Source organism: Aotus nancymaae, unplaced genomic scaffold (genome assembly GCF_030222135.1).
Source record: "Aotus nancymaae isolate 86718 unplaced genomic scaffold, 86718_ANA_hifiasm-v0.15.2.pri h1tg000011l, whole genome shotgun sequence".
Lineage (NCBI taxonomy): Eukaryota > Metazoa > Chordata > Mammalia > Primates > Aotidae > Aotus > Aotus nancymaae.
In genome coordinates, this window is record NW_026988422.1 from 28,034,851 (window position 1) to 28,106,939 (window position 72,089).

The 72,089-nt window shown below is 36.7% G+C and overlaps 1 long non-coding RNA gene across 1 annotated transcript; it reads right to left on the reverse strand.

The window, feature by feature from the left end:
* Positions 1-36,469: 36,469 nt before the first annotated feature.
* On the reverse strand, positions 36,470-47,547 carry LOC135274164 (uncharacterized). The gene is made up of 3 exons (XR_010341948.1): positions 47,339-47,547; positions 38,391-38,453; positions 36,470-36,527 (listed from the first exon to the last, which is right to left on the reverse strand). It is a non-coding gene; the product is annotated as an uncharacterized LOC135274164 (long non-coding RNA).
* Between the last annotated feature and the right edge of the window lie 24,542 nt (positions 47,548-72,089).

Below are 72,089 nucleotides of genomic sequence, written 5' to 3' on the forward strand. Positions count from 1 at the left end.
ACTAGTGAATTTTGTTTTTTGATTTGGGAGGTTGTGCAAACCTCAGGGACTACTAATGATACGTTGGTCACAACTGTCACAAGTCTAATCCTGTCTGAAAGGTTGAATGGGAAATTGAGTATTTGCTCTTTCCAGCATTTATGGTAGAATGATGCAAAGATTAAAATAATCACAAGCAGGTTCTGGAGAGTTAATCAACAGTGTAATTACATAGGAAACAATTATGTTTTTATGATCTCTTGTCTTGAGCTGAGAGCACTTATGAATCTTTGTAAATACAGAGAGAAGTAGTAATTCCTTTTCTTACCATGCCAAGTCCTATGCATTTTCCCTGCCTGCAATCCTCTCTCTTCCTCCATTTTTCTTATATGAATATTACCCATCATCAGAGTCAACTAAATAATTTTCAGTACTCAGAGCAGAGTGAAAATATGGGACCCTGACCAGGAAGAGGGATGTCAATCTCCACTTCTGACAGGCTAGCAATGCCAACCCAGAGTGTTGGGTAACTCCCAAGCAATTGCAACTTCTGCTCTGAGACATACTTTGAGACTGGCTTAGGGGTAGGTAAGAAGCTTTTCCTAAGATGTCTATTGAATGTGTCTTTCCTGAGTCTTCCAGCACTTTCTAGTCCATAGCCTTGCCCTGTATGCATGACTCCTTAGCCAGATTGTACGCTTCCTGAATGGTTGCAGCTGTAAGAACTTTCTACTGTGCTTATCTTTACCCCAGTGCTAGGCCCTTGGTAAAGGTAAATACCTGATGTATCATTAATTGTTCTTACCTTTTGTTCCTGACTATAGCAAAGGATCTCTTAATGGTAATGATGAATCCTGCTACCCAGTGGCCAGCAGTGAGTCCTCATGTTGTAGAGATAGGTGCGTGGTACAGAGAAGTGTTTCAAGGCCCTCACCATGTTCCAGGTCAGCATTCTCCTTGGGGACTCCATGGTCAAGGGTTCACAGGGTTTTTAGGGATACATGCAGAATCCCTGATTCAAGAAATACCATCGAGATCTGCTTTCTCCCTCCTAGTTTGGACTTAGTTTCTTCTTCAATTTCTGTTATAAAATAAGACCTGACATTATCTATTCTCTGTGCAGTGTCACATTCAGAGAATAGACTAACAATCAAAAATTAATTAAAAGCAACCCCACCTTTTACTGACATTTCTTGAAGAAGGTTCACGGGATTTAATGTATAATTCATATCAATATCCTCACACTCTGCCACTGCCTCTGAAACTTCTGGGTCCATGCTTTATAATCCATTTTCAACCAAAAAAAAATATATTTTAAAAAGCACATTTTGGGCCGGGCATGGTGGCTCACTCTTGTAATCCCAGCACTTTGGAAGACAAAGATGGGCAGATCACAAGGTCAGGAGTTTGAGTCTAGGCTGACCAACATGGTGAAACCCTGTCTGTCCTAAAAATACAGAAGTTAGCCGGGAATGGTGGTGCATGCCTATAATCCCAGCTACTCAGAAGGCTGAGGCAGGGGAATCGCTTGAACCTAGGAGGCAGAGGTTGTGACAGACCAAGATTCTTTCTCAAAAAAAAAAAAAAAAAATCACATTTCATACAACTCTCGAATCTTTGCTGTCTCCCTCAATCTATTAAATCGTCTCTTTATTTTCCTTTGGGGGAGGGATATATGTTCCCCTGATATCACTATAGAAAAGTCCAGGGACTTCTCTGATAGACTCAAAATTGCCCTTGAAAGTTTGGAGAGATAGAACTAAAAAGCGCCGAGACATTTAGCTTGGGAAGAGAGAATACTGAAACATTCATAATTGAATATCTTTTAATATTCCCATTTCTCTGAGAATCATTGCCCATGTCTGACTGGACCTCCTTCCCCCAGAGAAGGAAGAGAATCTGTCTCACTGAGTACATGCAGCAGCACTGTGCTTGGGGGCAGAGAGCCAAGATTGGTTTCTGTTTATCATGGAAAAGAGCTGAAGGTACTTAGTTTTAAGCTGCACTGAATCTGGTATCATTCATCCGTTTATGTTCTTTAAAAAAAATAGCCTTTAAAAATTCAGTGCAGAACAACAACAACAAAAAAGCAAATTGTCCTTTGATTCCATAATGGCTTTTATTCCCCAGAACTGCAGTGTGCAAATAAAGGAAAGCAAATTATGTTCTGAATTAAACTTTTCTTGCTTCAGCAAGGCTGAGTCACCTTTGACGTTCCATTTTTTGAACAGAGCTGGCCGCACATATAGAGCTATTTTAAAAGATGTCACGTACAAACCTGCAACTTTAGGATGTTCTACTTCAGGACAGTCATCTAAAGAAAGGTAACTGAGCTGAATTTACCCATCTAGACCCCAGGCTTCAGTTCCCTCCTAAATCTATTTGGCATATACAGTAGCATCCAGAATATTGAAGCAAAACCATTACAGATGCAGTCTTCTATGGTCCTCTTGGTTGCCCCACAGATGGCAAGATGTGATCAGAGAGAAAAGATAAATGCACTAAACTTCTCCTTGCATATATCCCCTGGTAGGGAAAGAAGTAAATGTAAAGCAGTAGTTTAGTAAACAACTTCAGAATGTTTGTCAGGCTTTTAAATAGCCAAGAATACAAGCAAGAACCTAGGGTCCGAATAACTTAAAGAAGTCCATGGCAGATCTAGAAAGAAAGCTCTCCTTTGGGAGGCCGAGGCGGGTGGATCACGAGGTCAAGAGATCGAGACCATCCTGGTCAACATGGTGAAACCCCGTCTCTACTAAAAATACAAAAAATTAGCTGGGCACGGTGGTGCGTGCCTGCAATCCCAGCTACTCAGGAGGCTGAGGCAGGAGAATTACCTGAACCCAGGAGGCGGAGGTTGCGGTGAGCCGAGATTGCGCCATTGCACTCCAGCCTGGGTAACGAGCGAAACTCCGTCTCAAAAAAAAAAAAAGCTCTCTACGGAGGGTGAGAAGAGAGTGACATAGAACGTACATAATGAACATAAAGCAGGGGATCTAAAAATTAATATTCTCTACATCTCTGCTCTTCATATTGAGTTTGTTTTTCAATGCATGCTAGACGTGAAGGCATCCTTAGGGTATGTGCAGTCAGTAGCAGCTCTCAAATTTCTCAACAGAAAGAGCTTGGGGCATTAATCTTGTGAGAGGACAAATGGAGTTAGAGTATGTGTCTGGAGACTGATCGTTTACAAGTATAGGCAAGCCCACCTCATTTTACTGCCCTTTTCTTTTTTATGCTTCACAGATACTGTACTTTTTTACAAATTGAAGGTTGGTGGCAACCCCTCATCCAGGGACTTTATTAGTGCTGCCATTTTTCCAACAGCACACACTCGCTCTCTGTCACATTTTGGTAATTTTTGCAATACTTCAAACTTTTTCTTTATTATTACATCTGTTATGGTGATCTATGATGATCTTTGATGTTACTATTGTAGTTGTTTTGAAGTACCACAAACCACACTCATAAAAGAAAGTGAGCTTAATGGATAAACGTTGTGTGTGTTCTGACTATGCCACCAACCAGCCATTTCCCCATCTCTCTCCTTGTCTTCGGGTCTCCCTATTTCCTAAAATACAATATTGAAATTAGGCCAATTAATAATCCTAAAATGGCTGCTAAGTGTTCAAGTGAAAGGAAGACTCATATTTCCTTCACTTTAAATCCACAGCTAGAAATGATTAAGCATTCTAAGAAAGGAAGGCGTGTTGAAAGCCAAGATAGACTAAAAGCTAGTTCTCTTGCTCTAAGAAATTACCTACGTTATGAATACAAAGGAAAATTCTTGAAAATAAAGTGCTATTCCAGTGAACACATAAATGATAAAAATGTGAAACAGCCTTATTGCTGATGCGGAGAAAGTTTTAGCAGTCTGGATAGAAAATCAAACCAGCCACAACATTTCCAAATTCCCAAGCCTAAAGCAGGTCAAGGCCCTAACTCTTCAATTCTGTGAAGGCTTGAGAGAGAATAGGAAGCTGCAAAAGAAATTTGGAAGTTAGCAGAGTTGGTTCGTGAGGTTTCAGGAAAGAAGCTGTCTCCATAAGATAAAAATGCAAGATGTAGCAGCAAGTGCTGATATAAAAACTGCAGCGAGTTATCCAAAGGATCTAGCTAAGATCACTGATGAAGGTGGCTACATTAAACAAAAGATTTTCTGTTGTAATTGGAAGAAGAAGCTATCTGGGACTTTCCTAGCTAGAGAAGAGAAGTCAGTGCCCAGCTTCAAAGTTTCAAAGGCAGTCTGACTCACTTGTTAGAGGCTAATGTAGCTGGTAACTGTAAGCTGAAGCCATCATTCATTTACCATTCTGAAAATCCTAGGGTCCTTAAGAATGATGCTTAATCTACTCTGCCTGTGCTTTACATATGAACAACAAAACTAGGATCACAGCAAGTCTGTCTATAACATGGTTTACTGAATATTTTAAGCCCACTATTGACACCTATTGCTCAAAAGGAAAGATTTCTTTCAAAATATTACTGCTCATTAACAATACAATGGGTCACCCAAGAACAGATGGCGATGTATAAAGAGATTTTTTTACTATTAAGGAAGCTATAGCTTTAAACAATATATTTCTTAAATAATTAGACTTGAAAGAAAATAACTTATTGATCCATGGGCTACAGAAGGAATGTTTCTTATTATTTAAGAAATATATTCTCTGATGGATCTGGGCAAAGTAAACCTTCTGGAAAGAATTCACCACTCTAGATGTCATTGAGAACATTTGTGATTCATGGGAGAAAGTGAAAATACCAACATTAACAGGAGTTTGGAAGAAGTTAATCCTAACCCTCATGGATGACTCTGAAGAACTTAAGACTTCAGTAGAGGAAGGAACTGCAGATGTTGTAGAAATAGTGAGAATCGAAATTAGAAATGAAACCTGGCAACGTGACTGAATTGCTGCAATCTCATGATCAAACCTGAATGAATAAGGAGTTGCCTCCTATGGATAAGCAAAGCAATTTCTTGAGATGAAGTTTTTCTACTGAAGGTGCTGTAGACATTGTTGAAATGAAACAAAATATTTAGAATATTACATACACTTAGTTAATAAACAGCAGGGTTTGAGATGATCGACTCTAAGTTTGAAAGAAGTTCTGTGGGTAAATGCTATCTAACAGCATTGCATGCTACAGAGAAATCTTTTCTGAAAGGAACAGTCAGTTAATGCTGTAAACTTTGTTGTCTTATTTTAAGAAATTGCTGTAGCCACCCCAACTTTCAGCAATCACCACCTGGATCAAACAGCTGCCATCAACATTGAAGGAAGACCCTTCACCAGCAAAAAGATTATGACTTGCTGAAGGCTCAGATGATCATTTGCATTTTTAGTAATAATTTAAAAATTAAGATATATGCATTTGTTTAGACAACATGCTTTTGCACACTTGACTACACAATAGTGTGAATATAAATTTTATATATGCTGGAAAACCAAAAAGCTTCTCTGACTCACTTAATTGCAATATTCTCTATTGCAGTGGTTTAAGTGAACCTACAATATCTCCTATGTATGCCTGCACAATAACTTTATTTAAATAATGTAAATATTCAAAGTATCTAAGAAGGGTACTGATGGAAATTATGTGAGATGGTGGCTGGGTAGTGCCCCTTCTAAGCTATGCCTACTTCAGTGCCATATCTGTGCAGAGTCCAGTCTTCCAAAGAGTGATCATTCTAAAGTATCTATGAGAAAGAAACACTCACTTTCAGCAGTCAGAAACAAATTTCCTGAGGAAGCCATAGAATCAACTGATACTTCCCATTCTTAGGAGGTTTAAAGAGGCAGTTTGGTGTATGGTTTGGGGAATGGATTGTAGGATCAGAGAGACTTGTTTTCAATCCCAGTTTTATGATTTATTAGTTGTGTGATCTTGGGCAAGCCATTTGTCTGTCAGATTTGTTGTACACTGTTGGGAATAAGTGCTTATCTTCTGATGTCGCAAGGAAGAATCAGCATTCAGACAAAAGATTTCTCAGCAAGGCTTTCTTTTACTATCTGCAGAAAGGGCACTGCTCGCCAGCAGTCTTACCATGAGAATGCACTGAACAAAGGAAGAGCAAGAATATTTATGTCTAACACATCCAGCCTTATTGCTGTGTCCTGATTCTATTTGCTGGAACTGGACCTTACATTCTACACTAAATCCAATTGGCTAATAACTTAAAACTTTCCTAAAGAGGTAAGGGTGGAGGAGAACAAAGGAAAAGAAGAAGTAGCTTACAGAATGCTGACAGAGGCAAAAATACTTCTAAATAAAGAAAGAGGAACAAGCTATGACCTAAGTCTTGCCTGGACTTATCCAGGCATGTTAGGGAAGATATCTAGGCTAAAATGTAAGGGCTAGGAACACAGAATACACTGATTTCTTTATTTTAGCTAGCAGATGAAACAAAGGCCTGTGAGTAGATTAACCCAGAGAAAGAGACTACTATCTATTCTTAATAGGCTAAGAGAATTTGAATAGGAATCTTTATTTCACTTTCTATGTATGTAAACAAGCTGCCTAGGGTTATGTGGGTCAAGATGGTGTGTTTGTGTGTGTGTGTGTGTGTGTGTGTGTGTGTGTGTATAGTATTGCTTGGTCCTTGTACCTTGTAAGTGCTTCAAAATGGTAGCTATTACTATAAATATCATCATAATCGATATTATCTTACTGAGCCCACATATATTTTCTTTCAATGTGTTTTCTTCATTCATTGACTCAAGAAAAAATAATTATCTTGACCTAAAACTTGTCATAGGTTGTGAAGACATCAGTTTGATACGTTAAAGATTTGGTCAAATGGAAGGACTTGCACATGAATAACAATAATCTAGTGATAAAGTACAAAGGGCAAATGGTATGCTGAAGAAGCCCTGGATTCTGACTGTGGCAAGTAGGTAGGGCTCACAGAAGAGATGACATATTTTAGCTGGTTCTAAAGGATGAATAGAATCTCAGAAGTGGGATGTGGGGTGGAGAATTGCTGACAGAAATAATAGCTTAAAAAGAATACAGGTTTGAAAGTACAAAGTCTTTCAGGGCAATTTGTTATAAGAAACTATAGGGTAGGCTTGAGGAAAGGTTGATGGTTGAGGTATTCGGACAGGGGAGATGTATCAGGATGTAAATGTGAATTTTAGTCTTAAACCTTGTAAGGCAGAGACAGTTCATGCTTACTCTGTGTGCATTAAGGAGCCATTGGGAGGTTTTTAAGCTAGGAAATGTCACAGTAAGATTTGCTTGGGAAAGATAATTCTGGTGTGTTCTGAAGGGTTTATGTGGGAGAAACATGAAATGAGATGCAGAGACACTAATTAGAAAATTATTTCAATAAGAAGGCATTTTAGGTCAGAGGCAGTAGTAATAGCAAAATGAAGGTGTATTTCAGAAAAGGAAAGCAGGAGTCTGAAGTGAAAATATTTATCCCTCACCACAGAAGCTCTTTCAAATATTTGAAGACACTGTTTTGAGCTTTCTAGATCATTTAGTTTTTCAGACCAAACATCTCACACCCCTTTAATTGCTTCAATTTAGAAATGTCCTTGTCTTCCTTAACATACTTTCGATGAGTAATCCAAATCTGTCATTTTTCTTCTTTAAAAATAGGTCCTTAAATTGAAACCCACACTTCAAATATAGACTCATCACCTCTAACCAGACACTGTACAGCTATACTTTATTATAAAAATGGCACTATCTCTTAGACATTTTGTCATAATCTTGGCATCATTGAACTGGTGGCTAAAGAATATACCCAGATTATTTTTGCATTAACTGTTGGCATGCCACCTTTTAACATATGATTTGCAAAGTTTTATCCACATATCCTGATATACTGAGAGGCTGAATTAGGTGGGCAGGTGTGTGATAAAAGCCCTGGAAGATTATATTTTAAAATAGCTTATGTTGCTAATAATTGAGAGTGACTTATGAATAACTACATCTAAGCTGTTGATGTAGACTTCTAGAGTAAATCATGGTTCATGAATATTTACCTTAAATCTGGAGCCTGAAACACCTAACCTGGAATCCTCCCAGCCTCAACCCTAGCCAAACTATTTTACAGCAGAGAAATTTATTGACAAGTGGGGAATCTGCCTAAAACAAATACATTTAGACTTAATTTCAATCATAGATAATTAACCAGTTCACTCAATGTCTCATAAACCTAAGCTATCTGTACAAATATAACATGACATAATGATAATTGATGTGGAAAAACACCTAAAGATTCTTGTTGATAAGCTCATCACGTGACCTTAGGTAGATCATCTTCTCATATGCCTTGGTTTCCTCATCTGTAAAATAGGGAGACAATGCTAATATTAACAGTATCCCATGGGGTCATTATGAGGATTAAATAATCATATTTTTTAAATAATTAGAATTCTTCCAGGCTTATAAAAAATACTTTTGAGAAAGAACAGGACCAATATTTGTTAGCTGTCATTTTCTCCTAACACTATAACAATCTGATGTAACCAGTTGGTCATGGGGGTGAGCAAGGATCTCATACTCTGTTGTTTAGCTTGCCCTTAGCTGAAAAGAATATTTGATCATTCATCAAGATGCATTTATTAAACACACACTATATTCCATGCACTGTGTTTAAATTGTGCTTAGAAAACACTAAAAAGACATAGCCTTGGCTTAAGAAATGTAGAGTCCAGTGGTATAACACATGCTTAAACTACCAATTACAGAACAGACTCCAAGGCTATGACATCTCACTGACTTGTGGACAAATTGGTGACTTCCAACCTCTAAAGTTGTTATGTACTTACCTATTTTGTCAAAAAATATGGATATCAGAAGTAACCTGACTGTTGCATGTGATAGAAGTTTGGGGACTATAATATGTTTTCTCCTAAAAATAAGTGTTTAAAAATGCAGGCATTATTGGTCTCTTAAAGGCAGATGAGAATTACTGGGTGGGAAGGTGACTAGAATACCAGTGAGGATAAGGCTAGTTAAAGGTACAAAGGAATTCGGGACATATTTATACATTGCAGATGTTATTTTTGCTAGACTCGGATATTGAAATGTCTTTTTTTTTCAATGAGATATAAGTAAACAAATATAACCTTATCCAGAATTAACTATGTATATTGGACACACTGATCAATAGAACACTTCTTCTTGTCTGTGCCCTTTAGCCTCACAAGTAAACCAGAAGTCAAGTGGCATTGTGAAAACCTTGATCTTTTACTAGCCTACCAAAAATGTTTCCAATCATTCTTCATTGATAATACTATTTTTAAGAGTCAGTTAACTTTGCAGTACTTCATGTTTGTTAGAGAGACAACTGAAGTGGTGAGACTAGCTGTGTAACATTCTTTCCTGCCTACAGCCAAAGACCGATTGTACTTATTTCAAACACAGCAGAAGATGAACCTGGTATAATAGATCTGTATCCAACCACTGTCCCAGTTCAGAGATACCTAAGTTGGCTCTATTCAGTATCATCCCTTCTTCCATCATCTCTCTTCCTCTTGGGATTACAGGCATACTTAAATGTTGCAGGGTAGAGATAAATTGGACAGGGTTAAGCTAGGTCAGCAGGCACTGAAGGGCACCACATCCACTGGGACTTAGTGGGGTTGGGGGCTGCCAGAGAAGGTCAGTGCTTCCTGCAGCTGATGTGAAGGTAGAACCGTTGAAGCCTTGACTTCTGGCTTTGGATGGACCTCACTGGAGTGAGGACTAGACAGTCTGCAAATTATGGCATCCACAGGGCTTTTGAACACAACAAAAATCCTTCTGCTGGGAGTGTTTTCCTGAGACACCTCTCATTTCTCTATGAAACATGCAGATCCACAAACATCTTTTATTCTTCTCTCAAATGTGCTGCCTCCATTTTTGTATTTTTGACACAGAAGCATCTAAAGTAATTAATGGAATTTAGAAACTTAAAAACACTAGAGACAACAATTGTGAAGTTATTTCTGCTTTCTACTCTGGTAAACTTGAGGAAATGGACCAAGACTCTATTAACATGTATGGAGATATTTATGGAAAAGGAACAGGTGAGAAGGTAGTAAGGAATACACAGCAAGAAAAGTAAAATGGGTTAGCATTTCAGACAACTCTACAACAGAATTTTCTGTAAACTCCTGTATGTTTTATGGACCCTAGAATGAAATTGTAGGATTCAACTCCTGTTCTGGTGCTTGTTATCTGAGTGACTTTCAACAAGTCACCATTCTAGACCTCAAGAATGTCCTCCTCTGTGAGTGGGGATGATGATAGCACTCTTTGTGGGCTATTATGGGAATTAAATAAGTGTGTAATGTACTTAGAAACATATACATTAGTATTCAAGAGTTGAAATATTTTAAAAGTTGTTTTTTACTTAATAAACTCACAAAAATACATTATACCAATCCTGAAATTGTCCATTATTAGGGAAGGGTAAGACTAGCAATCTTGTTATGGTGGTCTCAGAAAAGGTTAATATCAAGACACTATAATACACAGATGAAAGGAGCTTTGGGATGGAGTCCTGGTTGCTGTGGATGTAAAGACAAGGAAAAATTCAAGTTTAGGCAAGAACAGGGTAGAAAAAAGATTTCAAGACTGGGCCAACAAATGGTGAAGAATCACTTAATTTGCCTTAAACATAACCACCACTAAGTGCCTTTTTTGCTCGGAGATTTTTTGTTTTTTTGTTTTTTATTGTTTTATCTGAAGATATTTTTCCATGGGAACATATTTCTGGCTGTAAATAGGAAATCAATGGTAGGCAGGCTTTACTTTGCTGAACTTATCGATTCTATAAAATGAAAACTGCTCATATATATATCTAGCCAGGCAAGGAGTCAGACTTGTTTCTTTCTAAACTGCCTTTCTTGGCCCTTTCAAATCCAACAGGGCTGAAAAGGAAACGGGGTAGTCTTTAGCTTCACACAAACTAACAGCCATTTTGATGACAAGAAAGCAGAGTTGCTTCCCAATGTGTCTTTGTTCGAGTGATAGCAGGCCCATTGAAACCTCCTGATGGAGCTCATTGAAAATAATAGGCCCTATTATCTTCACTGGCAATGCTGCCATGAAGCTTCAAAAACTGAAATAATGACGGCACATATTGGATGTACAGTAGAAAGGCATAGCATGATTATGGGCAATTTCTGCCTCTTTTCTACACACCTCAGTGGATGAGGGAGGGGGCAGCTGGGGCAGACTGTAATGACCAGGGAAGGGACATTTTGTAGCTGTGCCCTTTTGTCATGTTTGTATGCTTAGAATTTAAATGCTTTTTCTCAAATAATTTGTAAAAGTAAAAAATCATTGTCGGAATCTTCATAAACTAGAGTTTGGGAGGAATAGATTCTTTAGTAATGAAATACTGTCATATTTGGTAACTCGTCAGTAACTGCTGCTGTGAAATTGGTAGGAAATTTCTCGGAGACAGCAAGTGCACTAAGGCAGAGTGACCCTGTACTTACTCTATAGAGGAGAGTTTCTCTAAGATCATGATGCCTTTCCTTTCTCCACATCAGTGCTCTCTGTAATCCCAGATGTTCTCAGCAAATCTGATTTTTCTGGCCACTGGAGTTGGGAGGAACAAATGAGAAGGAGGATAGATCTAGAAGAGAGGAATACATCAGCCCACAGAAAAACCCAGTGGGTCAGGAACAGACCTATTAGGCTCTGAGAAATTACCAGGAGGAAAACTCCCCTGAAGGCTCAGTGACAGCTGAGTAGGAAAGGGCTCCCTCAGGAGGAGAATGGGCTCTATTAAAGGAAGAAAAAAAAAAAGGAATATTTGCTTTTGGGAAGCTTCTTTTGTTGCTTGTTATTATCTCTGTTTTCAGAAATGGAATGTCTTAAAACCACTAACCAACACACACAGACATCTTTTTTTATTTGAAACAACTCCAAAGAATACACTGTGCTGTGTACATCACCTTTGGGGCTTATACTTAATATAAGAACAAGATGGTCTCCCTGCTTTCCTGGTGCCTGACTATAGCTGGGGAGAGGCCCATGGAAGAAACAACATCATCTGGCTATTGTGGCAAAATGAGAAGTGACAAGGAGGAAAAGAATATCTGATAGAAATCTTTCACAGATCTGTCCATTTTAAAAGTAAAAGTCATTCTACTTTTCAGAGAACTTCAGTTTCTAAATACTTATTAAATCTTGGCTGAAGAATAAGCTAGATGACATCATTGGTATGCTCATTTAAAACACGAATTCCAGACTTTATTCCAGATCTAAACTGGACTCCTTAGGGCTGAGCTTTAAAAATCTGTATTTTTAAACAAACATCCTAGGCAATTCTTGTCCACAACAATGTGTGAGAACAGTGAGATTCTGAGCTCAGATAGCATAGTTAGACCTATATTTCTGGGTGAAGCCTCACAATTATAGCTTGCAAACAAAATGAGTAAGTTCTACATCACATCTCAAAAGCAATCTTTCAATACTGTATTGTGTTTTCTGTTTACAGTATAAATGCGATATTGAAGGGTTTTCCAATGTCAAAGATTTTGTCTTAAGGGGATGGAGGGGAAGACATGTCCAATGTATCAGAGAATGCATTTCCCCTCTTAGGGCATGCCCTGCTGTAGAGCAGTGGTGAATTAAAATGTGCTAATTGTCCATAGCACAGTTTGTCAGTAGTACATTCAAAGCACTAACCTTCTTTCAAAGAACAGTGCCTAGGGGTTGTGGAATTTCCCTCTTCTGGCAAACTTGGAGTACTGAATCCTCAGAGTAGATTGATTTTAACACCCTTCCTTTCTATGGAACATTATCTTCAGCAGTGATCTTCTAATAATCAGTGATAATCATTAATTTTTTATTTATCCTTTATTTCAGAAATGAACAATTTAGATAAAATTTCAACTTGAAAAAAGTTATGAAAATTCAACATGTTACTTCATGTATAACCTAAAATAGACACTTCTTAACGATGTACAGTTTCTATTGTTTCATTCTTAAAAATTTTAAACATATGAACTTCAAGTAGTCCCCTCAATGACAAAAAGGAATAGCTCATGTTATTTTTCTTCATTCTTACAATCATGTGCAATCTTCTTATATCTAGTGTTTAAACTGAGGAATACGTACAATGACAGCATTTGGAAAGACAAAGGATGTTGAGCCATTCAAATGTCTTATGAACTGGTAGTTCTTCAAATTTCATGTAGAATATGACATTTATTAACATAGATTTTATTAAAGAACAGTACTAATTTAAAGGTCACATTACACTAGAATACTTAAAGTCAACAGTAATCTCAGGAATTTAGAAATGAGACCAACAAGACACTTCTTTGCAAAGGAGTATTTCATCACTGATATTGTTTAGAATTGTTGGAGCATGTTGATAATGGAAAAAGCATACAGTCTTTTAGTCAGCTCGGGACTTGTCTGTATCTATCTTTGCTCAGATTCTCTCGGGAAACATTACTCTCACTTTCTGGGGTATGTAAATCCTTTCTCTCTTCTTTTTTTTCTCTTCTTTTTTCTTTTTTTACATTTTTCTTTTTTTTACAAAATATATATTCTCCATCTATTCTAGCCTTCATTGAAAATAACATATAATGTATATCTAATATTTAGCAATTCAAAAAGTCTTCTATATTTTCTTATTTTCATTCTTAAATTGTATCTTTCTCAAGAAGCAGAGGTTAAAGTGACCTTTTGATCATAAAGATTGTAAGTGTATAGAGCTACAACTGTGGTCAAGTTATCGGATTCCAATCCCACACTCTTTGCATCATATATCACGCTTTTTCCGTTCTGAAACATCTTTTTGCAACTTTTTCTCCTGGCATTGCATTCTGTGCCATTGAAATGTTGTCTAATTTTTTCCATATGTATTGGTCTTTTCTCTGCCCCATTTGCATCTCCAACTGAACACTAACTTCATTGACCAAAAAGGTGATGTTTTATAATTCTTTTATGTCCTCCTTTTTTATATAGCTCTTAGCATATTTCTAAGCACATAAAGAATTTTCAAAAATTTTTAGTTAATTGCTTTGACAATAGATTAAATTATTGATCTATTGATATCATAATTAGTCCTTTGACTCTTGGTATAATTTATTTTCTGTGCTCTTTCTATGTATCACAGGTACTTTCATTAGCATATCCTTATTTTCCAGGCACCTTTGAATTTGGTACAGTGTTTTGACCCTTTATTTAAATCAGCATTTGAGCCCAGCATCTTTCTGGATTTTGTAGCATATTTGTGGTCTATATTCCTCCACCTCTATGTTCAGTTCTCCTCTTGGAGTATAACCTATGATATATCACTATGGAATGTGGTTTTGAGCTTTAGATATATGACTGCGTCACACTAGCTCAATGCAATAGACATCCAGGTGAAGTGTTAGGGTGAAAAATTAGCAGGTTGGTCTTTATTAAAAGGAAGATGAGCTGTTTAGAAAATTCTGGCTTTGAAATTATGTTAGAAATTCACTTCAGTGTCCTAACAGTGAATAAAAGATACATCTTTTGTTTAGATAAATACCCTTGAGATCACCTGAATTTTGATTTAAAAAAAAATAGCTCACACAACTATGGCAATGAACAAAAAGGCAGACTGATAAAATTAAAAGACAACTAAGAGTTCAAAGACTGTGAACTCAGTAGACTGTGAGGTCCTAGAGAGCACAGACTGATTATAATATTCATATTTCTGGTACACAGATGTTTCTGCCTTAAGTCCTTAAAATTCTTTCAAATAAATAAGTGAATGAATGACTGAAAGAAGAATGACATAAGCCACATCTTCAAGCCTGTGTCTGCCATGTACCAACTGAGTAACCCAAAGTAAGTCAATAACTTTGGCCATGTCAACTTTCTCATAAGTAAACCTGGGATTTGAAGTGAGCTATCTTTACCTTGGGGTTGTTGTGAAAATAAATTCTGTATACCTGTTAATGTTAGCTAGATAGTAGGCAGTTATCAAATAGTAGTGCTATATATTTTGTATCAGTCAAAATGGATTTGACTGCAAGCAATGAAAGTTTGCTCACTGTAGTTTAAACAATTTATTTTTCCCACATAATGCAAAGACCAGATATCAGCTAAGGCTGATATTGTTCAGTAACTCAGTAATATCAGGGTCTATGTCCCTTCAACTCACTCTGCCTTTGTCTCATGATCAGACACAACTGCAGTGGCTGCAGCTAGAAATCTAGAAAGTAACATGTAGGGAAGCAGAAGGGTAACACCTGTTGTGCTATCTGTTTTCTTTTATGGAAAGCTGTTTTCCCAGGAGCCTACAGAGAACACTCCCATTTGGGTCTCATTAAACTTTGTACATGATTATTCCTAGCAGTTTTGAAAGTGACAGAACTATTATGATTATCTTCAGTCAGTCATGTTTCATTGCCTAGGAATGGGCATACTCTGCCCCAAACCAAATCCAGACACTATTAACAAGGAAAAATCACATCTAACCATGTCTTCCACATCAATATCTGGAAATGCTATGAGGAACAAGATTTTAGAAAGAAAAGCAATATGCCAGTGCTTCCACTGGACATAAAAGTGTGTGTATGTGTGCATGTATGTAGTAATAGTGTTAATGGGGGTGGGAGTTTAACCATTTTCTCCTTTGATTACTAACTCCTTTGATTTGAGAAAGAACTGGCATAAAGTCATCTGGTATGTGAAGTCCTTAAAGTAATGGGTACTTTTAAAGTCAACATTTTTAATACTACCTTGTGAAAATCCCTGCTTTTTTCAGCTTTGCAAAGATAGAGTGATAGCCACAGTCTTTGCAATAGAGGGAGTATTAGATGACTCACCAATCTGCCATATACTTTACTCTTTAACTTTTGATACTGAAAGGAGAACACATTTCATATCATCAGTGCAAAGTGCTTACTGAAGTAAGACTCATAAGAGTAATAATTATAGTGTAGGGTAGCACAACACATTTGGTCTGAGATGCTCCTGACTTAGGTCTTCTCCTTAATTATGGGATCAACCCAATATGCCATTCTTGTAGTATCTGGTGACCTACAAACTTCTTTTACACAAGTATGTCTGGCATACTTAAATAGGGTATTCATTCCATTATTTGCTTGACTATGATTCTGGTTCCCCCTCCTTCTTATTCCCACACCCACTATTAAATTTCTCTGCTTACTTTCCATTAAGGAAGTGACTAGAACCTAGTACTCTGACTCTCTGCTTATTTATGAAGTCAATGTTTACTCTGTTGAACCCGTCAGTGTTTAAAAAAGAAAGAAGGGAGACATTTGTGACCCAGCCACTGACAGGAGGTCACAATTTACAACTGCCAAATTACCACATAATTTTATTAATACCAGCCTCTGAAAGAGAAGGAAAAGGTGCTTTTAAAGCCTTTGGTTATATGGCTAGAATACAATTCTGTATTAAATATCAGCTAATTTTTTTTTTTTTACCCTGCACATAGTAGAGCCCAGATTATTTACAGTTCATGAGGATGCTCCAGGGTTATACGGCTGCCATACAACAGATTTCTTTGTTTTAAGAGTGTAACAGATACTACATAGTTTACTGCAGTAAATTTCTCATTTCTAAGTATAGACACATTAAAGCCTTCAAATTAGCTAGAGGACTCTTGGTAATAATTTATAGCTACAACAATAATTATAGCTCCATTTTTATTAAACAAATTCCCCCAAGATATTTTATTTTCAATACAGAAGTTTTTACTTTATTAGGCTTCAATAGATTGGCGTCCTAGTCTGCTTTCTGTTGTCATAACAGAATACCACAGACTGGGTAATTTATAAATAATATAAGTTTATTTGGCTCATGATTCTGGAGGCTGGAAAATTCAAGACTGAGGGATTGCATCTGGTGAGGGCCTTCTCGCATGGCAGAAGGCATCATATGGCAAAAGAATGAACGTGTGGAAGAGAGAGAAAAAGGGGGCTGAATGTTTTCATTGTATCCGGAACTCACTCACATAATACCTAACCCAATCCTTTAATAAAGCTATTAATCTATTTTGCAAGGGCAGAGCTCTCATGACCTAATTGCTTCTTGAAAGTCCCACCTCTCAACCCTGTTAGGATTAAGTTTCCAATGAACTTTAGAGGACACATTAAAACCAAAGCAGTTGGTTTCTGGATTCATATAGAAACTATTTGTTGTATTTTTTTCTTTTTCTTTTTCTTTTTGCCTTGACAAAATAAAATCATTCTGTTCTTGGCTGTTCTTCTGAATTTAAATCTTTCCCTTGTGATTTACAGGAATTTGGGATTTACAGGAATTAAACTGTTTGTTCCAAATGAATTAGTAGACTTTTTTTTTTTTTAAATATATGTCACTTGTTCAGACACTGTGGTTTACCTAAATCCAGGGAGAGTCAAATGCAGCATTCATACTAGTGGATCTCTGTTGTTTATTTAAAGGTAAAAAGCAGCGAGACTGTTTTTTGTCTTTAAAACTCATCTGTATTAATTGAACAAGTAAAGGATTGGAGATTCAGTGTTTCAAAAAGATGGCTGAAATCTTAGTCTCTTCAGACTTTCATAACAAAATAACAGCAGCTGTCTGGCTTAAACAACAGAAATTTATTTTTTCCACAGTTCTGTAATCTGGGAGTCTGGGATGAGGGTGCCAGGACCGTTGGGTTTTGCAAGGGCTCACATCCTGGGTTTCAGGAGCCACCTTCTCCCTGTGCCCTCACATGGCAGAGAAAGACAGAGTTTTTTTGGTATCTCTGCTTATAAAGGCACTAATCCTATCTGAGGATTACACATATATTACCTCATCTAAACCTAATTATCTCTCAAAGGCCTTGTCTCTAAATACTGTCACACTGGAGGCTCAGGCTTCAACATATGAATTTCGGAGCAAGGGACACAATTCATTCCATAGCAATGACAAAAATCTTCAACAATAAACATTTGAAACTGCTCATTTTGATAGACAAAAGGTATTAAAATGTCAGAATTCATAAGAAAGTAAATCTTCAGATGCTAAAAAACAAATTTAAACAGATAAAGTGTACTGACACTGAGGTTTACCAGAGTGAGCTTATTGTCCAACTAATATAATAGATTGAATTTTAGTTCCCCACTAGATAAAGAACATGAGGCTTTGACTTCTATAAGGCAGGACGTTGGCACTAATATGTATATATAAGTCTAAGAATTTAAAAGGATGGGCTAGCAAAAAATCTACTTGGTATCTCAGACAATAACAAAGCTTACTGACTGTGCCATCCCAAATGGCTGGGTGAAAAAACAGTTCTAAAGCACTAATCATGGGTCCACTAATCATGCAAGTTTGGTGTTTAAATTTATTGAATCTGCATGGTCTGAGAAATAAAAATTTATGTTTGGTGGTGGAATCCATGAGGCAAATGGTAATAAGTGAAAAACTGTTCTATAGAGATTCTCTCACAACCCAGGTTTCAAGAGAAAAATTAATTTGTAAAAACAGATTATAATCCAGCATGAGTGTAGCCAACAGATACAAAACCAAGAATATTAGCAGCCAGGAACTTGAAATAGTAAATTAAAGATTATACAAAGAAAAAAAGGGGCCTAAAATGATTAAAGACATTTAAAAAGAAATCTAAGAATATAAGATACCATGAAATACATAAATTTCAAATTGATAAAAACAGAACATGTAGAAATGAAGAATTTTGTCACTGAGGTTAAAAAAAATTAGGTAAGTAGTAAACTGAACAAAGGTGAGAACAAAGCAGCTTCAGAAAATTTGTGATTTGAAATATAAATCCGAGAAAACTACTAGAAAGAAATATTAGAAATAATACAAAAAACTTGCAAGGAGGCTTAAAGAGTAAAGTTTTTTAACATTCTACTAATAGTATTTCAGAAAGGAAAGATGAAGAGCCATATAAGAAGTAATTGTAAACCAAATGTCTAAAACTTCACAGAAATGATAAATGACGAGAACTTTCACCTTTAAAACACACAGATCTATCATCCATCAATCTATCCATCAATCTATGTATTTATCATTCCTAAGCACACTCCAGAAAACAATAGAATACCAAAGACAGAGACCAAACCTGAGAAGCTAATAGGCAATTCACTGTCCACTGACAGTAAACTTTTTGATTGCAATAAAATGTCAGAAGACAATGAAATATGTTTAGAGTGCTGAGTAGAATTATCTGTTAGGTTTGCAATGTATTTATTTATTTATTGTACTTTAGGTTCTGGGGCACATGTGCAGATCATATAGGATTATTGCACAGGTACATACGTGGCAATGTGGTTTGTTGCCTCCCTCCCTCCATCACCTATATCTGGCATTTCTCCCCAAGTTATCCCTCCCCAACCTCCCCATCCCACCACTGTGCCTTCCCTGCCCCCCCAAATAGACCCCAGTGTGTGATGATCCCCTCCCTGTGTCCATGTGTTCTCATCGTTCAACACCCGCCTATGAGTGAGAACATGCAGTGTTTCATTTTCTGTTCTTGTGTCAGTTTGCTGAGAATGATGGTTTCCAGATTCATCCATTTCCCACAAAGGACACAGTCATCCTGTTTTATGGCTGCATAGTATTCCATGGTATATATGTGCCATATTTTCCTTGTCCAGTCTATCACTGATGGGCATTTGGGTTGGTTCTAAGTCTTTGCTGTTGTAAACAGTGCTGCAATGAACATTCGTGTGCATGTGTCTTTATAATAGAATGATTTATAATCTTCTGGGTATATGCCCAGTAATGGGATTGCTGGGTCAAATGGGATTTCTATTTCTAGGTCCTTGAGGAAGTGCTACCCTGTCTTCCACAATGGTTGGACTAATGTACACTCCCACCAACAGTGTAAAAGTGTTCCTATTTCTCCACATCCTCTCCAGCATCTGTTGTCTCTAGATTTTTTAATGATCACCATTCTAACTGGAGTGAGATGGTATCTCAATGTGGTTAGGATTTTCATTTCTCTAATAACCAGTGATAATGAGCATTTTTTCATATGTTTGTTGGCCTCGTGTATGTCTTCTTTTGAAAAGTGTCTGTTCATATTCTTTGCCCACTTTTTGATGGGTCATTTTTTCCTGTAAATCTGCTTTAGTTCTTTGTAGATTCTGGATATTAGCCCTTTGTCAGATGGGTAGATTGCAAAGATTTTTTCCCATACTGTTGGTTCCTGGTTCACTCTAATGATTGTTTCTTTTGCTGTACAGAAGCTCTGGAGTTTAATTAGATCCCATTTATCTATTTTGGCTTTTGTTCCCAATGCTTCTGGTGTTTTAGTCATGAAGTCCTTGCCTATGCCTATGTCCTGAATGGTTTTGCCTAGGTTTTCTTCCAGGTTTTTTATGGTGTTAGATCTTATGTTTAAATCTTTAATCCATCCGGAGTTAATTTTAGTATAAAGTGTCAGGAAGGGGTCCAGTTTCTACTCTCTGCACATGACTAGCCAGTTTTCCCAACACCATTTATTAAATAGGGAATCCTTTCCCTATTGCTTGTTTTTGTCCTGTTTGTCAAAGATCAGATGCTTGTAGATATGTGATGTTGCCTCCAAGGCCCCTGTTTGGCTCCATTGGTCTATATATCTATTTTGGTACCAGTGCCATGCTGTTTTGGTTACTGTAGCCTCCTAGTATAGTTTGAAGTCAGGTAGTGTGATGCCTCCGGCTTTGTTCTTTTTGCTTAGGATTGTCTTGGCTATTCCAGCTCTTCTTTGGTTCCACATGAAGTTTAAGGTGGTTTTCTCCAGTTCTGTGAAGAAAGTCATTGGTAGCTTGATAGAGATAGCATTGAATCTTTAAATTATTTTGGGCATTATGGCCATTTTCACTATATTGATTTTTCCTAACCATGAGCATGGAATGTTTCTCCATCTGTTTGTGTCCTCTCTTATTTCCTTGAGCAGTAGTTTGTAGTTCTCCTTGAAGAGGTTCTTTGCATCCTTTGTTAGTTGTATTCCTAGATATTTTATTCTTTTTGTAGCAATTGTGAATGGGAGTTCGCTGACTTGCCTCTCTGTTATTCTGTTATCGGTGTATAGGAATGCTTGTAATACAAGCCGTGCTGGGGAGTCAGCTAGCCCAGCATCCAAACTAAAATTAGTTATTGAATATTTCTGGAAAAAAATTGAGGTGAGGAATACCATAAATGATAGAATGTACTGCAGTTTTAAAATACTTTTCAAAATATTTAAAAAGTTTCATAATTTAAAAATCTTATTTTAATTCAAGACATTTTTAACTAATAACGAAAACGTAGCTTGCTTCTCCATGTATCTTCCTATAGTACCAAAACTCATGCATGATAGTTTTAACTACTATGTACTGTAGGAGTAATATCTAGGATTTGTTAACTTTTCAAGAAACTTCAACCTGTAAAGAAACTTTATTGACTTCAAAGTACTTAACAAAAATTATGAACTTTTAAAATATGTAGTAAAATGTCTACCAAACATACTATTGACAGTTATTACATCTCAAGACCATAAAATTTCCACTTCATTAGAAAAATTTTTTTTTTTACTTTGAGGGAATTTCCCTGCATATAATTCCCAAAATTCACAGTCAATAAATAACAAATTAGTTTAGAACCAAATAATTTCAGAAACAAAAAACCCTTGAAACTGTTTGTATTCCGAATTTATTTTTAATGTGAAATTTGAGTATGTCAGCTATGATTTTACTATGCATTATATTGCTATGCTATAGAAGTGTGGTTGGCAAAAATAGAGGCCTAGGGTCTATCTATGATAATTCTTCAATGATCCTGTTATTAACTCAATAGCCTCTTTGCCAAGAATATTCATTGTTCGACATGTAGAAAGTATGGATGGGTTTGCTTCTACTATTGTGCCTTTTACTCTAATGCTTTTTTTCTTTCTGCTATGGATATTACAAGTATAATGTTTATTGAGTTATCACATGTCAGATGCTGTGCCCAGAGTTCCAAATGCCTTAACTCCTTTAATCCTCATGATAGCCCTAGGAAAATAGGCTCAATTATCTTTAGTTTATATATATGGAAATTGTGGCTTAGAGAGTTACGTAACTTGCCAAAAATCACACTGATAGAAAGTGTAAGGAAATGAGCCTTTCTGACTTCAATGCCTCGTTCTTGCCCATTATATGATGTTGCCCTCACATTTTCTAAGAAAGTAAGAATGTTGTTGTTAGGCCTAGTGTTTGCCAAATGAATTCCTGCCACTTTTACTATAACTTCTAAAGGATTAGACAGCACAAACTCATATAATGATGGTTTGAAACTTCCATCAATGGCTAGAGGGCGGGGTCTTTAGCGGTCCTAAGCACTAAAATATTGTGGTGATTATGGAGATTTTTTTGGTTTCTCTCCAACCCCTGTATAATTCAAAATATAAACAATGCTCAACTGAAAAATAGGAGTAAGTTCGCCAAAGTCCTAGTTTTCTCTCCGTTTGCTTTTCCTAAAATATATTATTTCAAAAACTATTTTTATTTTTATGTACCTCATTTTGCTGGTATCCAAATTACAAATTTGGTCTGTGTAATGGTTAATTTTACAAGTCAATTTGGATGGTGTTTTCTGATGAGATTAACATTTAAACTGATGAACTTTGAGTAAGCCAGACTGTCTTCCCCATTATAAGTGAACCTCATCCATTCAGTTGAAGGCCCAAATAGAACAACAACAACAAAATCTAGCCTCCCCAAACAAGAGAGGATTCTCCAGCAGAATGCCTTTGAACTTCATCTGTACCATCAGCTCAGCTGTCTTGGATCTCGGGTCTCCAGCCTGCAGATCCACACTGAAGGTTCTAGACTTGCCAGCCTCCAGAAGCACATAAGCCAGTTCCTTATAATAAATCTCTTTCTATGTATATTCACATCCTATTTTATGGGTTTTTTTTTTTTCTGGAGTACCTAATTCTCTGTGTTGAGTACAATCCACAATTCAAAAAGGCTTGTTCTCAGTCAAGTGTCCCAAAATCCATGCCTTTTCTTTCCTAATGTTAATGTCTGAATTCTCAATTTACTCTAGTCTCACTTACTTTGAGGAAGATGCCGGTGAATGCTATTTATTTAGAAACTTGGAGTTTCTCCCTCTTATTTCTATGGTGCTAAGAACACATTCTACAGCTATTCATTATCCTCAGGTCTCCTATTGAAATTTAACCTTAGTTTAGGAAACAAGATAACATAATTATGAGCAAGAGCTTTGGAATCAGACTTTCATTCAGTCTTATTGCCCTGTGACCTTGGGCAAGTCACTTTGAATCCCACTACCTTCATTGGTAAAATGCAAAGATAGGAAAGGCTATTGCATTTAAGGATGTTTCACAGTGCTATGCAAAAGTGTCTTCAATTGATGTTGGTTCTTTTTATTATCGTAGGTATTATGTAAGCATGCTTGTAATTCCTCATTTTGTTCATTGGTGAAAGTGGGTTTATAAATGACCGATTAAATGATCCTTTAGAAAATGCCCTATGGGTCTATAATGAAAAGGATTGAAAGCCTGATTATTAACCAAGATATCCTGTATATGAACTAGGCATATATAGTGCTTTTCAACTATCTGCTGTCCAATTATGGTGCCAGGATTCAACCAAATTAAAATTCTACAAGTTTTAGAACCAGTCAGGAAATTTTCCTCCATCCTCCAGGACATAGAAATCAAATGAGCTCACATTTAAGCACTTAAAGGCTCTTGAGCTGTTTGAATGGAGGTCTGAGAGCCATGACATATCCTGTGTTTGCTGTAGTGTTTGGTTCTTAGAGACTGGGGTCCACAATGAATTTCTTCAAAGCTGGCTTTCCTGAGGGTTATTTTTTATGTGGAAGCCTTCATCTCATAAACAATTGAATTAGTTCACATTAACCACCATCAATGGCAAAAGTACACAAAGCATAAAGAAACCACCTAAAATAATGTTTTTGAACCAGCTGCTAAATTAAGTAATGTATTTGTTTTATTGCACATTTGCATAATAGGGCAAACTAGAAACTCTATGTAACAGATGTGCTGGTGGCAGGGAGATTTGATTACTGGCTTCTGTTATTAATCACTGCACAAATCTTAAATGATTTGTTTCTACAGTTTGATCAATTTACATCTCAGAACTTACATTTATACACACAATGTAGAGATAAAGCATCTGTTTACACCTTTCGTGGAGACATCAATATATTTATGGGTACTAAAGTTTTGTTAACCAAGGCACAGGAGACTTTGGCCAAATATTTGACAACTTAGTGAAAGATCCCTTCATTCCTCATCAGCTAGTTATAAATAAAAATCACTTTGCAATTTCCTAAACAATTGTGTTCTGACGTCTATTGTGTCTCTTCTATAAGAATAAACCATATTTGAAACTCAAATATTTGAACCATAGACATTCCTATTTCCTACAAATCACTTCTAAATTTTGAGGACTTACAGAGTACCATGGTATAATTGAGAACTACTGTATGTAGTTTAAAAAATTATCTTTCCCTTTTTAATTTTACACTTGGCATTTTGTAATTCTATATGATTTCCATCAGCATTTTAAATAAGTGTAATCCATTTTTAAAATGGCATGCCTAAATTTTTAAAAAAGTAAAAACATAGGCAATATAAATATTATTTCATTAATTTCTAATTGAGCATGATAAATGCATTGGTTCTACTCATAACTATTTCCCCAATAAGCTGAAACACTAGATCATGTGATTTTTTTTCAATTGTGAGTATTACAGTTATTTTGTAAGCAAAAAAAAAAACAAAACAGTCAAAATACCCATGAAATAAAGTTAACATTTCAGCTTGTCAGTTCCAGGGACTTGTTATTCTATAAGGATTGTTTATCACTTGCTATAATGATTTACCATTTGGGTCCTAATTTTTCTCTTAATGTTTAATATGTTTTAGTATATAGACATATATCTCCTACTTGATTAATTTCAATTTCTTCCAAAATCACAATAACTGGCACAAAAAAAGAAAGCATTAGGGATTTTATTTTTCTCATATTTATCTTTCCCTAGTTTGGCCTCCTGTTTCTTCATGGTAGAGGCAAAAAAAGAGAGGAAAAAGGACTCAGATCTAAAATTAAATGCATCATTTCTGAAAACTGGATGAAATTTCAGATAAAGGCTTTGTTTTTAATGCCCAGGAAAAAATTAAAATGTATATATTTTTCTCAGTCAGAGGCAAGACTGTTATGGTTGCAACCCCTGCCTTTTTATAGTTCATCCTGGGAGCTAATGAAGCATTGCATATCGGTTTCAAATTCAAAGCATATGTACTGACTGAGGCATTTTTTCTTTATATAGCATGATTACAAAAGGAGCCCCAAATGTGGTCATCTTAGAAAATGTAATTTGGTCGAGTACTAAAGAGCTTTTTCCCAGACGACAAAAACCTTCCCCTTTGAGTTGCCTATGAGAACACAAACTGGCTGTGAAGTACATTCACAACTCTCTGTGAAAAATGTGCAGGAGCTGATGAAAATATATTAAAGGACTGGCATGTCAAGGCCATAAAGGGCATTGGGCAAATTTGGATAAATGTGTCCAGGTTTCACAGAATCAGAATCTGAAGTGAGTTAGAGGACAATGTAAAAAGATGTTGAAGAAGATAATGTAATCCAGACAACAAACTTAACAGCATTGCACATCCAGAGCCATCTCCGAAGTCATTAACGCTGTTGCCGGGGGTGTCTGCCAAAGAGCCAGATGTCATTCTGCCACAACTTGGCATCTGATGGTTGTCATTTATAAGACGGAATCGAGTGAGGACTGTAATTAGGTATGTGCTGAATGGAACCCTTCCTTCTGACTCCATCGGGGGCTTTTTCTAGTTTTAAACACATAAAGAACAAAGCAGGGGAACTGATCTGCCCTTTGGACTCCTAAAAGCTCATATGTTTTCTCCCCTGAGGGAGATGCACAGCTTATAGTTTTTTTCATTAAGCATTTATTGTACTCTTTGGAGATGACAGACATGGTTCTTGGACCCCCAAAAGCATATGCTCCAGTGGACGAATCAGACATATAAACAGATCAGTTACAAATACACCCTGGTAAGTGCTATGTTAGGGATATTGGCTTAAAAATGGTGTTGTGGGAGTACAGAGTGGAACAACTCCTCTTTGGAGATTTGGGAAAACGCTCCACAGAGAAGCAGATATTGAAGGATGAGCAAGCATTTGGCAGGTGGGTGAAGAAACGAGGGGGTGCATACTCTATCAGAAGAAACCATGTATAGACAAGTGATTATGAAATCATTTATGAAAAGGCCTGTTGTACTCTAGGAATTATGCGAATTTATATATGGTGAGAGTCAGAGGCAATGTAGATGGGCTAGATGTGGGCAGATGGTGTTGGGGCAAAGATGAAGAAAATACCTATTGAATCCTTAACTCTTCTTTTTATGAAGAATAGGTAGACTAACAAGGTAAGTAGAAACTCATGTGAATATCACTAAAACCTTAATAATCAAAAATGCTAGCATTTGACAGCTTACTGAATGCAGAGTTATCGCATTTAATTCTTACCACAACCTTATGAAATAGATGCTATCATTATTTGCACTTTACAAATGAGGAAAAGGAGAATTAGGGATGGCAAATAGGCCCAGGTTCTGGGATGCCAAATAGCACCCAACAGGCAACCAGAAAAGCTAAGGGAACCCAGAAAGCCTGTGGACGTGCTCTCCTAGAGCACACTAGGTTTTCCTTCCACAGAGTTGTGTGGGCCACACACGGACTGTCATTCTAGTGGCTGGAAAAGTTCCAGCTTCCTCAGTAGAGATTGTGTGGCTGAGAACATCAGCCTTTGAAACCACCGATCAATCTTCTTAGATAAAATCTGGAAATGGTACTAAGAAATACTTAAGATAGAAAATTATCTGCCCCAGGCTCTAGTATCCTCATTAGGCACTAGAATCTCCTGGAAGGCAGTTTTCAGACTGAAGAGCTTTTTTTAAGCTTTCATAGCATGTTTAATATTATGTAGAGATGCTCATGATATAGTTATGAATTCGAATAATGGGATATAAAATATGTAGAGTAGGACAATCACATTTTTAAAAGGGTAAATACGAATCAAACATATACACAGTATGTATATACTGTATATACATACTGTGTATATATATTTTATATATATATACACTGTGTGTGTATATATATATCTTGATATATATACACACATACTGTGTGTGTATATATATACACATATATACTGTGTGTGTATATATATATACATATATACTGTGAGTATAAATATATATACTGTGTGTATATATATATCAAGATAATGTTAAATGTTGTCTGAATGTGAGGATTACAAATGATGTTTTTCAAACATTTTATAATTTTCTCCTATTAAAAGAGCTTGTGCAATCAGAAAACACTAAACATCAATAAATGGAGGATGCCTGTAAGAGAATACATGCCAAGGTCTGAAGGTACTTAGAGGTCAGGGGCAGCAGGTCTTGAACTCACCTGAGTAGATTCAAGATCTTCTGGAAATAAACCAGGAGATGAAGGAACCACTTGCCATCACAACACACTGATTTCATTGGGACCATCCCTAAGTTGGTTTGGTCCCTCCAGTGTATAATACTCTGAGGTTACCCTGTTAGTCCTCAGAGAGCCAAAGCCCTTCCAGAACACCCAGGGAATCCTCTCTTGCACAGCACATCAGGTAGAAAACTTAAAGCTGGTGTTGATGCAGAAAATAAATTAAACTGGCTTCAACAATAAGGGGATTATCTTACGTAAAAGGAGTCCAAAAGTGGAGCAGCCATTGGATAGGCTCAAAGATGCTTAGGACCTGGTCTGCCCCCTTTCTTCTCAGCCCCAACTCGCTTCCTTCTCCATGCTGTTGCTGCTGTAGCTATTCTAAGCATCGTGTTCAGGCAGGATCTCCAGAGGCAGATGTGGGTCCACTCATTTCTTGTGACTTGAAGAATGAGAAAACCTTTCCTGGAAGATCCTAGCAGCCTCCTCCTTATAACTCATTGTGTCCACAAAGGGCTAGTTTTTGAATTGCCTGAATTAGATTTTTTGGAAGTCAGCTTTCCACTACCTTGTTTTTGGTTGTGAGCTATATTATATACCTCTTGGAGGCCCCATGCTGAAGCACTCAAAGAGAAATTTGCCCAGCACTTTAGAGATAAACAACCCATTGTGGTGATAATTATGAAAAAGGCTTAGTAGGCAGTTTCTCTCTGTATACTACATGGGATACCAGGAGGTGCTAAGGACAGGGCAAATAAACCTCTGCTACAATACTTTATTGGGACAATAGATTTCTTAAAAGCAGATCTGCACACATTTTGGAGGAGGTGGTTTAGCACAAAGTATCTTGCTCAGTAGCATTTGTCCTTGAAGTTATGGGGTAATTTTCTGCCTCCTAGCATCAAGACTTTGGTAAGCTAGCATCCAGGCATAAATGGCATAGACTGTGTGATTTACTTTGCAAGCAGTGTATGTGGCAGTAGATAAGGTGAAAAGTGGGTCCAGCCCAGACATGTATTGTTCTGAGGCAGCCAAAGAATACTTGGACCTGAGGTTGGGCTAGAAAAATGGCTAGACTAGAATAAACTCACTTTACCAGTGGGCCAAGGTATTTTCTGGTTGTAGGAGTAGCCCAATCTCAAAGTACATGGCTTTCTTGCCCTTCTAAAATTGTTTCTGTTCCAATGACAGCATTGTGTTGGGGAGGGTATGATGTTTCCCAGGCTATGAAACTCATTGTTTAATCCATGAGAGTATGCTTACCCATCCAGTCTGCCCTCCAGCTATCCATGATGTTATCATGTTGGCCAGATTATGTGCCTTTGATAACAAAGAGACCTGGCTGGTTCTTCTTAATGAAGCAAGTATTATGTCAAACTATATTGTACAGCAGCTACCTCTTCTTGGCATTGCAGAGAAGCAGGCCCTATTGCTGATAGGGTGGCAGATAGCTGTGTTGGAAAGGTAATTTGAAGTGTCGCAAGAGCATGGCTGGTGGAGGACTGGGACATCCATAAACTTGGTTTAGTAGAAGCCTTCCAAAAATTTATAAGTAAAATAGCATCCAACTAAAGAAAAATGTACTTCCTAGGCAAATAAAGCACTTCTTTAAGCTTGGACTTCAGGCTAGAATTGCATAATTCAGATACTCCTAAAATTCAAAGGTCTTCTTAAAGGGGCTACATCAGGTCATAAAGTAGAAAGTTGTCAACTTCTGTCCAATTCTGCTATTTAGACCTTGTTCAGTCAAGTGTTGTTTCTTCCCTGGGTTACTGCCAACTGCCTTCCAACTCTGTACTCTTGTCAATTCATTTTCCATAAAGCAATAAATGTTCTCAAAGTGTAAACAAGATCATGTCCTATCACAGTATTGCTTAAAATCCTTTAATGTCTTGCCTTATTCTTAAAATGAAATATGAGCTCTTCCCCATAGCCTACAAAGCCTTGTACAAGCTGGGCTATCTACCTCTCCAAGCTCACCTCATTTATATCTTCCCCTTGCCCCATATGCTCCAGTCACATGATCATCATCCACTCATTCCCGAAAACTAAGGTCATTTTCACAGGATATTTTGTAGAAACTTTTCCTCTACCTAAAATGTATTCCTTTCTTCCCTGTTCCCATCAGTCTTTGAATGTTTGCTTTGTTAGATTTCAGGCCGTCAACTCTTTAAAAAGGCTCTTCCTGACCATTCTATATAAAACTAGTCTCTGGTTTATTTCTTGGATAATTTTTATTTTTTTAATTTGTGTATTTGTCTGTTTTCTTATTTCTACAATAACAGTTCAAGTTCCTGAGTGGAGGGGCCATGTCTCCATCATTTTGTATGTGTGTGTGTGTCCCCAGTCTCTGGCAAGATGAGACTTACAAGTCATCAAAGAATGTTTATTTAATGAATAAAGGTATCAATAAATCAGGAGAAAAATAGGAGATAAAAAAATCTCACTTCTTTTCAAAAACATCTTCTGACTGTGTTGCCTGAAGCTATGATAGTCTTTTCTCCCTGTTCTCTTTTTTGCATTATTGTCATTGTTAGTATTAGCTGCTGTTTACAGAGTGCATGTTGTCAGTGTTATTGCAGGGATCAGACATACTTAGAGATGTAAGACATTTTCTCTCCTGATGACCTAACTGAAGTGTAAATAATCAATGGGGAAAAAGAATGACCACAGAGGACTAGAGGTTAAGGAGATTTTCATAAAAGATCCTCTTGGGATTCAAGAGCCACACTGAAGAAGGAGTTAGGAGTTAGAAACCATGTAAAGGAAAATAAAGGGCACTCAAGACAAAGAAAATGGGAAAATTGGAGATTAACCAGGGTATATGGAATAAGTGATATTATAGTTTGATTTGAAAGCAAATGTTTGGACAATTCTTGCTGAATGTATGATTTGTACAATTGTATATCCATTAATTACACTCTACTTTATAAATACCTTCATTTGATATCTTGAACAATAATTTGAATTATTTATCTGTATCACAAATCTATTTTTCTTTCCAATGATATTATAAACCTAAGCAGGGTTTTTGTCCCATTCATCTTTGCATTTATAGAATTTCAGATTGTCCAAATCAGAAACCACTCTGTCTTCTACTTGAAAATTATGCCTCTCTATGGCATACTAATAAAAGATCATCCAGCCTCTCAAACTTTTCACAGGATTCTCATGAGGCAGCTTGTTTCAATATCAAATAGTTTTTTATTGTAGCAAATTCTTAAATTCCTTTTCAACTTTTCACCACTAATCCTAGTTAAGTCCTCCAAAATTATACCGAACAAAAAGTAATCCTTTTTTATAAAATAATCCCTTGCATATTTGAAGGCAGAATTTTTTTTTTGTTTTTTTTTTTTTAGCCTAAACCTTATTTTCACTAGCTATTCCTTAAACATATTAGAACTCATGTTTAAATGCACCTATTTTCCCAGACAATTAAATAACTATTTAAGCTCCATAACAGCAAGAACACTGCTTGTTTCATTTACAGTTTTCATCTCACCTATAATCACGTTGACAAATAATAGGCCATCAAAAACATTTGATAATATGTGAAGGATTAAGAGTAAAAGCTTTCACCAGTGCAATAAAGCAAGAAAAATATGTAGCAGGGATCTAGTTAAAAAGGAAGAAGTAAAACTCTTTCTATTCACAGACACTACCCTCTGTATAAAAAAAAATGTGTGAAATAGCCAAAAGATACTAGAACAAATAAGTCAGCAAGGTTGTAGGATACAAGATCAACTATACAAAAACCCAACTGCATTTCTATATAGTATGCAGTAAATAGAAAACTAAAAAACAATTTTAATCACATCCAAAATAAGAGAAACTTAAGAGATATTTGACAAAAGTTATGTAAAAATCTGTAACCTGAAAAATATAGAATGCTACTTAGAGATAATGATTATACAACATTGTCTAGAGAAAAACTAAGTGAAAAAATAACCATGTTTATGGGTTAGAAGGCTCAGTATTACTAAGAGGTCAATTTTCCTTAACTTGATCTATAGATTCAATACTATTACAATCAAAATCCTGGAAGCTTTTCTGAAGAACGTGATGAATTGATTCTAAAAGACATAAAAATATGAAACAGATAGAATAGCACAACTTTAAAGAATAAAAATGTTGGGAGGCTAGAAGTGCCTAAGTTCAAAACATACAAAAAGATTAGTATAAAGCTAGTCACCAGGACAATATGGAATTGGCTTAAATATAGACAAGTATAAAGGAACGGAATGAAATATTTAGTACAAACTCATACCTATATAGACAACAAAGGCAAATTCAATGGAGTAGGGATAGTCTTCCTAATGAATTGTGTAATTCATACTTGAACCAAAATCAATAACTATGCCAAGTGAATTATATATTAAGTATATAATATATACCTAATGTAAAATGAAATGTGTGTGATATAAAATGTAAATGTAAAAATGAAAACTAAGAACTAGACAATCACATGAGAAAAATCTTTGTTACCTTAAGTTAGGCTGACTTCATTGATTAGACACTAAAAGTATAATACATGAAACAATATTAATGAATTAGACTTCATTAAAATGTCTATCCTTTGACACTGTTTAGAAAATGAAAAGATAAGACACAGATTGGTAGAAAGTATTTGCAAATCAAACATCTGTTAAAGGGTTTGTGTTAATACACAAAACTTCAAAAATCCAATGATAATAAAACCCAATAAAATATGGACAAAAAAATCTGAATTGACATTTACCAAAAAAGATAAACTAATAGTAAGTAAGCACACAAAAAAAGATGCTCACTATCATTAGTCATTAGGGAAACACAAAAATCATAATACCTTAACACACCTATTCAAATAACTAAAATTAAAAAGACTGATCATAGCAAGTATTGGTAGAGATATGGAGGAGTTGGAATTCTCAACACTGCTGATGTGAATGTAAAATGGTAGAACCACACTGAAAAATGGTTTTGCAGTTTCTTAAGAAATCAAACATATACCCACCGTGTTAACCAAGAGAAAGAAACGCATATCTTCAAATGAAGATTGCATTTTGCATTTTAATGATAAGAGCTTTATTTGCAATGGTTCCAAACTGGAAACAACCCAAATATTCATTGATTGGTGAATAGTCATATCAGTATAATGGAATACCGTTACTCAATAAATAGAATAAATTATTAGTACAGAAACATGAATTAATCTCAATCATGCTGAATGAGATAAATTGAAAGAAAAAGTATATACTTTGAATGTTCACTTTTATAAAATTCTAGGAAATGCGAACTAATCAATGGTGACAGAAAATAGATGAACAGCTGCCTGAGATGCAGAGCGGGTAACCAGGGAAGGGCAGAAAGAAAGACATGAGTAAACTTTTCCTTGATATGTATATATATATACACACACACACACACACACACACACTCATTTTCTTGATTGTGGTGATAATTTCCTTGGTACATAACATACCCAAACTTATAAAAACGTACACACTAAGTATGTTCAGTGTATTGCATGACAAGTATACCTCAATAAATCTGGTTATATAAATAATATACATTTAAAGTCAGTTATATCTAGATTTAAAGATCATCTTGTTCATTTATGTGCTGTGTGCTTTTGGACAAGTTATGTAACCTTTCATTTTTATTTTAAATTGATTCTTTTAAAATCCCTTCAAACTTCACAGAAATGATGTGAATATAAGTAACAAGGTGTCTTAGATGGGTAAAAGAGGTCCAATGCCAGTGAAGATGCACAAACTCCACCCTCCCCATTTGAAACTACTAATCTGAAAAGGGACTGAGAAGCTTTTGGCGGGGGTTGGGAATTGAGGGAACACATCTCTGTTCTCCATTTCTGCCATATTCACATATGTCTGATGGACTGGAAGGATAATGAGAACCCTTAGTGGTGGAAGTTTCCAATAGGGAAGGAGGAGACTAGCTGGTGGTGTACAGAGGTCTAATATTTTCCAACTATGGCAATGGAAGACAAGCCACAGCTCAAGCTAGCCTAGCTATACTGAAGATCGTCATGCTCTCTGAGGATGAGACTGAATGTATGTGAAACGATAGGGGTGCCTCACTACCTTCTGCTTATTTTCCTATATAAGCAGATTTATTGTAGCATATCCCCAACTGAATACAGCAGAGGTATCCATCTGCCTCCTTATTCACAAAAGCATCACAGGAGCAATCCGGGCTCCAGCATTGAGTGCCACAACTGTGTTTCATTGGCATCAGGTAGCAAGGAATGACCCGTACTGATCTGATAATGTCAGTGCACTTGGAGATTTCCTCAAAGTAATTAAGTTGTGAATTTTCCTCAGGCAAATGAGTGATATTCTGTAAGAAAAAGAGATGGGTATTACCTTTAACAAACTTCATGTGTAGTTATTGCAGGTAACAACTGAGAAACTGAAGTTACAAATAAGAGAAAGAAAAATTACATTGAAGACTTATGTCCATAGTATGTCATTAGAGAAATATCATATTTCCAAACTTAATGGAAACCTTTCTTTCCTGACCTTACTAAATTCCCTAGGAGAACTCAAAAATGCAGTTTATTATCATAATCTTAAAACATGTCTTTTCCAAATCCTAAGATACCTCATAATCCAATTTTTTTACCTCTCCATTTACTTTTTTTCTCCTGCCTCTCCATCCTTTTCAAAATATATTTCTCCAACCAAAACTTGTGTCTTAATCTTCACATTTTTGTGTTCAACTGTCTACCTAACATCACGATAGTGATATCTCATTATACCACAAATTTAATATATTCTGCTTCCTAACCTTTTCTTCCTTTAGTCTTCATCATTATCCCATACAAACCAAGTAGGAATGAGCCACAGACCTGGGAATAATAGTTCATTTCTCTAGTCTGTCAGTCTAGAAACCTATGAAATAAGAAAACAAGTTTACTTAACTTGAATTATTCTCAGTGAATCCGTCTAGTTCTTGTAGCTTCTTTTTCTGAAATTAAAAAGTACTGATATAACAATCTTCTAGAAAATGTTAAGGGACCCATTGTAAAGTATACAAATATATATGGTAAATAGCCTCTCATTCCGTTTTCTTGTTTTTTTATTTACTCTCACTGAAACATTTAGTTTTTATTTAGATAATTTTTCATAAATACTGAATGTGTAATGTCACCTATATTGGATTTTGAAGCATTTGTGATCTCCTGAGGCATTTCCCTTTATCGCCTATCCTGCACTGGTAAACTTGATAAACCTAACTATCCAAGACTGTCATTTCATTCCCAGAGGTAGCATTACTTTTTAGTCAGTGTGGCCACTGGGGAGTGAACCAGGATAAATGGGATTAAAATGAAACAATAGGAGGTTCAGGTTAAACACTAAAAGAAACATGTCGAGAAAAGGTCACTTAGACATAGGAACGATTTCCCTTGAGAATGTAGAAATATCTTCATTGTAAGTTTTCCTTTTTTTCTAGTGCAGTTAGACTAAAGTTCAACAAGAGTCATTATCTCACATTTCACAGTAGGCAATCCAGTTTTTTCCCCCCTACATTAAGGAAGAGCTGAAAGAGGGAATCCATACTACCTGGGCATGATACTTAACACCGTATAGAAAGGAAGCATTTCATGGCCCTTCCTATGAAATCTCCCCTTCTATTCTCCTCAGGAATTAACTTGTGACTCTGGAGAATAAGGTTTAAAACCAGAGTTGTTACTAGTGATGAAACTCATACCTCTTTTGAATTGATTTAAACATTTGTTTTGAAGGGATTAGTTTGAAGCTATTACTCTGACTGTTTTAAAAAACCTAGTGGAGTCATCTGTATATACTTGGCATTTAGTTTCTGTTAATAATGCTGTTAAATGGAGTTAGTTTTCTAATGAGTGAAACAATGAAATTAAATCTCTTTTCCCCACAGGCACTCCTCTAGCAGAATCATAGTTTCTATCAGTCAAGGGATGTATAATCAGAGAACTCTGCATGCAAAAAGGCAGAGCTCTTTTTTTGTGGTAGACTAAGAAGTGGGAAACAGAACTTACTGTATCATGCACCCTCATTCTTTTCCACCTTCACTGGTCAGAGGCCCCATGAAAATCAGACAAATCAACTGCATTCTTAATTGTTTTTTTAACTCACCAATTTTTAATTTTGGTATCATTTCTAGTGACACATAATTGTTATTGAGGGCTAATCACATTAGTTTTAGAATAATGTGTATATCACTATGACATAAACAAATGAACATGCTTAATAAACTTCTAAGTATAGTGCAATTTCCCAGCCTTCACTGTTTCCATCTCTGGATTTGCAATGATTTCATTGGAGGAGGTGATGGGTAGGGAACAGAGTCCTTCTTTATGATTTTTATAGATGTTAAATGGCTCCAAAGTAAAGGTGACATACCAGTTGCCTGTAGGCAGGATTGAGTCTGCAGATATATTTTACTTGGTTCTCATAACTCTGTCAAGAAATTTGATGGAAAGTTTTGGTTCTATTGGTAGGAGTTTAGGACATTAATTCTTTATTGAAACATTCTGATAATCTTTCTCTAACAATAGTGGCTGGATTGTTAATATGGATTTTTACAAAAGGCAGGATTATAAAATAGTATTCATATTTTGAACTGGTTACAATATAACCCTAAGTCTCTATCACCATCTATTTTTTCTCCCTTTTTTACTTCATAATATAAATTTATCACTGTTCTTTCTAACTGGTTAGTCTCTTCCTCCTTAAATCTCAGTTATTCTCTGTCATGCCAGCTACTTTCCTTCCTTTACTAAGAAGAATGATGGTATTTTTTGGTGAGTTTATTCAACTTTCCTCTTCTCTACTATATCATTTCTCTGTTTCTTTAAAATCTGTTTTACTCTCTTTTATATGACTTCTTTTATTTGACATTCAGGCTCATAATTTTTCTATTGGCTTGGTTTTTTAAGTTTATCCCATCTCATTAATTAAAAGAAAAAAATGGACACCTATCTGTATGTGTAAGTTTCATCAATTGCCAAGTTCTATGTATTTGTGACTATATTAGTCTGTTCTGATGCTGTTGATAAAGACATACCTGCGACTGTATAGAAAAAGAAGTTTAATTGGACTTACAGTTCCACATGGGTGGGAGGTCTCAGAATCATGGCAGGAGGCAAAAGGCAGTTCTTACCTGATGGCAGCAAGAGAAAATGAGGAAGATGCAAAAGTAGAAACCCCTGATAAAACCATCAGATTTTGTGACACTTCTTCACTACCACAAGAACAATATGGGTGAGACCACCACCATGATTCAAATTATCTCCCACCAGGTCCCTCACACAACATAGAATTACGGGAGTACAATTCAAGATGAGATTTGGGTGGGGACACAAGCCAAACCATATCATTCTGCCCCTGGTGCCTCAAAACTCATGTCCTCACATTTCAAAACCAATCAAGCCTTCCCAACAGTTCCCCCAAAGTCTTAACTCATTTCAGCATTAACCCAAAAGTCCACAGTCCAAAGTCTCATCTGAGACAAGGCAAGTCCCTTCTGCCTATGAGCCTGTAAAATCAAAAGCAAGCTAGTTACTTCCTAGATACAATGGAGGTACAGGTATTGAGTAAATACAGCCATTCCAAATGAGAGAATTTGGCCAAAACAAAAAGGTTACAGGACCCATGCAAGTCTAAAATCCAGTGGAGCAGTCAAATTTTAAAGCTCCAAAATGATCTCCTTTAACTCCAAGTCTCACATCCAGGTCACACTGATGCAAGAGGTGGGTTCCCATGGTCTTGGGCAGCTTCACCCCAAGCTTTGCATATTTTGAGTTTTGCAGGGTACAGTTTCCTTCCTAGCTGTTTTCACAGGCTGGCACTGAGTGTCTGCATCTTTTCCAGGCACACAATGCAGGCTGCCAGTGGACCTACTATTCTGGAGTCTGGAGGATGGTAGCCCTGTTCTCACAGCTCCACTAGAAAATGTCCAGTATAGACTCTGGTTGGGAGCTTTGACTCCCTGCTTTCCTTCTGCACTGCCCTGGCAGAGGTTCTCCATGAGGGCCCCGCCCCTGAAGCAAACTTCTGCCTGGGCACCCAGGCATTTCCAAACATCTTCTGAAATCTAGGCAGAGGTTTCCAGACTCTAATTCTTGACTTCTGTGCACTTGCAGGCTCAACACCATGTGGAGCTGCCAAAGCTTGGTGCTTGCACCCTCTTAAGCTATGGCCTTGAGCTCTATGTTGGCCTCTTTCAGCCATAGCTGGAGCAGTTGTGAGGCAGGGCATCAAGTTCCTAGGCTGCACACAGCACATCATGAGGACCCTGGATCATGAAATCATTTTCTCCTTGGTCTTCGGGCCTGTGATAGGAGGGGTTGGTGTGAAGACCTCTGACATGCCCTAGAGTTATTTTCCCCATTATCGTGGGGATTAACAATTGTCTCCTTATGCAAATTTCTGCAGCTGGCTTGAATATCTCCTCAGAAAATGAGTTTTTCTTTTCTATCACATTTTTCAGGCTGCAAATTTTCTGAACTTTTAGTCTCTCCTTTCCTTATAAAACTGAATGCCTTTAGCTGCACCCAAGTCACCTCTTGAATGCCTTGCTGCTTAAAAATTTCTTTCACCAGATACCCTAAATCATCTTTCTCAAGATCAAAGTTTCATAAAACTCTAGGGCAGGGGCAAAATCTCACCAGCCTTTTTGCTAAAACATAACAAGCACCATTGCTCCAGACAAGTTCCTTATCTTCATGCGAGTTCACCTCAGCTTGGACCTTATCATCCATATTGCTATCAGGCTTTTGTTCAAAGCCATTTGACAAATCTCTAAGAAGTTCCAAACTTTCCCACATTTTTCTGTCTTCTTCTGAGTCCTCCAAATAGTTCCATCCTCTGCCTTACACTCATTTCCAAAGTCATTTCCACATTTTCAGGTATCTTCAGCAGCAATTCCACTCTGCTGTTACCAATTTACTGTATTAGTCCATTTCACACTGCTGAGAAAGACATATCTGAGACTGGGTAGAAAAAGAGGTATAATTGGACTTACAGTTCCACATGGCTGGGGAAGACTCAGAATCATGACAGAAGGTGAAAGACACTTCTTACATTGCTGCAGCAAGAGAAAACAAAGATGCAAAAGTGGAAACCCCTGATAAAACTGTAAGATCTCATGAGACTTATTCACTACCATGAGAACAGGATGGAGGGAACTGCCCTTATGACTCAGATGATCTCCCATTGGGTCCCTCCCACAACACATGGGAACTATGAGAGTACAACTTAAAGTGAGATTTGGGTAGGGACACAGAGCCAAACCATATCACTGACTAAGACAAAATCAAGGTCTTACTGACAATGGAAAAAATGTTTTGTAACCATTAATTATAATTTGAAATACTTATAAAGAACTCCAAAAGAAAAAGAACTTCAATGAACTATGAGAATACAGAGGAGAGTAAAGGGATTAATTTTGCCTATAATGTGAAGTGTAAGGAGCTTGATCTGGAGGATAAGAGACTCAATGGGAACATCTAAGAGAGCATCTAAGTGATAAACCTCAAAGTGTGTTTCCTGATGAAACTTAACTTTAGCACTCTGCTCTTGCATGGGTCTCTTTCAGTGTGTTCCTATGGTCATACATTTTTGTACTAGTTACAAAAGTGGGTATGTTAACCATTGCTATAAATTTCTCTTTCTACTCCAACATACCCTGCATGGCTCAGGTGGCTTGGAGCAGCCACAGGCTTTTGTGGTACATGATTAGGAGAATGTTGGAGTTCATTTGGGTTAATGGCATAAATTTCTGTGGTTTGCCATCATATCCATATGTGGACAAGTTATAGCAGGCCATTCCAAGGTAGGTATAAGTTTCAGAAATATTCCTCCCACATATTGTGTAAACTTGCCTATGGTTAGGACACACAAAGGTATGAGCCTAGAGGTCCCATCTAGCTATGATGTGGACCTGACACAATAAGAATGTTGTAGGTGTATTGGGTAGTGAGGGAGAAACAGGATTTAAAATGTGCAGAACCAGAAATTAATCTGTGGAGAGCTCCAGTCACTTGATGTGCAAAATTATAAACAAAGGAAGATTTAATCTCATTGATAGTCAAAATGAAAGTTCTCTTGCAAGAAATATACTTAATAATTTAAGAATTTATAAATACAAATGATACTACAGATTTTCGCAAATCTTAAGACATTCTTGAAAACTGGCATGATCTTACCAGTAATGAAACAAGAAGTTTAAATAATGTTTTCTAAAATATCAATGAAAAATTTTTCATCCACTTTAAAAGTCAAAATATTTTTGTATTCTTTCTACTGAAAAGAAAATTACAAAATTGTAAAATGAATATGAGCAAAAAATGTTGGAAAAATAGAAAGCTGTGTCAGAGGTTAACTTATAAAAACATGCTTTTTATTTGGAAAACTTTGTAATATTTATTAGCTTTTAAAATGTATAATATCACTGATTTTCTCATTCTAAGGTCATGTTATTTTTTATACTTAAATTTACATTTTTAAATGTATAGCATCTTTCTCAAAGAGGGCTCAAAATTATGTAAACTTCAGGTAGTACAAATAAAAGTAAATAAATTTAAATTTTCCAGGCAAATTTGAAATTTTCCAAGTAGAGAAAACAATCTATAAAGATTGATATCACATATTATTCAGGATCCCACTCACATCAGGCAAACTCAAGTAGGAATAAATCAAGGAAAATTAAAGTTTGGGCAGAGTACAGTGGGTATAAGGGATGGTTCATCATATCTATTACCTATCTGTTACCAGGCCTGGGCCTAAAGGAGTGAGGGGAGATGGCAGTTAACTAAACCCAGAAGAAGTGAACCTTTAGGAAAGACTTTCCCTGGAGAGGAGCTATGTACTTCGAGAAATGCAAGAGACCAGAATAACTAAACAGAAGAGCAGTTGGGGGAATACCTATATAGACTCTTAACTTCATTTTCTCCGAACACTCTTATTCCTTAGTCTCATACAGCCCTAACCCTAGTATCGCAAATGCAAGCCTGTGGAAGTGGCCCAATTATATTAGAAGATACAAGGCGGAGTGCAAGAAAGAGATGTATATATGTTAGTCTGAACAGGCAGACAAAAATATCTGGCTATATGTATCACAAATGTATGCATATATATGTATATATGTACATATGTGTATTACACAAATATGCATACCTGTATACAATATGTGGTATGTATAGTTACACTTAAAAATGAAATCCCACCCACTTTGCTTATTGGTTTATAACCTGTTTAATTCAGTTAATAACAAATACATTATAAACTCTTTTCTTTGCCAGGAATCTTTTAATACAATGGATTTTCATAGGCTCTATTTTGGTTCTATTTGGTTCTATTTCATTTGATTCTATTGGTAATAGTTTAGGACATTAAATTCTTGAAGTACTCATATTTTGAGCTAGTTGTGACATAATCCTAAGTCCACCACCACCATTATTGTTTCTCCCTTTTTAAGTTCGTATGAGCTATATGGTTCTACTTTCTTTGGTACATGTATCAACATTCATTTAAGTTACTTCAAAATTTTCCCTATTATATAAAGACCTATAACATCCTTGTAAATCAGTTTTAAATCTCAACAATATTTCCTTAAAATAACCTTAAAGAAGTATTTTCAGACGGGTAAACTGCAAAAATTTTTCCCATTCTGTTGGTTGCTGATTTACTCTAATGACTGTTTCTTTTGCCGTGCAGAAGCTGTGGAGTTTGATTAGGTCCCATTTGTCTATTTTGGCTTTTGCTGCCAATGCTTTTGGTGTTTTGGTCATAAAGTCCTTGCCTACGCCTATGTCCTGAATGGTTTTGCCTAGATTTTCAACTAGGGTTTTTATGGTGTTAGGTCTTATGTTTAAGTCTTTAATCCATCTGGAGTTAATTTTAGTGTAAGGTGTCAGGAAGGGGTCCAGTTTCTGCTTTCTGCATATGGCTAGCCAGTTTTCCCAACACCATTTATTAAACAGGTAATCCTTTCCCCATTGCTTGTTTTTTTCAGGTTTGTCAAAGATCGGATGGTTGTAGATATGTTGTGTTGCCTCCGATGCCTCTGTTCTGTTCCATTGGTCTATATCTCTGTTTTGGTACCAGTACTATGCTATTTTGATTACTGTAGCCTTGTAGTATAGTTTGATGTCCGGTAGTGTGATGCCTCCTGCTTTGTTCTTTTTGCTTAGAATTGACTTGGCTATGCGGGCTCTCTTTTGGTTCCATATGAAGTTTAAGGTGGTTCTTTCCAGTTCTGTGAAGAAGGTCATTGGTAGCTTGATGGGGATAGCATTGAATCTGTAAATTACTTTGGGCAGTATGGCCATTTTCACGATATTGATTCTTCCTAACCATGAACATGGAATGTTTCTCCATCTGTTTGTGTCCTCTCTTATTTCCTTTAGCAGTGGTTTGTAGTTCTCCTTGAAGAGGTCCTTTACGTTCCTTGTTAGTTGTATTCCTAGGTATTTTATTCTCTTTGTAGCAATTGTGAATGGCAGTTCGTTCTTGATTTGGCTCTCTTTAAGTCTGTTATTGGTGTATAGGAATGCTTGTGATTTTGGCACATTGATTTTGTATTGTGAGACTTTGCTGAAGTTGCTTATCAGTTTCAGGAGATTTGGGGCTGAGATGATGGGGTCTTCTAGATATACAATCATGTCATCTGCAAATAGAGACAATTTGACTTCCTCCTTTCCTAATTGAATACCCTTTATTTCTTTTTCTTGCCTGATTGCTCCGGCTAGAACTTCCAGTACTATATTGAATAGGAATGGTGAGAGAGGGCATCCTTGTCTAGTGCCAGATTTCAAAAGGAATGCTTCCAGAAGGGCTGATATCCAGAATTTACAAAGAACTAAAACAGATTTACAAGAAAAAAACAAACAAGCCCATTCAAAAGTGGGCAAAGGATATGAACAGACACTTTACAAAAGAAGACATACACAAGGCCAACAAACATATGAAAAAATGCTTATCATCACTGGTCATTAGAGAAATGCAAATCAAAACTACATTGAGATACCATCTCACGCCAGTTAGAATGGCGATCATTAAAAAATCTGGAGACAACAGATGCTGGAGAGGATGTGGAGAAATAGGAACACTTTTACACTGTTGGTGGGAATGTAAATTAGTTCAACCATTGTGGAAGACAGTGTGGCGATTCCTCAAAAACCTAGAAATAGAAATTCCATTTGACCCAGCAATTGCATTACTGGGTATATATCCAAAGGATTATAAATCATTCTACTATAAGGACACATGCACAAGAATGTTCATTGCAGCGCAGTTTGCAATAGCAAAGACTTGGAACCAACCAAAATACCCATCGATGATAGACTGGACAGGGAAAATGTGGCACATACACACCATGGAATATTATGCAGCCATCAAAAACGATGAGTTCGTGTCCTTTGTAGGGACATGGATGAACCTGGAAACCATCATTCTCAGCAAACTGACACAAGAACACAAAATCAAACACCGCATGTTCTCACTCATAGGCAGGTGTTGAACAATGAGAACACATGGACACAGGGAGGGGAGCACTACACACTGGGGTCTGTTGGGGGGAAATAGGGGAGGGACAGCGGGGGGTGGGGAGGTGGGGAGAGATAGCATGGGGAGAAATGCCAGATATAGGTGAAGGGGAGGAAGGCAGCAAATTATGCTGCCATGTGTGTACCTATGCAACAATTTTGCATGTTCTTCACATGTACCCCAAAACCTAAAATACAATTAAGAATATATATATATATATATTTTCAGGATCAAAGGAATACCCATTTCAAGTTCTCATCATCAGAATGCTCCCCAGAAAGACTATCCCTATGTACATTGCCATCATCTGAATATTCATGCTTATTTTCTTCACATCCTCACCAACTTACACTATAAACTCTCTTGAGAGAGCTACATATCTACCTTCCTACCATTCTCTCCCCTGAATTTTTGTAATTGGAAACTCTTCTCTTGGCAGTGAACAGTGACTTCTCAATTTTGAATTCTAATGGCTATATATCACTCTTCTCATTGACCTTACAGTATTTGATATTATTGACCTTGAGCTCCTATTTGAAATATCTCTCTTTGCTTTGGTCCTTTGATACAATTCAGTGCTGATTTGAATTCTCTCTTTTGTTCTTTGTCCATCTTCCTTTTGGTGCATCCTTCTCCTGCTTTCTGTTAAATATGGGCATCTCTTCAGACTCAGAGTTCTGCCACTGTTCATGCATTATGGTGGAGTCCAGCAAGCCTTCCATGCCTCTCACCTTTGTCTCTTCTTTTCCTCATTCAGTGTTTCCACTGTCATTTGAGAGCTTGTTATTTTCACCTGGACCATCAATAGCCTCCTAACTGGTCCCTTGCCTCAAGTTCTAGCTCTGCCTTCCTAAAATATATTTTTGCCTATGATGCTCTCTTGAACTGCAGCATCCACTGTCCTCCATTCCCATCATCTAGCAGATGAAATACGAGCTAGCGTTTGGCAGCCCTCTTCCTCTACTCCTAAATATACAGCCTATGTTCCAGTCTAGGTACACAGCTTTGCCTTGCTTTTCCTTCCACCTATGTATTTTTTCCTCATCTCTGCTCTTCAAATGCTACCCTTTCATTAAGACCTGACTAAAAGGTACCCCCATAGGAATCTTTCTCTAGTCACACCCACTAAAAATGACCTCTATAATCCAGAACTCTTTCTTTTTGATGTTATAACTTCTGTTAAAGGCTTTAATCATTACTAGATTATAAAATGATTGAAAGCAGAATCTGGTGTTGCTCCTCTTCCGACAAGCACACAGTATAAAGTTTTTTTTTTTTTTTTGCTGGTAGGTGATTAATAAATATTAATTAAGTGAACAAGCCAGCCCGGAGCAATTCTGCTGAACTTTGTGTTTAAGAACAGTTAAGGAAAGTTCAGAAATAGTTCATGGGTCATAGCCTATCTCCAGTTTCAGGTCTTACAAAATATTCTACTTAAAGATACTATGACAATTTAAATTTCATGTATTTAGTTAAGCAATAATTATGTCCAATATGACCTTACTGGCTGCCCCAGAATTTTAGAAACTGCAAAAGAATTTGTGTTTCATTTTGCAAGGTCTAACAATTTACTCACATTTCTACCACTGAACAATTCAATGCTTGTCTTTGAGGGCACATGGCAACATTAGCCACCCACAAACCTAGGATAGCCAGGTAATGTCTCAGTCTTCATTGCCACGTTTTGGTCTTGCCCAAAGGGGACAAATTTTATTCTTCCTCTTCACACAATCATGTTTTATAGGGCCAAGTTAAAAAACAAAATGAAGCATTTAGAAGTCATAAGACCAGAAACAGGAAAGTGAGGAAAACCTGCCTGTCATGTAAAACATAAAGCCATTTTGCCAAGTTAACAAAGAATAAAGAGGTGCAATGGGTAAGGCAAATATATGATTTCTTTTCTGCTTAACTCTATGCAAGCTATTCCCCTAGCTCTGTGCATGTCTTTTCTTTCTTATATGACTTTAGGCTAGTCATTTCACGTACTGATACCTGGCTTGTGAAGAGTACCACCTCCCAACCTACTTCTTACCTCCCAGGCTACAGTCATGCAGGTTGCTAATGCTCTGAGATCCCCCCAGCCTGGCCCAGACTCCCACACAATGAGATATTCTCTGTGCCATTTGTACAGCACCTTTCTCAAGCATGGAGACATCACACAACCCAGCAGTGAACAATGAGGCAGCAGGAGGCAGCATCAACGGGTGACATCTAACACACGTTCAGGAAAAACAAAATTAAGCAGCAAAGCTCTTTAGAGCAACAGAGGCTTTTAAAGAGAGTTCTCTCAGGTAATGTAAGCAGCTGCTTTCTCACCACTCTCACAAGGGCATGCCATGGGGTCAAAGGAGCAATCTTTCTAGCCCCAGGAGAAAGAGCTGAGCTGCAATGATGACCAAATCCATTTATTTTCATGTCTCAATGAAAATACTGGATAGTTTGTAAATCACACATGGTCTGATCGCATTCCTTTTAAGAATACACAGCAGATTTTGTACTCTGGGCACAGCCAATTTATTCACATAGGGGAAGCATTTGATCAGCCTCACTGCACAGAGATTCTTAGATGAATGTGGCTGCTCGGTTTCTTACTAAATTAGGAGAAGCAGAGCAAGTGTGACCAGAGATGGGATGCTGAGAAGGTACAGGGATTATCATGTGGAAAATCTGGCCTGTGTACTCTAAGGTCTAAGCAGGTGAGAAATAACATTCATGTCTGGTCAGTTTTAATTTCTGAACACAGCTTACAATCTCCAGTTCAACCACATGTTGACCTCCAATTAAACCATACCATGTAAGGCCCTGATGGCACGAATACAGAGAAATCACATTCTCCACAGTGCTGTCAGGAGCAGAACAGAATGGTAATTTTGCATTTGGTTTTGTTTGTCAGCCTGCATTTTAATGTATTTTCTAATATGACCACCTGATCCAGAACCAGCCCCACATTGTTCTCCCTGATAAGCCTGGGGAATAAATTCCTCCAAGGCATCTTTGCAAAGGGACTTATCTCTTTAAGTTTGCTGAGTTTCTGAGTGGGTGGAATAGGTTATGCTTTGCATTTCAAGAAAAAGAATGAAATGCCACCAACAACACAGAATTTAAATACTGGCATTGCCAGAACTCAGAGTGTGCTCTTTAAAGAAAATGTAAGATTTCACCCACACCTGAGATATGTGTTTTTATGACTGTTAGTTGGATCTTCAAGTCATTATTTTAAAATGGCCATCAACACAACCCATATTTACTTAGAAGCATGTGATGTTTTAGTTGGTAAATGACCAGGGTTAGGTGGTGTTAGCTTTGTACATGAGAACAAAAAGGACTTTTTAAAATTTTCCAGTTTCTTATCTCCTGTGACAGTATTATAACTATGTAGTCTAAGGATTAACTTTAATCTTTCTGCAGACTCTGTAGAAAGATAGGCTTGGTTCAAATCCAGACTACGTCTCTCAGGCAGACTACTTCATCCCTTCATGTCTCAATTTTCACATGTTTGAAATGGTGTGACAACAACCTCCTAGGATGGGCGTGAGTAGTAAATAAGTCATCTTAAGTGCTTAGCACTGTGCTTTAGAGAGAAAGTACACATAAATGTCCATTTTTATTATGATTAAGGTTCATAAGGTTCAGATTAATATGATTGAGTGCCTGAGAACTATCAGCAAATGCCAGCTTCTGTTTTTGATAACCTTACCTCTAAAGTAGCACATTATCTTTTCATATCATCAATAAAGAAGATTTTACTATTGGAGCTCTTCAGCCCTCTCTTTAGTTTAAGGACTTATCTTCCTTTATTTTCTCTCTTTCCATGCTCAGCTCCTTTTAACCAGAGGTTACTGCCTCCTCTGTAGGATCTATGACCTTGCTACTCTTTTAACCCCTAACACTTGTAATTTTGTTACTTTTTTTTTTTTTAATGTCTTTCTTTTCCAACTAGATTGAAGGCTCTTTGAGAACAGGCAGCAGATCTGCACACACCACTCCTCACCAAATGAATTTTTCCTTAGAATATAAAGGAATAGGAACCAGCTCTCAGAAAAAATAAGTCTGTTGCTGCAAGTACTTTCCTAAGCCTAAAGAGAAAATGAAAACCTTGCATATCTTCCACACATTCAGGCCCGCTTCAGTATTTGTCAAGGCCTCAGCCATCCTCAAGAGATTGTCAAGACAAAAGACTACAGAGGTGAGAGGAATAGAAGGTTAGAAAGAGATATTTCAGCAATTCACAACTGTACTTTAAGCCTCTTCACAAAAGTCTCTCCCTGCACATGGGAGAAGAGGCTCAAAATATTAATTTAGGAATTCCAGGGAAAGACACTATAGCTGACACATAAAGTTCTATCGTCCATCTATCCAATTATTCATCTATCTACCTAATCTAACTACCCACCCATCCACCAACCCACCTACCCCGCCACTTACCTATGTCTATCAAATAGTCAATGCCTCCTTGTGACGTTCATGCAAGAATACAGCAAATTTGAAGTCATATTCTTTTTTTTGCACTATTATGATCATGAGAAAGCCAGTTGGCCATAAATATAACTAGGGATCCGATTAATGCAGCCTAAGTTGTTGCTCTCAGCAGTTGACACATAGCCTTCTGCACGTACGAACGACTCTGCTGAATCTCACTTTCATTATTGTGCTGCTTGCACAATCACTGGGAAACAACCGCAGCTTTGTGGGTATGGACTGAATGCCAGGGGTAAGGACTGCATTTCCAGCATGTTTGCCACGGTTTTTTTTAATGATTTTTCAAATGAATATAGTCTCTGTCCTTCTGTTCTTTAGAATGTATATGTTGGGCTTCAATGATTTCAAAGCTAATGGTAAAATATGCACTATACAGCACCGCTCTGTCAAGATTTGAATCATTATTTGTCCTCTTTCTCTGGACAGACTGTAGGGTTAAATGGCTGGGGTTTTTGAAACAAAAGATTTATACTCCATTTTCTTTGTACTATCCATCCACGCCTCCTGTAATAGGAGCCAGTTGAAAGCTCTGCATCTGGGTTGTCATTTCTCTTGCACAGTATATATTAGAGTCCAAACGACCTCTACACCATCAAGGTTCTACAAACCTTAAATTTAAGCTACCTTTTCCACCAAAGTACCTAAAACAATAACTTTTTTATGTTGCAACAAACATTACATTTAATGAGTACAGTGCACATGTAATGATACAGTGAATCAGTGTGAAGCCTCAAATAATGATTTCTGTTGGCACTATAAAAGGAATGTAATTTTTCTTGTTGAAATACCATTTTTCAGTTACTGCATGAGTGATGTGGTAATTATCCCCTACACCTGGGATTTAAATCCAATCCTACAAGCCCATTTTCTGTTTGCAAGCTGTCAGGCTGATGCATAGGCTTTGTTCTTATCTGGCAGTAGGCAAGGAATCGGTAATTCAGAAACAACAAAGCCACTGATGGGTCATCATGTAATCTGCACTGAAAATTGCAATCTGTAATGAGATTGGAAACACAGATGAGGTGACTAAAATTGATTACCTACTATATCTGAAAATTTCAATTTTATTGCACAAATATGATCAAACTAGTCCATAAGTTTGGGGATTAGTTGAGAAAGAATAAAGATTACTTTTAAATTAGGTGAATGCAGATAAGTTATTTAAATGTAAATTATTTGCTTTATAGCAATATGGTTGGTCTTCAGGGTGATTCATATGGCTACATATTTTAAGCTCCCCGATGGCATCATTTCTGCCTGGGAGTTCCAATTAAAGATGACATATACACTTTCAGCTCTTAAAAGTAGTACAGCAAAGCAGAGCATGAATGAAACTCACACCAATCCCCAAGCCATAACAATTCACCTTTCATATGCTTATTATGGGAAAAATAACATCTAGAAGTCCTGGGAGCTTTAAAAAACAAGTAGCAGACTGTGCTCAGAGTATTTGAAAACATCTTCCACTCCCCCTAGCCCCTAATGCACACAAACTGTTTTCCAAAAGGTCAGACTTTGTGGATTTAGCTCAGGAGTCAAGATGACAGGTTCAATCCCTTGCTTCCATCAGGAGCCATGGACTTTATATAATCTTAGAACCACAAGAGATATTGGTGATATTCTGGGCCAACTTTCCAGCTACTATAAAGATCTCTTCATTTCTTGTCAGTAACATAATAATTTCTATCTCTGGAAATCTGGCAGATCTCAATGTTCTTGAAACAAATGGTATATCTAATAAAGAATCTTTATTATGACACATTTTCTGAAATGAATTACAATATACTCACATAATGCCATCAAAATATTTCACCTCTTTGTCTAGCTCCTAGAAAGAATCCACTGGGGGTAGAGAGAGAAAGAGACTTAAGGGATTAATTTCTAGTTGAGAGAACATCCTCTAGGAAAACTACATGCCATCAAAGCTCAACTTTGTCTTTTTTGGGTGTCAAGTCAAAAAAGTGTTTCCTGTAGGCTGTAGCTGATGTTGCAGCTGCAAAAGTTTCTTCCACTTTCGAAAGTCATTAGCAATAGATTATGAAACAAGGGTTCCCCTCTGATTATTGCATTCATGAAATTATAATTCACATAAGACAGCTGAGGAGCTGGAAGGTCACATTAGTGAAGTGCTGGTCACATGCACTAAACTACTTTTCAGCATGAACTTCATATTCTGAATCTTTTCAGAGCCTCACTAGTCTCCTGTCCAGTGTACACTATTCTTAGCCCTGTTTCCATAACCATCTTTGGAAGGAAAATTACTAGGAAAAATGTGGTTTTACTATTACTTGTTTTGGTTTGGTTTTTGTTTTGGTCTTACATCCCAACTTTTCTGCTCAGTTCCTCTGAAACCCAGAGAGAGCCCAGAGGCAGCTGATACAATAAAAATACGTTGACATTGATCCACAAATCCCAAAATAATGACCGAAGCTCTAGTGACTCAAATTAACATTTGCTGGGCTTTGTTTCATTATTTTTTTTTAACCACCCTATACACTCTTCTTCTAAAGGAGAAAAGAATGGAAGAAGTTGCTTATTTATAGACTATGGAAAGGTTTACATTTCAAGTACCATCTTCACAGAACTGCTTTTCTATTCTTGCTCTTCTTTCAAAATTTAAACTCCTTCTGCAGTGAACTCACTTCCTTTTTTATATTCATTCTTCTCTTCTGAAAATCTTGATATTGTTTTACATGTAGAAGAGTAATATGCTCATTTCAAGCATCCATATCTCACATTTGAAGCACATAGCAAAAAACATGCCAGCTGTCCCGGCACCCATGCAAATTTGGCTCCTAGCCCCTCTTTTCCATTGAAACTGCTTTCTTAATGAACCGGAGTCGAAGCCACTGCAGTCAGTCTCTAACCTGGAGGGTTGCAGGGTCTCTCTGTTTCCCATCATGCATCTCTAAAATGCATTCTCCACAAAACTGTTAGTTATCCTTTTAAAACACAAACTTTACACCATTCTTCTGCTTAAATCCCTCCAGTAGCTTCATATCACACTGAAAATAAATCCAAACATCTTATACTGGCCTACAGTTTATGGACTCTGCCAACCTCATTTTATATAATTGTCAGCCTTGCTCATTGTGCTATTGCCAGACTTGGCATCTTTGAACTTTATCAGTTTGTTCTTGGAATAGGACCTTTGTTGTAGCTTATCTGCTTTTTGTTCCTGGTTCCTTCTGGTCAGTCAGATCACAGCTACGTTATCCCTTCCTCAGAGAGGCCTTCCTTGTCCCCACCTCCCCTCCAATCCAATCCAAAATATCCACTAGTCACTTTATATTCAAGCACTCTCTTCAAATTCCTAATCGCATCTAACATTTCTGGCATTTGTATTTTCTTCTCTAAATCAGTGTGAGTTGTATGAGAGCTGGGACCTAGTTTCCTTACCTCTTAAGACCCAAGCCTTGAAATTGCATAGCGCATGGTACACACTTAATAAGGATGGTAGAATAAATACCAGTCTTTATTTCCTGCTCATTTTATCTAATTATTTTTCCTTACAATTTTTTCAGTAAATGTTTCCCATATGCAGAACTGATGCCGTTGACATCTCCCTTCTTGAAATTCTCTTGGCCTTTGAATTCTATGTTACACTTACTGGGTTTTCTTTCTACTTTTTCATTTCCTTCTCTAGTCCTGTAATTAAAAGGCAGAGATTCTTCAAGATACTTAAATGGCCTTTTTTTTCTTTATCACTGTCTTTCTTGGATATTTTCAACACTTTTATGGCTCCAATGATTATGTCAAAGAAAAACTGCACTGGACAAATTAAACAGGCTTTATTTAAGACTATTAGAGATTGAACTCAACTCCAGTAAGACAAAAGGCAAGAGAGTTTTAAGCCCTGGGATGAGCTACTAGAAAAGTACTAGAAGATGTGAAGAGGGAGAAGGGTCAATGTGATTAGGCCATTAGTACTGGCTAATTGGCACTTATTAAAGTTAGGCTCCTACTCTCCCATGGAGATTGAGAGATAAAGTCTCTGTCTTTCTTGATGATTACATTTCAAAGGAATGGCACCCAAATCCTTGAAAAAGCTATTTTTCAGTTGTAAATCTGGTGAGAGAAGAGAAGAGTTACATCTCAAAGAGGCAGAAGGAGAATTTATAACTGCATTGTCTAAAGTAAATACTCTAAAAAGGAGGGGCAGGGGTTGGAGGGAGGGTAGTGGTCAGAGTATTTAGACCAGAATAAACCTGTCTAAAATTTAGTCAAGTTGAAGGGGATATTAGATTATTTTAAATGCAATTACCAGGTTATCTTCCAAATTAGTATCTTCAGACCTAGTGTCTTTGTCTCTCGTAGATCCTGCATTTTCAGTTGCTTGTTGAACACCTTAAGTTATTTGTAAAAATGGAATACCCAGCTAATCATGTTTTAAAACAAATCTTACCTTTTTTTTTTTTTTGGGGGAAATGATTCTTATATTCACTATCTCCTCTGCATTTTTTTGTCACTGCTTTATTACCTGCATGCTATTTTAACCACTTTCTCCAGCTTCATTTCTTCCTGTTCAAAGTAGACCTTTGGTAAATTTTTCCAAAATACAACTTTGAGCACATCCCTGCCCTACAAGACCTTCAACAATTCTTCATTGTCTGTATGATCATAAAAGTTTCTTGCCATTCTAGAACTGAAAATAATTATTTAATGTGCAAGTTAACAAGACTTTATAATTTTGTAGAAGACCCTACTAGTTTTAACCACTTAAGGTGCCGGCAAAACTCCTAAAGTTGATATAACTAAGAAAAAATAGTAATAGGAAAAGAATGTGGCCCAGACCTATCTGAATAGTGGAGTTACAATGGCTTAATAAATGATGTTAACAAGAGAGATTTTTGAGAGAGAAATGGAGAATCTCCAAAGTCTCTATTAGATCAGGTCTTAGTACTTAATCTTTGTTTTCCCCAGTTCATTTTGGGCTTACTTATCTTCTTATGTTTCCTCAATCCTTAAATCAAAAAACAACTACTGGTTTCTTTCAGTTGTATATTTCTGGCAACACTGGGAGCCCGTCTGGCAAAATGAATCCTAGAAACTTAAAGAAGAGAGTAGTAAAGCCAGTTACTTCTGCTCCAGTCAAGGGAAAATTCTAGGATTCCTAATGTTCCTTGTTGCATCAATTGGCCTCACAGGTAGTCAAGGGAGAAAACATCTAATTCAGAGGGGAATATATTCTTGTTCCTTTCCTAAGCTACCTTTTCAGTTTTTTTTTTTTTTTTTTTTTTTTTTTTGTATTATAACCAGGGCATTATCTTTGTATCAAATACTACTTTAGGGTAAAAAACAAGATCGATATGCCATTCCAGGCACTCAGGATACAGAAGCCAGCTTCTGTATGTGTTTACATATCTGAGCTAAACATTCAAACTAGGCCTTACTACTATCCTGGTACTGAGCATAGGGAAAGGGATTCACAGAAGTTAAAGTGATCGATGTGGAACCAGCAAGTTCCATTTAAGGAGGCAAAGTTCTCTAGACTCAGAAAGACTCCCAGTTCTTTTTCTATAGAGAAGTTATCTGTTCTTAAATAGTGATTTTTTTTTTTAGCTTTTTTATGTATGTAGTCAACTGTCATCTCTAAACCATTCCACATTCATTAAGCAATGATGTATATTTAAATATAATATTAAGCTTGTTTATAGTGTTAAGCATACTTAAATGTAATATTTAGTTTGTCAAGTTTCTACACTTTTGCTCAGAGTTTTATGTAAAATTTCCTTCTCACATTTTTCTATCTATTCAAAATCTATTCTTTATTAAACTACCTCAATTACTGGCAAGAGATAAATTATATTGGAGAACAAGTCTGGTGATTATAATATGCATTTCTGGAATTTTAGTATTTCAAATGGAATGTGCATTTTTAAATACTAAAATATATAGTAATACATCACCAAAAATATCAGGACATTTTTTCTTTAGAATTGTATTAGTTTGGGTAATGCTAGTTACTTCAAGAATTAAAGCCTGAGTCTTCATGACCTAACCAAATAGAAGCTTACTTTTTAATCAAGTAAAACTCATTTGACAGTAGGGGCATCTTTTCAGGTCTATCTGGGCATTGATATTCAGCCTGCTGATGAGAAGAGAAGGGAGAAAGCACACTCACTTCTTAAAATTTCTCACCTGGAATTGGCACAGAGCAGTGAGAACTAGTCACATGGTCCCCTCTAGTTTAAGGGAATCTAGGTGCTACTTCTAAGCAACAAATCTACCCCACGAAATAGGATCACAAATCTTTGGTACTCAGCTTTCTATTTCTACCACAAAAACTCTTATTTATGTGTTTAAATAAAATGTGAAAACTCACTTATTTACATCTTAAAGTCAAAATCAATTACTCATTAGAAATATGGTAAAACACAGTCCTTTACGTAGATTAAAAGCTTAGATAGATATGTTCCTGTACATTTGTATTACAAGAAACTTCTATTGGAAGAATAATTCTTTCTTGAATTTGAAGGCTTTCAAAATAAGTATGGAAATCAATACAGGCAATTCTGCAATAGAATTTCCACCTACTTAAACTAAATCTAAAGAAAATGAAAAAAACTGGATTTTTTTTTTATAAAATGTGTATTTCACTGAGTTTAAAATGTTTTTCAAAAAATATCTCATGTAAGTTATACAATGAGAGAGAGGATTATTTAAAATTGGATTTGAGAGAAAATACTTAGAGCTAGAGCAGGGGTTGGAGATTTATGACCAGCAGGACAGTTCTGGCCCCTTGGCCATATTGTAAGTAAGATTGTATTAGAACAAAGCCACACCCTTACACACTGCCTATTGCTTACACACTGCCTATGGCTGCCTTTGCCTTTTGCATTGCAATTACCATTAAAGTTATAGCAGAATTAAGTAGTGTGCCCTGCAAAGCTGAAAACATACTATCTGGCCTTTTACAGAAAAATTTTGCCAAAGCCTGAACTACAGTAATAACTGTCTTCTCATCATTCTGTCAACTCTTGTAAAAGTTGATTTCTTGCCAGTGTAAAGTAAGAAGGAGGTTTAGCCACAGCGAGAAGAATCTGCACAAAATATTCTCATAACTGAAAAATGACATTTTAACCCACTTTTATTTTAATCTCATACTTCAAAAAAGATAAAAAATACTGTTTTATTTTCTACTTGAATGACTCCTTAAATTTCCTTTATTTAGTACTTAGGTTGTTATCTTAGAAATGTGTTATTTTATCTCTAAATAATTTATCCTAGAAAGTCAACCTATTTTCATATATAGTATAAATTAACATTTTCACTTTAAACCCTTTAATTTGTAATGCATTTATTCATTTTATAATGATATTAAATATTTGGTTCAATAAAATATTTATAAATTCTAGTCAACTATTCCCAATAAGCTTTGGTACTGCAGCTACTTGAAAATGTCCACTATTTCATCAGAATAGATGTTAGAGTTAAAGAAGAAATTAATCCAGTTTTATCTATACGTATACTGACTTTCTGACAAACATGCACACCTCCTTTCAGAACCTTCTGGAAATGATTAATACATGAAAAAGTGGGTACTGAATGAAGAGTCACTGAAGGTCTAAGACTAGCCAGCAGAATAGAGATGTCACTGTGTGCCTTTGTAAGGCACATATGAGGAGTACTGATGAGTGGTGGATGTTACTCAAAGTGACTGCTGGGAGAAGTCGAAGTTTCTATTTGGATTTTAACTAAACAAATTGGAGAAGTGTTTCAACCCTTTCTCTGGGCTTTGGGTTTTCTCAACTACAGAAGAAGGAGCAGACTAGTAGTTTATTATATATAATAAATCTAATTTATATACATTTTTCAAGGCATGCTTTCTTTAAATATATGGATAGATAGGAATAGAAAGAGTGATAGATTAGAGACAGAGACAGGTGTGTGTGTGTGTAGAGAGAGAGGGAGACAAGAGAGATTAGAGATGGAAATTAGGATAGGTAGATGGATAGGTACATAGACATAGGGAGATAGGTTTGTGTATGTGTGTGTATATATGTGTGTATATGTGTGTATATACATATATAGAGAGAGAGAGAGAGAAAGAGGAAGAAGGAGGGGAAAGAGAAACAAATAGACCAGACAGAGAGACAGGGAGGGGTGTGTGTTTGTGTGCGCATGTAGAGAGAGAGAGGAAGAGAACGAGACAGATTAGAGAGAGAAATAAGGATAGGTAGATGGATAGATAAGTAGACATAGGGAGATGTGTGTGTGTATATATATATAGAGAGAGAGACAGGGAGAGGAGAAGAGGAAGAGAGGTTGAGAGACAGAGGCCTTTGTAAGAGACATCTGAGAAAGGTCACTCAGTACTAAATTAGTCAAAATTGACTGCTGGGAGGAGTGAAAAGTGAACTAGGGAAGAAAAAGCAGGACTTTTAAACATAAAGTTCTGATTCCAATTTTACATGTACATAGAGAGTTAGATACAAATAGAGATCGAGATACGTGTGGGAGGGCAAGGCCAAGAGTGAGAGAGTCATGGAACTCCCTTTTTGCTTCTACACAAAGTTTAAAATGTGATGGAAACATAAATCCAACTGTTGAGTGGAGGATGGAGGGCCAGATACCCATTCTCAGGTCTGCCCAATTTTTCTGTTTTCTTTCTTGCTCATTTTAGGACTTCTAATGGAAAGCATTAAAAAAAAAACCAAAAACTGCTTTTAAAACTAGCATTTAAACTTTCTTCTATCTTTTACATTGTTTAAAATCCCTCTTTTGCTATCGAAACATTTCCTGACCTTTTTTTTTTAAACTCATTTTCATTTCATACCTCTACCCCTAGTTCCTGAAGTACTTCTTTGGATGTGTCTATCCTCGGCATTTTGAAGCATCATCTACTGTTATACTGACCTCTTGAGTTTTTATTTAATTTTAAATTTATTTGATCTGTTCTTATCAGTAGATTTTAAGGTTCTCTTTCTTCCCTGCTCCCAACCCAACACTTTGCAGGGTGCCTTACCAGCTGATATATACAGAGTTTAGAAGTATATTATGGCTTGATCCACCACTGTGCACTAGATCTCTAACTTGGTGTTTAGCCTGTTTGAGTACAGAAAGTAGTTTATTTCCACATGCTTAAGTGCTGTAAAATATAAACTCCTGGTAAGCCTACAGGATTTCACTTTCCATACTACATTTTACTTTAGTCATAGCAGGGGAGTTGGCTAATCCAATTGTTTAATGCTGTGACACCTTGTACCACTTACCTCTTGCCCAGTTCTTTTTTGGGGGGAGGGGAGTAGTTGCCAGGCTTATGAGAACCCTCAACAGCATCTACTGTAGTCAGGTAACTCAGATTCTTGTACCTGAAGACTGTAAAGAGCTCTGGTAATTTTCACTTACCTCTGGAAAGTAAATGACCCAAAACAGAGAATTCTAATTTTTGAAATAAAAATTTTGCATTTCAGTGGAAATGTACTCCTAGCTGATAGTTCAACTAGGATTCCCTGTAGCTCAAAATGTTTCCTATTTGGGTATTTGAAAGAGATTAAATATAATAGCTATTTAAAATTTGGAAACAGAAACCGAAAAAAAAGTGTGTGTGTATGTGCGTGTGTGTTTCAAATGATAAATCATGTTCATGCCAAGGAGGATAGGTGAACTTCAGTCTTGAGGTGAATCAGCTAAGTTACATAGATACTAGAACACGGTGAAAGGTTTACTAACCAGTCCTGAGTCTTATTTGACATTACTGTCAGGCAAAAAAAAAGAAGTGTAAGGCCAGTTGCCTCGCCGGGAGCATGGACGCACAACCCCCCGCCCTTTTTTTCAAAAGCTCGGACAAGCCCAGACGAGCTCAGGCAAGCTCAGACATGCTCAGGCTTGTTCGCTTCTCCCATGCTCGCACAGCCTGACCTTCCCTTAAAAGAGCCCAGTATGCAAACAAGGTGCGGTAACCCTAGCCTCTTGCTAACCAATAGCAGCTGAGTCTTAACAACCAATAGCAGCCGAGTAATTCCAACCAACAAGACAAGTCCTAGGTAAAGACTTGTAACTTACCCAATAGCAGTCCTGCTCTCCCACAACCAATGCAGCTCCCTCACTCCGTGTAAAACCCCACGTCTGAGAGGAGTCCGTGGGACTTCTCCGGCCCCTCCTGTCGGATTGCAGAACCTCACCCGGGAGCCTGAATAAATTCCTTCGCATTGGATTATTTTCGTGCTGGCCTCAGTTTCTTTGTTTTATCCTCGGCGAGAACAGACCTTACAAGAAGAGTATATTTTAGTACTTGAAATCCCTATGGTGACTAAATTGTTGATCTGTAGTCATTTTTCAAAAGTCATAAAATCACTTGAAGTGTAAAAAAATGTTCAGTTTTTATAGTCTGGAAATCTTTGTAGGACTCTAGAAGCTAACATAAACTGTTATCTTCATTTGATGTTGTTCCCAATACCTATTCAATAGTGCAAGTGCTCTGCATTTTTATTTCAGTGGTGAAGATAGATGATCCATCCACACATAGTTGTCCCTTAGTATAATGGCCTTTATTTATGAGTCTGTGGAGAGAGCTATAGTCATTGGCCAGAGAATGGGATAAAACTACTAGGCCCTTGTGATGATAAAATGAACCTTGGCTACATTAAAAGATTAAAATCTTCCAGTAAGGGACTTCTATTTCTGGCTATGATGGATTAGTTTGTACTGACCAGCTTTTCCTCATCTAAGAATTATACAGGCTGGATAGAACAAAGAGGAATCTATTTGAATACACTGGAAGCAAATGCAAAGTCAGCAAGGACTAGAGAGTCCAAAATCTTGGAGAAATCCTGAAAAGAAGAGAGTAACAGAGGGGATCCTAATGTTCAGTTCTGTTTTTTCCCTTCCAGCGGTTTACTCATTTGTAAATGGTGGCTGAGCAGCTGAAAAGCTTCTAGACCTTTATTCAGTGTCCTAGATCTTGGGAGACAAAACTTGGAGTTGGGCACTGTCAAAGCAGGATCATCGGGCTTTTAGCTGGGATTCATAGAGGATACCTGTTAGGAGATTGAAAGTAAGAGAGCCACAGAGCGTCTGTGAGTCAGAGCAAATCAGAAAATGTATCAGCTTTTATAACACTGACACCCCGCTTTCATCAGCTCAATCATACATTGAGTTAATCTGTTTTATCCCTGGCTTAAAGACTTGTCAAAAACAAAAACAAAGCAAAAAGATAAATCTTTGATAGGGAACAAAATCCTTCAGACTCTCGAAATATCTCTACAAATTTTCACACACGGTAATTATCATTTAGTCAAAAGTTACCATACATACCAAGAGACATTGCAAATAACAAAAACATAAGAATAAAAGCAACAGTAAAAAGATTTACAGGACATCCATATTTTGCAGTTACTAAATGCAGACTTTTAAATAAACATGATAAACATGTCTAAGAATATAGATGACAAGATGGGGAATCTATTAAAAAATCAAATGAAGATTATGTAATTAAAAATTACAATAACCGTGATTAAAATGCAGCATATGGATGTAATACAAGATTCAACAAATCTATCTTTGCCATATTTTCTATCTTCTACCACTAAAATATATCTTACAGAATGGGGACTTTGTCTACTTTTCCTTGCTATTTCTGCAACATTGAAAATAATACATGATAAAAAATACTTAACAAATATTTATTAAATGAATTAATTAATGATAGCTTGCTGAGAGACAAAGTGGCATGTCCTTTTAAGGCTAGAGTTACAAGCAAGGAGATGAAAAAGACAAGATGGGGCAGAAACATTTGTTGGCACAAGGGCAGCAGTAAATGAAGATAGGAAAGATCTGCAGAATCAAAGACCAAGTCTCCACTCAATGTGTTCTCTTATTTGCCATCTTCTACTTCTCTCAGCTGCTTCTACTTTAATGAGACTTCCAGTTGAATACAAGAAGAAATGTTGAAAGCCACCTGTGGTTATGCACCTGCTGCACAATTATGGGCTGCCCAGCAGAAAGATTGAGTTACTGAGTTGGTTCACACCTCAATAGGAGCCTAATAGAACCAGTAAGTGCTATAATAGGACCTTCCTCATTCTTCTCTGAACCTCTCCTCTTGGGGAGCAGTTGCAGGACAATCTTAAGTCTTAGGCTCCTCCACAGCTTTGCAGTGGTTCATGGGAGGAGATTTTGCATTATCCATTTTCTTTCCCAAGGATAGGAAACTAAATGCTTCCCTTAAATACTGTGTGTGAAAATCTGTAGAGATATTTTGAGAGTCTGAGGATTTTGTTCTCTGTTGCTACTTAGGCAGCAGGCCATGAAGTTTTGAAATATTTGTGCTTTTAGAATTAAATGACATTTAAAAGGAGCCATAAAAACTGGGGAAAACAAACAAAAAAAAAGGTTAGAAACTCAGGGGGGAATTAAGTAGCCCAGGCAGTTTATAGGTGACAGTTATAACTTCAGGATTTTCTATTGCCATCCTTTAAATATCTTCAACTTAACAGAAAGAGGGAAAGAAAAAAAAGTACTTGAGGTACAATGTGGTTAGACCATAAGGAAACACTGAAAGCTAAAAAATAAAAGGCTAAAGTTAAATATCTACAAAAGACTTTTCTTAATCTATGCAACACAGACTTTTTTCTTTGAGGAATTTCTTCACTGAAGTGCAGAGATTATTCTTAGTTAGACTTACCAATTTAGTCTGCTGTTTGATTTCCTTGGTTTGATGAAATCAAACCAAGGAAATTAAATCTGTGAGGCCAGTGCGAGCCATCTATTCTAGACATTAGCTACGTCAAAACAAGAAAATACAAAAAGGCATAGATAAGTAAGAAATCCAGGTCCTATGGAAGGAGAGAAGTTGGAAGCCCTGGCCAGGAAGCCATTCCTAGGGGAGTCAAGAATTCCAGGAATACTACAGATACCAGAATTCCGGGAATTAAATACATAAGGCAGATTCCCTAGGGCAGCTTTGGGTGAAGGTTAACTAGGGCAAAAACTAACCAAGGGCAGAAGTTCAGGTTACACAGCGGAGTCTAGAACATTCTCCTTAATTTATCAACTCTAATACTCTTTGTGAAGGCCTACGAATGACCTCTGCAAACTCCACTCAAAGAAGCAACCAACTCTTCCACACTTTATTTTATGGTCCAAAAGTACTATTGGGAAGTTGGATTCTTTCTCACTTCATCCAATTCCTGACAGCCCTATAGAGCAATTAAGAGAATACTTGTAGGTGTCTGAAAATATTAATGCTTTCCAGAGTTTGAGTAATTATTTTTGCTTAGCTTATCTGTATAAAATTACATAGTTCAAGAATGAGTAGTGTTAATTACAAAAAGAGAGCTCCCTTCATTGAGATCTGACAAATACACGTGGAGGTTAGTGTTAGTAGCTTGACAGATTATAAAAACTAGGTAAAAGAACATATACATACAACACACACATACAAATACATACACATACAGTGAAACATATCTGATTCTACCAGATTCCATTATCCATTTATTTCATTTTTTAGAAAACAGTGCCTTGCAATCCAATAACACACTAGGAAACTAGGTAAAGCGGCTGTTTTTTGTCACTCAGTGTGTCACAGTATAATTTTACCTATCATTATTTCAGCTGAAGGTGGCATTTAGCAGTTCATTAGTGATTAATAGGGCCCTCCATCGCTCAGAGACAATCTTAGATATTTAAGGAAAGCATTTAGTTTAGATTGACAGTTTTTCTATTCTTACCATGTCTCTAAAACAAACAAACTAAAAAGTTATGGTGAATTCTATTAAGAAATATATGTTTCAAGTCAATTTGCCACCAAACTGTAAGCAGGAATGACAATAAGACATAGGTCTCTCTCTCAGCAAGCTTCATTTCCCTATCAACAGAGAGCAATGCTTGCAAGGGCTGAGTAGAAAACTCTTGCCAGTCTCTTTTTATGTTTTGTTCATAGTGGAAACTGGCTGGCTAGATGCATTTGTTCTGATGCTTTCACTTCCTTGTTGTCATTCAAGTGCTAAAGGAGGAGAATGAATATGTATAATTCTTTCAAGAGTGCATTAGAATGACCCATCTTGGGCATATTTTATGACATATCCCACCAGATCCTGATCATTTTGTGAAGTTGGCATTCAAGTTATACTGGTTGGCTTTTGATAACTTTTGCCAACTTCCTCTGAGCATATATGATTAATCAGTACAATAAAATGGGATACTCTAAAATGCAGGATTGATGCATGGGTAAGGATTTTAAAACTTTCATTCCTTTATCAGTCATTCAAGACAGTTTTAGTGGCTTGTTACAGGAAAGTATTTTAGGACATCTTCCATCATTTGGTCACCGTGCTGGTATTGTGTAGCCCCTCACACAGTGGGGAGAAATGGATCTTTTGATATAGATAAAGATTCTCCCTTCTAGATGAGGAGGTAGTGTTTTCTTCTTTGGAATATTGTCAAGTGACTTTTCATAGATAATAGAAACCAATAGTAGCTGGGAAATCTTAGGCCTTGTTTAAAAGGCCTTTTGAAAATCCAGTCTGGATTGAAATTGGAGAACTTTCTTTTGCATACCCCTGCATTGGGCCACTGGGAAAAATACATGGAAAATTTGCAAGTCTGACTGTTTTTATTCGTTCACTCATTTAACCAATTCTTAACGAGCCCTATGTGCCAGGGACTGTGATAAAAATGATGATATGAAGTTAGGAGAAAAAGCCCTCTCCATAAGATATTTATAATGTAACTGCCTGATGGGTTCGTCCAGGCCACTGCACAGACAAAACCAGTTCACTGAGACCATGGCATTGCAGTAAAGAGAGTTTAATCGACACAAGGCTCGTTATGCCTTGTGGGAGACAGTTATTACTCAAATCAATCTCCATGAAAATTTGGAGGCTAGGGTTTTTCAGGGAAAGTTTGGCAGGCCAGGGAGTCTGCTACTAGATGGGGCCACAGAACCCGCTGGTGGATACAGGTGAAGCCATTGATTGTCCACCTATTCATGCATCAAAAATGCAAAAAACCCGAAAAGATATCTCAAAGGCCAATCTTACATCCTACAATGGTGATGTTATCTGCAGGAGTAATTGGAAAAGTTGCATATCTTGGGACCTCCGAAATAATATCTGGTAATCTTTTATGTCTGCACATTAGCAGAATTCAGACTTCTCTCATCCTCCTAACGTGGTCTTTTATTAACATACAAAGTCGGTTTAGTTTATGGGAAGAGCTATTATCGTTTAAACTATAAACTAAATGTCTTCCAAAGTTAGCTTGACCCACGCCCAGGAATTATTAAGGGCAGTTTGGAGGTTAAAGGCAAGATGGGGGTTGCTTAGATCAGATATCTTTCACCATCATAATTTTCTCACTGTTATAATTCTTGCAAAGGCAGTTTCAGTAGCTTTGCCATGGAGAAAATAGATGAATGTATAGAAAATCTGCATGCAATATTAAAGCATTCAAGTTAAACACAGTCTCTTAGAAAAGTGTTCATGGAAATCTAATTACTCAAACCTTAAAACTCTACCTTTAGTAAACACCTTAGAAAATATCATGGCTTGGTATTGATGATCCCGAGGCACAAAGTGGCAAATGCAGACCAGCTTATGTAGAAAGAAACAAAATGTGTATATTACAGAGATGAGGATTCAGAGTGCACAATTATTTTCTTAGTCTTCTTGATTAAAGGTTATTGTCTTTTTTTCTTTTTTTTTTACTGTGAAGAATTTGGAGTTTTGTGTAAGGATACACTATCTTTCAAATGTGATGTTCTATAAATATATCTGTTGAAGTCTATACACTTTAAGATGGATAGTTCAGCCATTTTTAGAACATTATTTTTGTCATATTTACACAATGTCAAGTTAGAGTATGATGTAGCTATCATTGTGTGTACATACTTGGACTGACTGAAGAACTCTCACCAAAGGATCAAGATTCTGATTTCTAGAGGGTACCTTTTGCAGAATTTCATCTCACATGGGAAGACTGAGTATTGCCATGATGGGGATATAACCACTCAGTTTTCTTTTCTAACAAGGCCTCCCTGGGAGGGAAGAAGAGAAAGAGGGTTCACAGGAGCACGAGCAAAGACAGATGTGGATTCATAAGTTGCTGGGGGTTTCAAGACAATTTAATCATATTTTACTATTTCTCAGCAGAAGTAGCAATATTGATTCACCATAACATTTATATGTCTTTACCAAGATATTTTTGTGCTCATTTTCATTTCTACTATTGGCGATATCAAGGGGTGATTTTGGAGGAATTTCTAGTTCCAGATAATTTCTATTTCCAAAATCATACATCTATTGTATACATTTCCCAACCAGAGCCACCAGAGCCAAGAATGAGGAATGGCTAGAATATGGCATAGGAGATGTAAAACATGTCTACTGTGTGTTTGCCTCCTCAAGCCCCAATGTATTTTATAGGATAAAATGGATATAGAGCGCAAAGGGAAAACAAGTCATCTACAGACAACCTTTGTGAACAATGTAGAACCTAAAGGAAAATTTCCCCTTCGTCCTCTGAAGGTTTCCTGAAAATCAAAACTGACAGAAGACAGATTAATAGGAGAAAAGTCATACAGATTTGTTAACGTGCATAGGAGAGTGCTAGGGAGAAATTACACCCCCTACCCAATGGGGTACAGATGCTCATATGTGAAACTGCTTTTGCAAAATTATGACAGTGAGATATCTTGCTACTAGCCTGACAGGGTGGCTGTCTTTGCTTATTCCTGGGTTGTAAGCCAAGCTAACTTTGGGAGAAATTTAGTTTACAGTTTAAATTAGAATAGTCCTTCCCCAAAACTAAACTGTGCTTATAAAACTAATAAAGAGGCCACTAAGGTAGAAGGATGAGAGCCTCTTGAATTCTAAATAATTACCAGCCATTATTCCACAGTTCATAAGATTTGCAACTTCCCCAGTTACTTGTGCAGACACCACCACTATTGTAGAACTCAAGGTTGAGATGTGTTTTCAGGTGTTTTTCATTTCTGACAAGGGATAACCCCATCTGGGCCCTCTAACCAGTCCTGTGGCCCCTGCTCAGAAACTGACTCAGCATAGGAGGATAGCTTCATTTCATCTCCAACTCAACCCGTCAGCATGCCTCCTGCCCTCGCGCCCCTTGCCCACCAAACTATCTTTGAAAAATCCCTAACCTCCAAGCCCTTGAGAAGATCCTTTTGAGTAATAACTCTCTGTCCCATGTGGTGTGGCTGGTCTCGTGTCAATTAAACTATTGCATGTAATGACACAGTCTTGGTGAGTTGATTTGTTTGTGCAGCAAGCAGGAAAAAGCTGTTGGGTGGTGACATATACCCTTCTTCTCAGAGGAAAGGGAAATGTGGAAATGTAGATGGTTTTAGAAGTAGAGTAAATGATATTTTGGGAAATTGAATGGGCTTAAAGAATATACAGTGGCCTGGGACAAAGTCTGTTGGGCTCGCAAAGCAGACAATGGCTTGTGACAAATCTGTCCAAGTGTGCTGACAGATTAGTCTTGCTTCCAGTTATGTCAGTTTAATTAATGAACACTCATGAAGGAACCAGAGGTAACTCTTCTTTAGTGGATCAAGAATTTAAGCAGATGAGGGAACTTCAGAGACTGACTTCATCCTGTGCTTCTTGAGAGACAGAAGATTAAGAGACAGGGTGGCAGGGTGGTGTAGAGGGGAAGTTGGGGAGACCCTGAGGTTTCCTCAGTTCAGCATGTCAAAGTGCCATATTTTGCGTTGTTTATAAACCCCAATAACAATAATAGCAGTCAATTATTTTTAACACTTCTACATGCCAGTTACTTTTCTGTATGTTTTTGTACACTAGCACTAATCCTTAGTTCATTTAATCTACATTTACATCCTCAGTAAGTGGAGGAGCCAAGATTTGAGCCAAGGTAATCTGACTCCCAAGCCATGTTCAGATCCTTGGAGAAAAGATCTCTTTTAAATCTTGTCTACTCTTTCTAGCAACACAAAGAATGGCTCAGAATGATTGCTCTGATAGTTAGTGGCATATGATTTGTTAGTGTCAGCTTTACAGAAGGGGGTGCATTCGAGGTCCTTTCTCAAGGTTCTGAATTTAATTTATCATTTGATATTTGAGAGAGGGTGAAAATTGGTTGCATCACTGCTGACTCAAGACTAAAAGAAAAGGCTCTGTTGATTCTTTGTAAAATGAATTAAAAAGGTAAAATTATTTAATTGCAAATTTCATAGGCCAAGAATTCAGAGAGGAGGCCAAGTTTGAAAGTCAAATACCCTATGATGTTTATGGAGTAGTTGAAAACCATAGAATAAGGCTATGTGGTAGTTGCACTTTGCCCTCCGGGTACCAGAAGATCTAGATGAGGAGCCCCTTGTTGACAAAGACTCACTCCCTGTCTGCAACACCCATATATATCAACAGGAAATTAATAGCTTATGCACCCCGTCATTTCATGAGGCGTCTCAGAATAAGCAGATAATATATGCATAGAGATAATTAGATTTTCAGAAGTAAGGTGGTGCTGAATGTTTGATTTCTTGTTTTTACATTTCTTTTTCTTACCAAAAAAATAAATAAATAAATGGAAGTGACTAAAATTGAAACACAGTGTTCAAAACAGAAGCTTAGAGAAGCCACTGATAAGCAAAGTCTGACTTTCTAAAAGCAAATACACAGGGTTCCAGACAGAGTTGAGAAACAAAAGCCTGGGTTGCTCTGGTTAAATAGTTTTTACGTTTTGAAAGAAACAACCACAACTGGCAAAATGGTTTTTTTTTTTTCTTCCCCTCCCCTACCCTTAAATCTTCAGGGAAGAGACATCTGATACCACCTACCCTCAGCTCTCTGGTCTTTTGAGTTCATTTTCCAAATCTATACACTAAAGCAGCCAAGAATATAGTAGAATAAATGTGTCCAGGGAAGAAATAAGTGCATTGGGGAATTGAATAGAAATGATAAAAATCACTCACACTTCTTTATTGAAATAATTAAATATGAAGTGGAGTGGAGAGTAGCAGATGAATTCTAATAGTAATTGAATTGGCACTTAGGAGTTACCTTATCTGCCTTGCCACAATTCAAAACTCCCCACAGTGTTTTCTCTCAGTCCACATCATATTAATTATGCCTCTCATCCACCATCTTGTTTGTGAGCAAAGTAGTTAGTATGCATGGAGCGGCATCCAGCTATCCTAACGGAGTTCAGTGAGTAGTAATTCCATCCCTCAAGAAAATGGCATCTGTTTCTCTAGCACACAAGAAGCAGCTAATACACATACCAACTGCCATGGGGATTTCTTTTTCCTGCTTTATGAAAAGAACAAAGGTTTCTGTTTTTCATAACTCAGATACATGGTCCTGCTTTCTCTGTCTTGGAGCTTGATTCTTGTCACCTCCATCTCCAAAAATATTTGGTTTCCCAATAAGTAAGTTTTCTGTTTTATGTGCATCTTTGCAGATCACATGCCGTGCAGAATACTTGTTGAAATCCTATGTAAAAGTGGATTTTTTGTTATAAATTTTTTTCTATCATATTTTTCAGCACACTTCTTTGTTTCATTTTATAGAGAAGAGATTATTAATGTAGGTTTTCCAGCCAATCAAATTATTTTGTCTCTGATTGCCATGCTCTCTCTCTGGATGGGGAAGGATAATGATAGATGATTTCTGCAGTATACAGGTTCTTTTCAACTTTGATTATATGGACTAGTTTTCTTGTTTTAAGATTAGTCAGTGGGAAGAATGGAGTTGAGAAGTAAAGATTTTGCTAGCTGGAATTCTATTCATCTTGTTCTGCTTGAACAGCTCCAGCAAAAAATAGTAATAATAATAATAAAGGTAGGGGGATATTAACTAAGTTTAACCTAAGGCCGATTAGGTTAACCTAATTAATCCCTTAAGAATAAGGGGGCAAATGGAGGCAATAATAGAAAATATCATGTATAGAGTTGACCTGTAGCCTCACTCACCCCTTTGACTATGTGTGCATACGTTAATTGTCAGCTGAAATTATTCTCGTTCATTGTCAAAGTAACTTATTCACTGGCCAGCAAAAAATAATGAAGACTTGGGGTTTTGGATCAAGGCACTGACAGGTTTCAGTCATACAGTAAGCTCCCTTTGAGGGTGGGGGATATTACATAATTTTAATTATTAAAACTATGGTTCTGAATATTAATTTTTCTCTCCAGCATCTGACAGGTGCCCCAGTAATACCCAAACACAGCATGGAAAATTTTGATGTAGGGATGTTTTGGGAGGCATTGCCTCAGAGGCCAGTGTAAGAGATCACAGTAGCTGTTAGGGAAAGATAGATATGAACATACTGGTTGATTTCTTTTTCAAGATCAAATTTGCCTTCATATCTCTCCACTTCCTTTACTGTCTAGGTGTCATTTCCTGCCATTGTTTGTTATTTGATTCACAAGTTTTTATACCTTGTCTATTATCCTTAGCTTTTGCTTAGGATAAGCTAGGCTTCAACCAAGAGAATATATTGAGGTCCAATTGAGACTCTAAACTTTGATTTCCACATTCTGATACATCAAAACATATGTCAGGAGTGAGGTTATGTCTACATTCTACTATTCAATAAATTGGAGAGTGGAAAGGTATAAGATTGACCAAACCAGACTTTTTAGAATAAAAATCACTAATTTCGAGATTTTAATTCATTTTAAACACCTTTGAAATATTTCCTAGTATTTTAGGGTGATTCTAAATATGAAATAATGTGTTACTTTTGGCACTCTTCTGATGAAAGTTCTAATCTAATATGTTACTTTTGGCACTTTTCTGATGAAAGTCCTAATCTTCCCTAAAGTAAAAATATAATCCTATATTACCTGATTTGATCACTGGTATTTATCAAATTAGTCGGTGATTTGCTAAATCTACATTCTTAGCCTTCATGGGCATGACAGCAATTGTATAGGTTTCAGAGATAACAAAACTGTAAATGTGCAGAATAAAAGATTTAACACCAAATGGTGTGATTAACTAATGGGACTGCATTGCAAATGGCAGCACAACAGGAAAATCCTTGCATTACTGTAAAAAAAAAAAAAAAAAAAAAGAATTAAGATGGATAAAACTTATTAAGTCCTACAAATGAGAATGAAAAAGTTGTACAAAAAAAAAACAAATTCTAGTGCAGGAAAATCAGCTTAGTGAAAATTGAAAATGCATGTAATAAAACTAATTCAGGCAGGATATTAATCTTGTGTAAAAAAGATAAAAGCATGTTAAAGCCTGATTGTAAAATATTAATGTGCTAAACCATCATAAAACTTCACATATGCCCTTTAGCGATAGTATTGTTAATGATGATAAAAACTTATTTGCAAATTCCTCTTTTATGAAGTCTGGGAACAGAAAATCTGAAAATGAAGACTAATGTAGACATCTACTGTGTATAAAAGATAGGAAATGGTGAAGGTTAATGAGGTTTAGGGCAACTGGTCTCTTGACATTTAACTGTGTGACCATAATCAAAGACCCTGTGCAGTCTGTGAGTGAGGTGATTCAGGATGATTCGGGTTTGCACCCTAACATTATTGGGGTATTCTTAACTCTTCCTAATTTGCTTTTTGATGGGGCATATGCTCTTGGAATTACACTTATCTAGGCCCACTATAAAGGAAACTGCATTTCTAGATTATTTTCTTCTACTGAAGCCCCATTTTAACAAAAGCAAAGAAGAAATTCATCTCAAACCTTACTCTGCTTTTACGTCATATGTTACTGGCTCTGAATTTTAGGGACTAGAGTCATGGAAATTTTGTGATAGCTCAGGACACTGTTTTTGTATAATAGGGGGAGGAAGCATTATACAGCAGGAAGAACTGAACTAGGCTGTAGAATCAACTTACCCGCATGCAAATCCTCATTATGTCACTTACTACAGGATGTCGATTCATTCATTTAACCCTTCTGAGTCATCCATACTTAATAGAAAAAACACATAGGGACAAAAAAAGGGATAATCCCTGTTTGCATGGTTCTTGTGAGGGGTCCATAATAAAGCATATAAAGCTTCTGTTATACCATCAGTGCTCAAATGTAATAATTATTAAAATGTTTATTACTGGATTTTTAAAATCTACTCAGAAAGTTCTAGCTGACCTCCCACACAGTATGGGTGTCCCACACGTCCTGATTCTTTCACCCATTTCCCTGTAACTGGAAAGTTTTCTCTCTTCACCGGTGTTTATGAAAATCCTATTCACGTGTTAAGACCCGAGTCACATCCCACTTTTTCCAAAGGCCATTTCTAGCTCCTCTATCACAAAATGTACCTTTCGTGTTTCTACAGTCTCCTCCTGTTAAGGTTATCCTCCTTTCGACTCTAGTCGAATCATGTTTTATTTCTCCCTTAACAGCAGGAGCAATGACTTGTACTTCCCTCACCTTTCTCACAAACTCCTAAAACATTTAGCATGTTACCCAATACATGTTTGAAATTCCTTTATTTGGTTGTATTTTTAGAACACAGAACCAAGGGCAGATACAATTTCTTTGATTATGAAGACAAGAGCATAGCCTTTGAGGAATTTTTAAGAGCACACAGCTCAGGTTTTGAATATGACTTCAGGTCCCTCCTATTTTGTAAAATGACACTATATTTAAGGCATACGTTTAACTAGAAATCGGCCAATGACTAGACCCATTGTCACTGACTTTATAAACCCATCATCAACCCGATGGTGAGTATGTATTAAATGAACTTGTCTCAGCTACACTGCTGAATGTATTTGTGGTTCGGTTCTCTTTGGCTCCATTTACCTTTACCACTGTCTTGTGAAGTCATCAGTCCAAGTGACATGGTGAACAAAGGGAAAGAAACTGCTCTCACCAATCTCATGCCTTTTTGCTTTTCTGCCCCAACAGCTTTAGCCCTTTAAAATACAGAGAGACTTTCCACAGATCAGAAGACAGTTCAGGGAACATGGAGGCCAGACATAAATAATCTAGATGACAATAGGGATGCCTATTTAGAAAAGTTTGTAAAAACAAAATAAGAGTCTGACAGCAAAACTCGATTTGTTTTACAGAGCAGACGTAGCCTAGGCCTAGCTGTATTATCCCTGAGAAAAAACTGAAGTCCACATGGTAGCATTTCGTTAATTTAATTTAAGTAAACCTTTAGAACAAAAACACAGAGGGAGCTCAAAACAAACATCTTGCGTTGATGATTTTTAATATCTTGTGTTTTGTTTTCTTATTTGTATCACTACTACCTGTGACTGACTTGTTTGCTAATCCATATTTTAAAAAATCTAGTCCATGGCCACATCAAATCACCTACTACCATAGTCTATAATCTCCTATTTAATTAAGAGATAAGCCTTAATAAAATATGGTTAGCATGAATAAGCTTTGGATAGGATCCTATGGTCATGTCTTTCTAAATATTGTTTGGATTAAACCATCAATAAATGTAAGCTTTTTAAAAAAATATGTGGTAAGATGTCTCTGGAATGGATGAAGAAGCATCTTGGTCTTGAGAGGTTAGTAAATAAAATTAGAAAAACATTTTTTTAAGACTTTTCAAACACATACTGACTCTGATTAAATTCTCCATTTGACATCATAGGCCCAAGTTTTGCTTTGTTCCTGCATAGAATAGATGTTTTCAGATACGACAAGATTCAAATAATCTGATTATGATACTGGAAGCTTTTGTTTTGTCTTTTTCTTTAAAAAAGAAATATCTGTTAGTGGAAGGCATTAGACATCAGTAATTATAGCACTACTAAGGAAGAGACCTTACAGATTATCAGACCTGTTAGATTTGTATAAAGTGAAACATATTTATCACTTGATTGTATACAGTCCTATAGTGCTCTTTAATGTTTCACATGGCTTCCCAAACCAGTTGGAAAGAATTTAACAGAAAAATTTATCTTGCTTCACTGTTCCTAAACACTTCCCAGTCGATCACTCACTAACCCAGTGAAGATGGGCTAAGTGCACAATACTGAACTGCAGATTCCTTTTTGTCAAATAACAATAATTATACTTGCCTTGACTAATTCATAGGATCAGGCTGAGGCTTACTTGAGATACCAGATGTCTAACTTTTTCATAAGTTGTAAAGCCCTATATAGATATTAGATATTATTATTGTGATATTATTATTGTGATAACTGAAACCCATAAGTAGTTTTTCATTTATATAGCATTAATATAATGAGGTCAGAAGCCAAACAGTTGTTTCTCACAGTACTTTATTTGTGGTATAAAAAAGTAAGCTGTTTCTAAAGTACTTCATGTAATTCTAGTTGTAGCTTACAGACCAAGAGAATTGAAAATTTAATTTGTATGTATTTCTTCATATTGATGAAATGAAATCTATTTCATCCTCTGAAGGAAAAAAAACAACTGTTTTCCATTAAGCAGCATATTTCTTATAAATCTACTCCCAGGAACATGGAAGTTACTATAAAGGTGAGACATGGTACACTAATTAATGGTACTTATTAAAATTTCTTCCAACACCTATATTTCTAAAATATGATAATTAAAACCATTACATTTAATATAGAAATCTATTAGAGAATCTCTTCATTGTCTGAAGGTATGTAGGGGCAAATTCCAATGACTAGACTTACTGAATATAGTACAGTAAAAAAAAATAGATTTTGATTATTTTATTTATGAAGTCAACATAAAATTAATATAAAAACGTATCTGTCCTTAGTCATTGGGTATATGGGTACCTAGTGTGAAATGTGAAAACTAGAACTATGCCAATAATTATATAT